Source organism: Mirounga angustirostris, unplaced genomic scaffold (assembly GCF_029215605.1).
Source record: "Mirounga angustirostris isolate CCGP_5_RB_7025 unplaced genomic scaffold, mMirAng1.0.hap1 SCAF_1, whole genome shotgun sequence".
Classification (NCBI taxonomy): domain Eukaryota; kingdom Metazoa; phylum Chordata; class Mammalia; order Carnivora; family Phocidae; genus Mirounga; species Mirounga angustirostris.
In genome coordinates, this window is record NW_026991709.1 from 151,267,631 (window position 1) to 151,339,719 (window position 72,089).

The following is a 72,089-nucleotide window of genomic DNA, read 5'->3' on the forward strand; positions in this document are numbered from 1 at the left end:
TGGGGGCGTCTTTGGTTCTAAAATGAGTGTCTTGCAGACAGCATATCGATGGGTCTTGTTTTTTAATCCAGTCTGATAGGCTGTGTCTTTTGATTGGGGCATTTAGCCCATTTACATTCAGGGTAACTATTGAAAGATAGGAATTTAGTGCCATTGTATTGCCTGTAAGGTGACTGTTACCGTATATTGTCTGTGTTCCTTTCTGGTCTGTGTTGCTTTTAGGGTCTCTCTTTGCTTAGAGGACCCCTTTCAAGATTTCTTGTAGGGCTGGTTTTGTGTTTGCAAATTCCTTTAGTTTTTGTTTGTCCTGGAAGCTTTTTATCTCTCCTTCAATTTTCAATGACAGCCTCGCTGGATATAGTATTCTTGGCTGCATATTTTTCTCATTTAGTGCTCTGAATATATCCTGCCAGTCCTTTCTGGCCTGCCAGGTCTCTGTGGATAGGTCTGTTGCCAATCTAATGTTTCTACCATTGTAGGTTACATCTCTCTTCTCCCGAGCTGCTTTCAGGATTTTCTCTTTGTCTATGAGACTCATAAGTTTTACTATTAGATGTTGGGGTGTTGACCTATTTTTATTGATTTTGAGAGGGTTCCTGGATTTTGATGCCTGTTTCCTTCCCCAAATTAGGGACTTTCTCTGCTATAATTTGCTCCATTATACCTTCTGCCCCTCTCTCTCTTTCTTCTTCTTCTGGGATCCCAATTATTCTAATGTTGTTTCATCTTATGGTATCGCTTATCTCTCGAATTCTGCCCTCGTGATCCAGTAGTTGTTTATCTCTCTTTTTCTCAGTTTCTTTATTTTCCATCATTTGGTCTTCTATATTACTGATTCTCTCCTCTGCCTCATTTATCCTAGCAGTTAGTGTCCCCATTTTTTATTGCACCTCATTAATAGCCTTTTTGATTTCTACTTGGTTGGATTTTAGTTCTTTTACTTCTCCAGAAAGGGTTTCTCTAATAACTTCCATGCTTTTTTCAAGCCCAGCTAGTATCTTTAAAGTGATGATTCTGAACTCTAGATCTGACATCATACTAATGTCCATATTGAGTAGGTCCCTGGCAGTCGGTACTACCTCTTGTTCTTTTTGTTGAGGTCATTTTTTCCATCTTGTCATTTTGCCCAGAGGAGAATAGATGAATGAGAGAACAAAATGCTAGCAGAGTAAAAACATCCCCAGAAAATATACTCTAAACATATCAGAAAAGACCTGAAGCAGTGGGAAAAGAACGGGAAAGAGAGAAAAAAGAAAAAGAAAAAAAAAAGAAAAAGATAAAGATAAAAACAAACAAAAACAAACAAAACAAAACAACAACAAAAAAAACCAGAATGTGATCAAATATGATCAGGCTGGTATATAGATCAGTGCTACACACTAGATTTGGGGTGTATTTTGGTCTTTTAGAAGAAAGCGCCTCCCAAAATTTTAAAGAAAGAAAAACTTATATATGTACAAAAATAAGGGTTGATATGATGAAGGGATGGAATATGACTGTAAAGATGGAAATTATAAAAAATTTTATAAAAGGAATTGATAAGAAGTTGTTTGAAAAAAGAAAGGAGAGGATCTAAAAAAAGAACAAAGAAAAAAAAGGGAGAGATTGTGATCAGGCAGGGGAGTAGAAAAAACCATATACTATAGATTTAGGGTATATTTTAATCTGTTAGAAGAAACTATCTCAAAATTTTAAAGAGAGAACAACTTATATATATATATGCCAAAAATACGGGTATCTACTATGAAGGGATAGAATATGACCCTAAAAATGAAAAATAAAAATGCTTTTTTTAAAAAAAGGGATTGATAAGATGTTGGTTGAAAAAGGGAACAAGAAAAATTCAAAAAAAAAAAAAAAAGAACGAAAAAAGACAGTTAAAAAAAATTAACTTTGAAAGACTAAAGAATCATGGTAAAAAAGCCATGAATTCTATGTGCAGTATTCCCCTAGCGCTGGAGTTCTGTCGTTCTCATTGATTGGAAAACTTGGTCTTGGCTGGCTGTTCTCGCTGATCTTCTGGGGAGGGGCCTGTTGCCGTGGTTTCCAAATGTCTCTGCCGGAGGTGGAATTGCCCCGCCCTTGCCCGGTCCAGGCTAAGTAATCTGTTTGAGTTTGCTCTCCGGGGCTTTTGTTCCCTGCGAGCTTTCCGCACAGCTTTGGAGGCGGAGAGTGAAAATGGCGGCCTCCCAATCTCTGCCCCTGAGGAGCCGAGAACTCAGGCCCTGCTCCTCAGTGAGCCTCCAGAGAAAAGCCGTCAGTCACTCCCGTCTCCCCTGTCTCCAGACGCACTCCGTGCTCACCCGGCCTGTGACCGCGCATTTCTATCTCTGGCACCCAACCCCATGTGGAGTCTCCAAACCCAGCAGATCCCTGCGGTGCACTCCCGCGTGGCTCCTCCCGGGGGAGGAAGGTGAGTCTCCCCGGATCTGCCGCTTGTTGGGTCCCTGCTGGAGGAGCAGGAGCCCGGCTGTGCTGCGGATCACAGTTTATGGCCACCCCGAGCTGAGAGCCCGCGCCTGGGCTCCGCCTCTGCAGCCGGCTTCTCTGCTCCGTTACCTGGGAGCTCTGCCACCCTCAGGCACCCCCGGTCTTTCTGTGACCCCGAGGGTCCTGAGACCACACTGTCCCGGAGGGTTCTACCCCCTGCTTAGCCACCAGAGTGACGTCCCTGGGCGGAGCCGACTTTTAAAAGTTCCGATTTTGTGCTCCGTGGTTCTATCACTTGCCAGAAGTGGCCCCTCCCCCGCCGTCTATCCTCCCGAATATCGCCTCGGATTCACTTCTCCGCACGTCCTACCTTCCCGAAAGTGGTCGCTTTTCTGATGAGAGAATTGTTGCTCTTCTTTTCTTCGATCTCCTGTTGAGTTTGTAGGTGTTCAGAATGGTTTGATCCCTATCCAGCTGAATTCCTTAGACCAGACGAAATCCAGGTCTCCTACTCCTCTGCCATCTTGCTTCACCCCCTGCTGTCTCTTACTTTTGAGGTACTTTTACTTGAGAAGAACTAAAAGGAATATATGTATATTCACTCTTGGCTTCTTCATTGGTTTGATTCAAATCATATTATTTTGGCTGATATAATTAATAAATTGTAGCCTTTTGAAAATATGGTTGTTTTATAATTTTATCTTAGAGAAAGAACTTTAGAGGAGTCAATTTACTTGTAAGGGGGAAAAAAGAAAGAAAAAGAAAAAAGCACTTAACAGTGTTTTAATAACTGGAAAGAGGAGATTTGATCATCCAGTAAATTAGTTGTATTTGAGTGTGACAGAGACAATTTTAGAAGCTTCGTTTGCTCACTCGTTGAATCCAATAATGTATGATGGGACAGTCATTTACTTTGTGGCAGATTAGCATTCAGAAATACATTGAGAAACACATCCATCTTGATGTTCAGAATGTTCCCTGAACATAATTTATGAGCTTGGAAAATGTTGGATAAGTCGCTATTTTTGCAGCACTTTTTTTTTTGCGCCTTCTATTTTAGTGAATTTCCAATCATATATCATAAATGTTAAGTCTGAAAAGAATCTCAGCTTAATTTCTCAAACCTCATCATCTTATAGGGACCAATGCAAGCTACCTGATTAACCCTGCCCCCCAGAGTAGGGACTGGAACCCAGATTTCTTCTCTTCCAGCTGGACAACACTGCTACTCCATTCAAGATGGTCTTGGGATCTTGAAGAGAACGTTGTTTTCTCATCACAAGTCAACAATCATTGAGTTTGCCTGAGAAACAAAACCAATGAGAGATAGTGAGATGTCTCAGTTTTTCGCCTGCTTGTTTTGGGTTTTTTTTTTTTTTTTGTACATTTCATAAAAAATCAATTTTTAATGGGTTTTCCATTGTTGAAAGAGTCAAGGACAGTATCTGACTATTGGAATAAAATCTCTTTAAACAAAACTTTACAAAGGGCAAATAAATATCTATTTAGGAGTTGTACATTTTATTTACTTTATTTTATTTATTTTTTAAAGATTTATTTGAGAGCAAGAGAAAGTGAGTATGAGTGGGAGGGGCAGAGGTAGAGGGAGAGAGAGAATCTTAAGCAGACTCTCCACTGAGCACAGACCCTGACATGGGGCTTCATCTCAGACCCTGAGCTCATGACCCTGAGATCATGACCTGATCTAAAATCAAGAGTCAGGAGTTTAACCGGGTGCCCCCAGGAGTTGTACATTTTAAGATCATCTTTAAAATAACAAATAATAAAATAAGTAGGGCGCCTGGGTGGCTTAGTTGTTAAACGTCTGCCTTCGGCTCAGGTCATGATCCTGGAGTCCCTGGATCGAGTCCCGCATCGGGCTCACTGCTCAGCAGGGAGTCTGCTTCTCCCTCTGACCCTCCCCCCTCTCATGTGCTCTCTCTCATTCTCTCTCAAATAAATAAATAAAATCTTTAAAAAAAATAAAATAAGTAAATATAAAATAAAAATAAATAAAATAAGACATACTAATTACTGAATCTAAGCTGGCATATTTTTAATTCAATAGAGAGAACAAAAATTAAATAGATTAAGCAAAAATTGACTTAAATGGAGCCCATCAGTAGTTGAACCACCAAAGTTATGTTACCCACATTTATACTGCCTCCAACTGGGCTATTTATGGGCTAGGTGGTTGCCTCAAATGTTATAATATTTTATATTTTATTTTATTCATAATGGGCTTATCTTATTCATCATTAAAATAAAGCTAGATTTTATTTAAGTGCATTATGTCATGACAAGTAATGTAGGGCATTCTTTCAGAGCTCCTGGGTTTCTAGGTTATCTGGACCCCAGACAGAGGACAGGGCCAAGGGCCTGAAGGCTAAAGCATCATGATTAAAGAATGGCAATTTCAGAAACTGAGCAAAAAGAATGAGGAGCAAGGTAGCAACATTCAAAACCAGTTCCTTTAGGATCCCAGGGGAGCTGTATCACTGTCAACACAACCTTGTTCCAATAAAGAAAGGCCAGTTCACCATGAATCAGGGTAGAAGAGAAAATAGGACTTGTCAACAGAGAAGGTACCTGGGGCTTTGAATATGTATTTTTCATATAACTGTGTTTCTGCTTTTGCTTTCATCAAACTCATAATTATTTCCTGGGTGTAGAGCCATTCTACTGCCCATATAATTTTTACACATTATTCACCCACCCGTGAATTGATTTAATTGTTGATTTTGAAATTTTCCTTTTAGACATTCATTTATTTGGCTTTATGCAAATCCCATGATTGGTTATTCATACATTAGCATGAATAATTATAGCATCTTGATTAAGACTGATTAAGCTTTCCATTCATCAAAGAGAAATGCAGATACTCTGGATATATTATTTTTATTTTACTGTACCTTTTAAATATTAGCTCTAGAAAGCCAACTAGTAGATAAGGTTTTCTCAGAGCCCAATAACTAGATTGTTATTAAGGTGAGAGGGAGAATAAACAAAAAAAAATTCTGTTGTCTAGGAAGGGCTATTAGTTCGTTAGAAAGATAATTTATTGAATCCTCAGTTTTTTTATTGTGTTTATTCTAAACATTTTTAAGCGATATAACTACCCATAGAAATATTCCTTAATTCTGGGTTTTGGTAACTTTAAGCTTTCCATTATAAGGAGAACTTAATGGCTGGGTTCTATTTGCAAAGTACATGAAGGTCCCAAATGTCTATATTTATTATTTGTTACCTCTCACCTATTAGGTAACCTTCTTCTCAGATATCTTTTAAGACTCTAGATTTCCATAGTCATAGAGTTGATTGAGTATTGGATTCAACTAGAGTTGTGGGGGTTTTTTTTAAGATTTTTTATTTTATTTTATTTGAGAGAGAGAGCGAATGAGAGAGAGTATGAGAGAGGAGAGGATCAGAGGGAGAAGCAGACTCCCTGCTAAGCAGGGAGCCTGATGCGGGACTTGATCCTGGGACTCTGGGATCATGACCTGAGCCAAAGGCAGTCCCCAACAAACTGAGCCACCCAGGTGCCGCTAGAGTTGTGGTTTTACCATGAGAGTAAGATGGAGAGAAATGGGACCAAGGAACTAGAAGGCATGTATTATCAGTCAGGTTCAACCAGAGAAGCAGAACTAGTATGATACATATCATCATATGCGTGTGTGATATAATACATCATGCATATGTATGACATGATACATATCATATGTGTATATAAATCACATATATTACATAAGTATATGTAATATAATTATATATAATACATATTACATAATTTATGTTATATATATACATATAAGAAAGAATATATGTATACATATATATGTGTATATATATATATAAATAACAAAGAATATATGTAACAACAAAGAATCAGCCTATGTGATAGTGAGTTCTGGCTAAGCAAATCCAAAATCCACAGGGCAGGCAGTCTGGAAGGGAAGATCCTGGGCAGGCTGAAACCCATGACACAAGCTGAAGCTGTTGTCCATAGACAAGAAAGTAAGATTTTAAATAGGATAGAACTGCTATCCACAGGTGGACTTTCTTCTATGCCTTGGAGAAGTATCAGTCTGGCATTTAAGGCCTTCCAGTTGATTCAGTCAGGCCCACTCAGAGTACTCAGGATAATAAATCTTATTTAGGGATTTTATTACATATGGACAATTTTCCACAGCAGCACCTACCTTAGTGTTTGATCAAATAACTGGGGACTATAGCTCAGCCAAATTGACATATCACAAAAGTCATCACAGTGAATAGAAGGGAGAGGTCATGGTGACAGACCATAACACCTTACATGGGTGCCCCTAAAGACATGATAATTTCTTTCCAACATCTTCCACTCTTCCTCCCTTGGACTTTTTTTTCCTATTGACACTTTATTATTATCAAGTCTATTAATTAAAAATAAGCATCTCTCTTGCTTTACAATATAGTTGACCCTTGAACAATGTTGGGTGTTAAAGTCACCAACCCCCATGTAGCTGGAAAATAACTTTTGACTCCCCCCAAAATTAACTACTAATAGCCTACTGTTGACCAGAAGCTTTACTGATAAAAAACAGTTAATTAATACATATTTTGTATATGACCTAGATACTATGTTCTCAATAAAGTAAGCTAGAGAAAAGAAAATGTTATTAAGAAAATCATAAGGATGAGAAAATACATTTATAGTACTGTACTGTATTTATAAAAAAAAAATCCATGTATATAAATGGACCTGTGTCATTCAAACCTGCGTTGTTCAGGAGGTCAATTGACTCTTATCTTCTTCCTTATTTTCCCTTTATTTCACATGAAATCCTCTTTATTATGTTACCCACCTTAATATTGCTATTTAAGCCTGGGAAGCCACTGAAATGCTCTCCCTCATCATCATAGACACTATCTTAACACAATGGATCATCAACTCCTGTCACCAGAAAACAAATACAGAATCACTTGGGCAATTCAGTGACCTGAGAGTCATTATAACATCTTGTTTTTCCCCAACACCCCTCCCCACATTTAATCAATCATCAAATTCTCTTGAATTTAGTCATGTCACTTGTTTTATTTCCCTATTTTTTTACTCATCAGCAAATCATGCTGTGGAAAAACAAATTAAGATTTTCAAGCTTCACAACAATTTATGCACTAAACAAAAAAGACAGATGTGTAATTCAAAAAGTATAATAATGGAATAAATTAGAACAAAGGAATAATCTAAGTGCTAAAGTAGAATGATTGCATGCACATCAAAGTGCACTAGAAGAAAGGCTTATAAAAACATGTCCATACATTATCTTGCAAATCACTCCATAATATACACTTTCTCTTAGCATTATTTGAAATTGTTAAATATGAACACTTTTCAGTACATTGCATTCTTTATGTGAACTTGTTGATAAGATACTTTTTTTCTACAACAGCAACTCATTATTGATAATGGCAAAAATATCATAGGTAAGCATAGGTCAAAATCTTGAATTAAGCAATTTACTTGCCCTTAGCACTTGCTGTTGATAAGCTTTTATATACTTTAGTTTTACTTTCTAAAAATGTTTGTTAATGACATACTGTTGAAAACCTCAAATCTCTGCCCATAGTACCTCATAGAACATTTATTCTTAAATATATGCTCTATAAAAGACCCCCTCTAAGTTAAAAAAGAGTGAAAGGAAATAATAAATACTCAAGGCAATAGGCAATGCATAAGAGGAAAGGGTATTTAACATTTGTGAAGCATCTTTTATGTACCAAATCTCAGCCAGGTTATCTAAAAAATGACATTTAATTTTTACAAAGCCCTGTGAAATAGACACGCCCAATTTACAAGTGAGGAAAACCAGTCGTGAGAATTGGATTGGTTGATTCTATGCCCTTTTCCTCAGTTACTATTGCAGATTATGAAACTACCCCAACCCTAGAAGCTTCAAACAGCAATAAATTTATACTACCTTCCTCTAGAAGAACATGGCATGATCACAGAGAAAAGAGAAAGAGTAGATTGAATGATAGATCCCCTCTACCTGCAGAGTTTATATGCAGATGGTAGAATGAGGAAGGTGGGGAGATAGGTGAGAATGGAACACCTGTTCAGATTTCCTCAATATTATAGGATATCATGGGAAACTAGTAAGCATGGCAGTTACAGGATGGCAGCTGTGTTTTAGAAGGATAACACCGGAGGCAATACTTGGTGAAGCCTGAAAAGCAAGACTAGCAGGAAGAGGAACATTTAGGGAATTGTTGACCAAACTGAAGGAAGAGTGAGGCACAACAATAAAATACGACAGTGATATTTGCATTAGTAATTGTTGATAATAACATATAAGTACAAACTACATGAAAAAGTCAGGCCTGTCTTAATTCAAACTGTTTTAATCCAAACATAAAGAGGGTATTACACATTCATTAAGCAGTAGATTTCTTGATTACAGGCAAGTAAAAGGGATAACTGAGATCCTGATATATATAGATCCTCATCTGTATGTGGTTGCCCGAACATGTCTCTTGAAGACACTATAGATTGATAAAGAATATTTCATGATAATCAAACTGGTCTTCTGATTTTAGGGATTTACACCTGTCTGTGCAATGAGACCATCTTTCTTTCTGAGCTTTTGGCACATCATTCACCTAAAGAGTTTATATATAAACCTCATTTGGGGATGTGTACTGATAGAAGTTCTTCTATCCCAAGACCAAGATTTTCCAACTTACATAATGTGATAGTGACTTGTAATGTCTATGCATGTCTGTTTTACTGTCCTTTTGAGTGCATGGAGGATTTTATTTTTCTACCTTTGCATTTTTGTGGGATCTTGTGAAAGTTCTGGCTGGTAGATTAGGTCAGATGTAGAGTAGTGTAACTTGTGGCCTGGATTATTTAGTTGTCAGTAAAAGCACCAATGCTTTTTTCTCCTGTCACAGTGATCAGCAATATTCTTGATGGTGAAATTTTTAGCTTGGGTCTTTAAATACGAATATCCTGGATTTGAGCCCCTGACCAATCCATGGTGAATTTCTAGAAGAAGCAAGAAATAAAACCTTGTGTTGGAAGGTTCCCAGATTTTGAGTTTCTGTTACCATTACATAATCTAGCCTCTCTGCTTGACTCACTGTATATCAATTTCTTCTGACATTGATGGAGCAAGACATAATGGAACAGATTGATGAGCTGCATCAAGATGCCTAGACTTACATAAAATGGACATTTTATGAGAATGAACATTATTGGATAATTCCAGGTATAAACCAAAGTTTCCTCCCACTTCACAAGGAAGAAGTACTCTGAATGTGTCACTATAAATGTTAATTGTCTACATGGTGTGTCTATAGAACCTGTCAATTCATATATCCACTGGATCACGACCCTTCTTCCATAAACTCTCACATTTTTCAAAGTAATAGTATGTGTAATATGTGTGTTTGTGTGTTTAAATTTGACATAGTGTTAGTGGAGATGTAGAGGAAGAAATGAATGAAAAGTTCTTTCAAAGATAAAGTCAAGAAGTATTGGCAGAGGAATGTAAATGAGTAAATAATGGATGATAAAATATAATAAGTTACAAAACTTAAAAAAGGCATAACTAACAACATAAAACATACCAGTAGATGAATAAATTTTGAGAATAAAGATGTGATTTTATTTTACTTGAATATAATAACAATATTTAACACTTATTGAGTATGTCAGCCATTGTTCTAAATGTTTTACATGTATGAACTCATACGATTGTTCCAACATGATGATCTGTGTTATTTGTATTAGCCCCAATGTATATGTGAGAAAACTAAGGTATAGAGGAATAATATTCTAGTATGAATCCAGGTTTATACAGTGGTGCTGGGCAGAATATACAAAGAAATCAATCCCCTGACTTAGGCACCTTTGCTATTTTCCTAGTTATTTGCCTTGCTCTAACATTTGAAGGGGCAGAGTATTATGATTCAGAAATTTGGGTTCCATGCTGGAATCTCAGTTTACTCAACTAAGAAGTAGGGTAAGATCCTTCTCCTCCCTACTTCCTAGGGCTGTTAAGAGAGTCCAATAAGTTGGATCACTTGACCAGATTGAAAAGTGAGGCACAAGGAATGATAAAGAAGAATCAAGATGATATCTACACACAATGCAGTAATGCACGATTCATAAGACCAAAGGAGAATGGGGTGGGAGTAGGGGAGTGATTAAGCTGGAGAAAAAAAGGGAAGCAATAAATGTTAGTAAAGGTAAAAAATAAATCACAGCCATTTATGCCTGGTCTTAGCTGGTAGAATGTTACCAACTGCAGAAAGGCCAAGGAAAGTGGTGAAGGAAAGGGAAACAGGCTTGTGTACAGTTCAGAGAAGATCAGCATCCTTGGATCAGGATTTTTGTAAGAAAACAGCATGGGTCAGGAATTCATGTTTAAAAGATAGTCTGAGCAAATAGAGTGGCAGTAAGAGATTTAGGGTAATGTCATGGTAGCTGGGGACAGAATACATGAGCTGTTCGAAAGGAAAACAGTAGACCCAAAGCAAGTGTCTGTCTTCTGGATGCTAAATAGGCATCTTTTACTATCACATCCAATGCCAGGCAACTTTAGTTCACTAGCGAATTTGTGTTGACTTTTAAAATTGTGCCAAGAGAAAAAAAAATTAAAAAGCTCTTCTAGGAATTACATTGTGGATTCAAGAAGCTAGATCAAATTCCATCTCCATTCACTCCCTTGTAGAATTAGGTTGTCAATATAAGGAAAAAAAAATGATAAACTGAAAAAAAGCCACACAAAAAAACCAAAACTTGAGACATGTAAACAATCCCAGTGAAATTGGCTATCTGACTCTGTTTGAATGAGTGAACGTAAGCATGAAATGAAATCTAGAATCCTGGCAGTTGGAGGACAGGCTTAAGCAAATACTCTGCTTTTCATTTAGAAAGTGAGAAGAGATTTATTTTGAGGGGGAAAGAAATGATTCTGCTGTGGAATTTTTACTGGTAGGTGCAACCATAACGGTGTTTGAAGTATGGAGGACAAAGACCTTTGCACATCTTCTGTAAAATTGTATTGAAAGTTTTGGATATAGAAAATATATCTATATTAAGTGCAGAAAAAAGAGAGGCAACAATTCTTGAATCAGTTTAAAAAACACAGTGTTAAGGAGTAGACTCAAACAGCTGAATCAATATTATTTATTCAAGATGTTCAGGGAAGACAAGTAGGGTATTTAAATAGGATGTTGATAATGAGGTATTTCTGAAAGATTGAGAATTTGAAACAATAAAAAAAGACATTAAGATGACATTCAGACATTGGGGAGGGTAAGTGCTCTGGTGAGCACTGTGAATTGTGTAAGACTGTTGAATCACAGACCTGTACCTCTGAAACAAATAATACATTATATGTTAAAAAAAAAAAAAGAAGAAGATGAAGATAGCAGGAGAGGAAGAATGAAGGGGGGAATCGGAGGGGGAGATGAACCATGAGAGACTGGACTCTGAGAAACAAACTGAGGGTTCTAGAGGGGAGGGGGTGGGGGGATGGGTTAGCCTGGTGATGGGTATTAAGGAGGGCACGTTCTGCATGGAGCACTGGGTGTTATACGCAAACAATGAATCATGGAACACTACATCAAAAACTAATGATGTAATGTATGGTGATTAACCTAACATAATAAAATAAAAAAAATAAATTAACACATGAAATTCTTTAGAAAAAACAAACAAAAAAGATGACATTCATATGGTGATAGAGAAGACAGTAGAATAAAACAAGTGTCTAGGAAATAAATAAAATCACCTAGAAGCACTTGAGAAGTGATGATCTTTTCTCAGGAAAGCAGAGCTATACCTCAACTGTCTTCGGGACTCATGGCTTAAAGAGAGCTTCATGCTCTACTCTGCAGTTGAGACCAAGATGGACAAAACATTTCCATGAAGTATCTGACTGTTTATTTGGAGAAATGCGTGTCCATTTTGAACGCCGTTCACAGAGGAATGCTATTTTAGAATAGGAGTATAAACAAAGTTCTGTGAGAGGTCTATGGAGAGAAAAATAAATTTTGCTTGCCATTAATGAAGAGAGGATTAATGGCGGAGACACTATTTGAGCGGGGCTTTGACAGGCACAAACTTCAGTCTGTGCTTATGCCAGGCTGAAGAAAGGCTGCCATGGAGGGAACAGCATGAGCCAGGCTGAGAAAGCAGAGGATGTTTTGTGTTTGTTATCATCTTTTCACTTTTAGTAGAACATGTATAGTTAGTTGTCTGTTATTGGGGCAGAAGAAAAGACTAGAATTTCCAAAGGAATGAATGAGAGGGATATTGAAAAGCATGAGTACCACAGAGGTATTGTGTATAGAAAAGACATCTAAGAGAAAACAACAATAGCTTTTGAATGTTTTGTTCTCTAAAGCCTGAGCCTGTGTTTGAATCCCGGGATTCTCAGTTGATTAGCTATGTGATCTTGGGAAATTACTTTATTTATGTGAGCTTCAGTTTTATATCCAATAAGTTGGAATTAAAGATACTGAATAAATTGTGACACAGAATAAATGAGATAATACACATAAAGAACTTAGTATAGTTTCTAGCTTCTAATATAGCTTCACACAAAGTGATCAGTAATAGTAGCTGTCAACTCTCCAGTGAACTGAATTGATCAGTTAGAGTAATGAGGTGTCTCAGGCTCATATTGTACTTTTCTTGCCCCAGTTCCAGAATTGGTCAATTCTCCAAGGAGCCTTGGTTCCTTTAGTGCAAAATGATATTAAGACTAGGATCTGGTGTGACAGAGCTAGGAAATATCTATCTTTCTATACATATACATATATCTAAATATGAGCAGGCTCAGAATATCCAGTATAATTAAACACTTCTAACTGACTTGGTGGCAGAAGTCCTCCACAGAAATAGATAACTATAGTAAAGGAGACTCCATAGAAATAAACACATGGACTACTTAAAATGTTTTAAAGAAATAAAGTAATAAAATATACAAGAAGAGAGAGGTAAAATCTAAACTGTCATCATCCCAAATGCTACAGTTTTTCATCTGAAAAGGCCTGTGAATCTACAAATAAATGGAATTAATCTAGATCTCAGCAAAATTTATCAAGATAAAATGGCAACCCCAAAACTGATTGCATTTTTATAATCCAGCAGCAAATAGTTTGAAAATATGTTTTAAATGACAGCCTTTACTAAAATATCAAAGAAAGAAAATACTAAGAATAAATTTAACAAATGAAGTGCAAGATCTTTTTAGAGGTTGTACAATTTTGTAAAAGAAATGTTTGAATAAATGGAGAGATAAATTATGTAAATGGATAAAAATACTAATTATATGAACACATCAATTATCCTTGAATTAAATATATTAATAGATGCTATCCAACTTGAATTCCAACAGGAATTTTTGTGGTTTGGGTTTCTTACTTCCATAGGATCAAAAATATTTTAAGATTAGAGAAAGTAAGTTGTTAATTAATTGAGGTTTTGTATTGCTTTGTTTGCATTTGGTGGGGTCAGGGAGTGATTTGGTAGAGGATTAAGACATACCACTATTCAACATGAATTACCTTAAACCATATGAAATTGCCATTTTTGTGTTTTAACAAGGTCTCATATTCACAATTTTGTATGCCTCCATCTAATATATATTTTGTTAAAGTTTATTGGGAATCAACAAAATAAATGCTTTTAAAAGTCAACAATGGCTCAACAAAATAAATATAGAAGGATATTACCTCAATACAATAAAGGCAATATATGAAAAGCCCACAATTAACTTTATAATCAATGAGGACAAAGTGAAAGCTTTTACACTAAGGTCTGTACAAGGCATGGATACTCACTCTCACCACTTCTTTTCAATATATTACTGGCAGTCCTAGCCAGAGTAGTTAAGCAAGAAAACAAATTAAAAGGCATCCAAATCAGAAAAGTAAAATTATCTCTGTTTTCAGACAACATGATCATATATCTAGAAAACCCTAAACACTCAACAAAAAGCTGTTAGAACTAATAAATTCAGTAGCATTGCAGGATACACAATCAACATACATAAATCAATTATGTCTCTATACATAAACAATGAACTATCCAAAAATGCAATTGAGAAAATAATCCCATTCACAATAGCAGCAAAACTTAGGAATAAGCTTAACCAAAGAGATGAAAGATTGGTACTCTAAAAATTATAAAACATCGATTAAGAATTTTTTTAAATTCAGCATTTTCATTTTTCTTTTTTTAAAGATTTTATTTATTTATTTGACAGAGAAAGAGAGCACAAGCAGGGGGAGCGGCAGGCAGAGGGAGAGGGAAAAGCAGGCTTCCCGCTGAGCAAGGAGTCTGATGTGGGGCTCGATCCCAGGACCCTGGGATCATGACCTGAGCCGAAGGCAGACACTTAACGACAGAGCCACCCAGGTGCCCCTTGATTAAGAAAATTAAAGACACAGATGAATGGAAAAACATCCTGTGTTCATGAATTGACAGAATTAATATTGTTAGAATGTCCATACTACTCCAAGAAAATGAAATCAGATCCTGAAGAGGTATCTGCACCTCCCATGGTCATTGCAACATTATTCACAATAGCTAAGATATGGAAACAACCTAAATGTCTGACAACATGTGAACAGATAAAGAAAATGTGATTTTACATATATAACCTGAGATGTTTATATAATTTCACTATATTAAAAATAGAATATTATTTAACAGAATATTATTCAACCTCAAAAAAGATGGAAATACTGTCATTTGTGACAACATGGGTGAATCTGGAGGATATTATGCTGAATGAAAAATAAAACAGATGCAGAAAGACAAATAATGCATGATCTCACTTAGATGTGGAATCTAAAATAATTGAACTCATAGAAGCAGAGAGTAGAGTGGTGGCTGCCAGATGCTAGGGAAAGGAGAAAATGGGGAGATGTTGATCAAGATATACATAGTTTCACTTATGCCAGATAAAGTCATTCTGGAGGTCTAATGTGACTATAATTAGCAATACATTATTGTATACTTGAAATTGGCTAAGATTGTAGATCTTAAGGGTTCTCACCACACACACACACACACACACACACACACACACACACACACACACCATAACGGTGTAAGGTGATGGACATGTTAGTTTGATTGTAGTGATTATTTCACAATGTATAAGTATATCATCAAATTGTACACCTTAAATATATACAATTTTTAACTGTCAAATATTCTTCAATAATTAAAAGCATCCAATGTGTTCTATAAATGTGAAGCCATACAAAATGAAAAAAATCAGGTAAAAATGGAAATTTTTAATTTCACATCTTTATGCTTAATCTTATAGGGTAACTGTTTCAAATAATGAGAGACCCTCTACTCAGACATATACATTTCTATTCCCAACTCTCCCCCCCGCCCGCCTTAGCTTTCTGTAACTTCTCTTAGAGATGAGAAACATACAAGAAATACTTAACAGTGTCTCCTGGTGGCAAAGTATGTTGCACAGCAAACCAGTCATCAGTAGATGCGTTCTCTTTGTAGGACACACTGAAGATGGGGAGAATACGCACAGAACTTCATTTGAGCATATGGCTTATTTAATTTTCTTGTCATTTACTGTAGGTTTATGACATGAAGACGTGTATGTACATTTAGGTAAGAACTATTCCCAAATGTCCATCTAATATACATATCAAAGTCCATTTGTAAAAACCTGATTATACAGTAAGATTTCTTGGGACATTATTATTTATTATTATTTTTTAAAGATTTTATTTATTTATTTGAGAGAGAGAGTGAGAGAGAGCATGAGAGGGGAGAGGGTCAAAGGGAGAAGCAGACTCCCCGCTGAGCAGGGAGCCCGATGCGGGACTCGATCCCAGGACTCCAGGATCATGACCTGAGCCGAAGGCAGTCACTTAACCAACTGAGCCACCCAGGTGCCCCTTCTTGGGACATTATTAAAAACTTTTAAATTATTCCCTTTTAAATTATTATATTGTCTCCTAAGAGATGTCATAATTATTAAGAAGAAACTACAGGAAATTTGAGACCTCCTCCAACAAGTTATTTTACAGTAATAAATCATTTTTTTCTGGGGGGAAAATGTAGCTCTGGCATGAGAGTTTAAAAGAAAATACCAAACATATATTACTTACATTAGGTACACCCATGTAAGGATGCCTGGAGACCCCTAAATAAACAGATACATCATTCTGCATTAGAATGTTGGAAAAGATACTAGCATTCACACTTCATAAGCATAGCCTCGCAGGTGAAAAACAAGTCTTTTTCCAGCCTCAATTCTGAAACCAAATAGCTATATAACACTGTTCTTTTCACACTGCCTCAGATAAAAGCAAAAGAAAATATTTTTGTATATTTTTGCTCAACTGATACTGCTTGAATACAGACAAGAAAAAATAATGGAAGTTCATCGCTGATTCTGTCTTTCCACATGCCCATTCAAAATCAAGGAGTTATTTGAAATTTAATATCCGGTTTTAAAGATCTCAAGACCTGTCACAGGCCCTCTCCAATTTCCTCTCTTTCCATCCCATCTTACTTCTAAACTGAGACAGTTTAAACCTCTTTTTAATTTTTTTCCCACCATCCTATCTATGGAGTTCAAACATGTATCTATTTATGGTTTCTTATGCCTTCATCTAGAAGTATTATCTTTTAAAATGGCTCAATTAGACATATTTATTCATGATCTTTTCCTAATATGTAGCAATGAAATTTTCCCATGATATAAATAAGACAAAAAGTCTTGTCTTTTTAGATTCATTTTAAGCACAGAAACTCAGATCTTCAAGCAGTTCTGTGATTTACAAAGTTTGGTTCAGCCACAGTGAGTTTTGTCTTGTGGCTCAGATTTAAGAGCCAAATCAACCAACTAGGTAGAGTCTCCTGGATTCCTGAAATATGAAACCATAAATATTTCTTAAAGAAAGAATATGGGGGCGCCTGGGTGGCTCAGTCGGTTAAGCGTCTGCCTTCGGCTCAGGTCATGATCCCAGGGTTCTGGGATCGAGCCCTGCATCGGGCTCCCTGCTCCGCGGGAAGCCTGCTTCTCCCTCTCCCACTCCCCCTACTTGTGTTCCCTCCCTCACTGTGTCTCTCTCTGTCAAATAAATAAATAAAATCTTTAAAAAAAAAAAAAGAAAGAATATGTTCACTGCATGATTTGTGCAATAAATATTGCTGGAGAACACTGAACATAACCAAAATTTAACCCACAAATTTCAGGACAAAGCAATATAGTGGAAAACACTCTGGGATAGATAGTTAAAAAAAAATCATTCCTCAAATAATGTATTGACTTCTTAGCAAGGTAATTTGGAAATATTTCATTTCTTTGCATTTTGGTTTCATCATCAGGAAATGGAGATAGTGATTTCCATTTTGTTTTTCATAGGATTATTGTGCAGCTCAAAGATCTTTTTTAAGTCATAAACCATCACCATATAAATACAACAGTACTAAATGGATTTAAAAAGTTAGAATACTTCAAATGCAGAGAAAGGGAAGCATTTTCAAAATTTAATTGTCCATGGGGCAGCTGGGCACAGTCACTGAAGCTTCTGACTCTTGGTTTCAGCTCAGGTTATGATCTCAGGGTGGTGGGATCCAGCTCTGCACTCAGTGGGGAGTCTGCTTGAGATTCTCCCTCCCTCTCTTCCTCTCCCTTTGTCCCTCCCCCTGCTCACACATGTGTGTGCTCTCTCTCCGTTAAAAAAAAAAGTTAATTGTCCTTTATTTAGAAGTGGAATAACCCTCTATATATTTACTAGGATAATTCGTTCTTTAAATGTTAGGATTTGTAAAAGTTGAACCAACTGTAAACAAATTTTAAAACAAAAACAGAAGAAAAGGTAGAAGTGCTCCACAGTAAGTGTATTTTTGTTCATATGGAAATGATATTATGAAACACATCAAGAAAATAAAGGAGTTAACTCACCGAGCAATAAAGAGAAGATTCTAAAACAATTGCTTTCCTAATAGATGACAAAAAATGAGGAGAGGAACAGGTATGACTTAAAATACAGGGGAGAGTGGGATGGCTGGGTGGCTAGGTCAGTTAAGCATCTGCCTTCGGCTCAGGTCATGATCCCAGGGTCCTGGGATCGAGCCCCACGTTGGGCTCCCTGCTCAGCGGAGAGCCTGCTGCTCCCCCTGCTTGTGCGCACTCTCTCTCTTTCTCTGACAAGTTAATAAATAAAATCTTAAAAAGAAAAATACATGGGAGTGGCACAATAAAGCTTGCTAGAAAGGGTCAGACCTGTGTTAGAGAGAGTCTTACACTGAAAGAAATAGGAGAAGAATTTGCTTATGTATCACTTCGTGGAATTAGAGTTTGCTTTCCATTTAGAGAATATGGTTTTATTAATGATTTTCTAAAAGCAGGAAAACCTATAAATAAGCTCTAAGAAAAGAGAATAGAAGGTGGCCGTGCTCAAATATAACTATACACAACTTTGTGTTCACATGGTTTGTCTGATTAGAAATCTCTTGTTCCTAGAAACCAATGTTAGTGGATGCTATTGGTGACCGCTCAGATTACATTTACCAGTTTATTGTATTTGTCTTCCAGTTCTCTGGGTTGTGGCTACTAACGGCTCACAGCCACTCCTTTCTCTGACCTCAAAATTGCCTTCTATCAAATGGAAGCCCCTGGCTCAAAGACCCTGCCTCACCTTGGCCAATGACTTACTTATACGGGTGTTTAAAAAAAAAAGACTGGCATCCTTGCTTCAGAGTGGGGTAATTTCTGTGGTAGAATTCATGTTCCAGAACTCCTTCCCTACCACCCCTTATCCTGCTTTCTTCACTTTCTTTCTCTGAGTACACTTCTCAGTAGAACACTTGAACAAGAGTTCCTGTCTCAAGTCTTGTTTCTGAGGAGTCCAACCCAAGATACCAGTATATCAAGGGTGACCAGGTGCTATTTAGCATCCTAAACTTTGTTACAACTAAATTGAGGAGTTTCTGGTTTCAACAAACTTTGTAAAATTTTCCATCATAGACGCAAATATACATTAAATACTGAGGGATATTTACTGAGTAAGTGTTCTTTTCTACTGAATTACAAGTCTCACATAACTGAACAAAACCTGTTGCAAAACTGCCTTTCAAGAGATAAATGACGTTGCTTTTTTTATGGATGGTAACTTTTCTAGGAAAAAGAACATTATCCTGAATAATATATTGAGCACCATTTCTTCATCAAAAATGTGTTTAACGGGTGTTCTGTACTGCGATTTTGTCACAAAGTTTATAATATAAGTATTTGACAAATTTTAAAATCATGGCTTGCCCTCTTATTAAACTATCTCATAAAGAATAAGATATAATAAATCCTTAGCAGTAACATTTTCAGCACCATTTTTTCTTAAACGGTAGGATGACTTTGTGATTGGTGACTAGTGGTTTAAAATTTGGGTTGCAGGCACATCTCTGCTTCTGACTTTCTAAATTGCTACTTAAAAGTCACTTTAACATTTTAGGGTCTTGATTTCCTTATTGTACAACACTACTTGATTTCCATTTTTTATGTTTATATTAGTGATTTTTTTTTTTTTTTTGAAAGAGAGAGCTGAGTGGGAGGGGCAGAGGGAGAGGGAGAGAGAATCCCAAGGAGACTCCATGCTGAGCACAGAGCCTGACACGGGGCTCAATCTCAGGACCCTGAGATCATAACCTGAGCCGAAACCAGGTGTTGGATGCTTAATTGACTGTGCCACCCAGGTGCCCCTATATTAATTATGTATTAATTGTTTCACACATTTTCACCAAATGCACACATGATTTTTAAAAAAACAAATGGTATACAAGGACATAATATGAAATCAATATTTTTCCTTCTCTTTGCCTTTCCCTTTCTCTTCTGACCACTATTATTATTCCTAATGGACAACAGTTTTTAAAAATTGTAGTTTGGATATTATTCAGAAAATTGTCTCAACATATTTACATAATATACTATTTTTTCCATAATTCTACTTATTATGTCTCAGCTTCTGGAAATGACATATGAAAATGTAACCAAAACTGGTCATGTGATGGAAATTATTGACATTAGGTCATAAGTATCGTACATCCTATATCTTCTTATGTGGGCTACTTGTACGGGTATTGTACTTCTTCCCCCATTGCTACTTGAAATTCCATTCATTATATAGATATTCCTCTAATGTCCTAGGAAACACCTTCTTGGTGCCCCAGACCTCCTACTGCAGTATTAGTCTAGCTGTCTTTGGCTTGCAGTATAGCTGACTTTCTGGGGCTTCCCTTCATTGTTTTTCTGATTGAATCCAATCAAACTGCATCTCTTTTTTCTCTTTGACTCTGTTTTACATGTGTACCTTATCAAGCACCTTCCAAAGAAAATATCTGCTACCTATCTTCATATTTCATTGATCATTCACCTATATTTTAGGATAAAATATTTTCTACCAGAATTACGAATGGCATTGTCAACATTTGTGTAATGTTGCCAATAAGCTGAGCCCTTGGTGCCTTTTGTTCCTTTGTTGATAACGTTTTCTCCTATGCAAATATTTAAACTTTTTTTATTGTCATGTTCCACAATATTGAAATAACGCACCAAGGTATGGGTATAATTTTCAATCATTGTGCTGATCACTTCAACCAAGAGATGTGTGTCCTTCAGATATGGAAAATTATCTTGCAAGTTTTCTTTAATATTTTCTCTTTCTTTAGAATTCCTATTTATTGGGTAATGGGCCTTCTAGACTGATCCAGTCTGTCATGTTGCAGCTGGATTGGTTCTCATCTTGGAGTGATTTGTTTGACTTAGACTTCCAATCCCTCAATTGATTTTGATTTTCAACATTTATGTTTTTAATTTTCAAAAGTTCTCCTTTTTCATCTTTTTTTTTTGCAGATTCAAACAAGTATCTTCTTATAGTAAGTAGTTTTTTTTTTTTTTTTTTTTACCAGTTGTTTTCTCTTCCTTAAATTATCTCTTCACTCAGGATTATGTTTTCTGTTTGTTAATCTGGTGCTGTTCAAATAGTCTGTGATCTTAACTGTTGGCTAAGCTTTGAGAGTAAGGAAATAAAAAGCTGACTTTGGGGCTCTGTGTACATGGATGGGGGATTTATTTGACTAGACAATTTAGCCTGGTCAATTATGTTGAGGTTCCTAACTATTTGAACTTGGAAGCCTTTTCTCTAAGGCCATTCATTTCCTCTAGAAATAAACACTTTGCTCTTTTCTCTTATGATGTGGGGTGTGGATATCTGGTTGCTAGGGATTCTGCTTCTGTAGAGGAGCCAGTGTTGGGGTGTCAATGATCTCATCTTTAGCTTTTCAAAGACCCTATCTGATTTCAGGTACATTTTTCACTTCTGCCCACTGTCAAAACAAGTGTTTCCAAGTTTCAAACCTCTCTGGAAGTCTGGGAGTCATGGCTTCTCCGCTTCTCCCACTCAATGTCTCTCCGGCCTCTGGGTCTCCCTGCTCTGGTCCCTGCACTTGTTACCACTTTCCTTCTTGCATAAGTTTGATGTTCTCTCTTGTCTGCTAATGTCTATTCTTCTAGGTTTAAGCATTTGGAGTTTATCATTTTAATATCATTTTAGCAAGTTCTCATCTGTGTGAAAGAACAGCAAGTATTATCTATTCATTATCTTTAATGCAATAAGACATCTAAGATCCCTGCAAAAATGGAGTGACTGGGTGATAGACACTGGGGAGGGTATGTGCTCTGGTAAGCGCTGTGAATTGTGCAAGACTGTTGAATCTCAGATCTGTACCTCTGAAACAAATAATGCAATATATGTTAAGAAAAAAAAAAAAGAAGAAGAAGAAGGTAGCAGGAGGGGAAGAATGAAGCGGGGGAAATCAGAGGGGTAGACGAACCATGAGAGACGATGGACTCTGAAAAACAAACAGGGTTCTAGAGGGGAGGGGGTTGGGAGGATGGGTTAGCCTGGTGGTGGGTATTGAGGAGGGCACATTCTGCATGGAGCACTGGGTGTTATGCACAAACAATGAATCATGGAACACTTCATCTAAAACTAATGATGTAATGTATGGGGATTAACATAAGAATAAAAAAAAAGATTTATAAAAATAAAAAAAAAATCAAAAGAACAAAACAAAAGTCTTGGAGCTCCTGGCTGGCTTAGTTAGAAAAGCGTGGGTGATTACATAAATAAATAAAAACTTAAAAAAAAAAAGTCTTAAATCTATAAACACAATCAATACTCAAGGTCTTTTTACATCCAGGTACTAAATTTAAATTATGTTTTGATGTTTCTAAGAATATGGTGTTTTAGAAGGGGCTGGGAAGCCAAATAGGGCAGTATTTGGATCCTACTCTTCCACTTACCTGTTTGAACTTAAAGGAAATATATAGCCTCCTTGGTTATACTGGCCTTGGAGAGCTTTTTTGAGGATATAAGGAATCAATTACCTGAAACTGTGTCTGAAATATAGTAGGTATGGTAGTTCCCTTGCTTAATAGCTTAATGTTTTATTTTTCTTCCCAAAATACACAGTTTTTCTCATGACCCTTTCTATACAACCTGGAGGAATTGCATATGGCATAGTCCTTTACCTTCCACTTAGATGCTTCCATGAATACTTTTTCTCATTATAGGCAGAAACAAGGATGCATCTGTTTGCTTTTCCCTGGGTAACAAACTACTCCAAAATTTAGTAGATTAAACAACTGTTTAGCTCAGAAATCTGTGAATTGACAAATTGGGTGGGGTTCCATGGGTTGGTTCTGTTGACCTGGGCCTTATCAGATCTCAGTCAGACTTACTGACCTGTTCTTAGTTGATCGCTGGTTTGACTGGGGACTGGAGAACTATGCATCTGCTGGAATGGTTCATTTGTTTGCCATGAGGTATCTCATCTTCCAGCAAACTTTACAGTGATGTTCCCATGATGGCCTATGCCATGAATAAGAGCAGAAGTGGACAAACACTGGCTAAATTTGCGCAATGTTTTTTTTGCTACATTCCACTGGAAAAAGTAAGTCACAAGGCCAGTCTGCATGGATAAGTATACACTCTTTCTTACATCTCTATCTTTAGGAGAAGCTGTGAAAAATTGTGTCTTTTAAAAAATCTATCATAGGAAAGGTATTTATTAGGATGGTCTCTTGAGGGTGTGTCCAGGTAACAATGCAATGAAAGATCTGAGGAATACCAGTTTGAGAACCAGGACAAAGTTTTTACTCAGCAGAATCCCTGATTTTTCCCCCATCACTTTGTTCTTACTTGATTTGTGGTGGGGATAGGGAAAACATGACTTGCTAGTTAGTTCTTGCTTGTGTCTGTTTTTTGCAGCCTTCAAGCTAAGGATGGTTTTTATACTTTTAAATGGTTGAAAAAGTAGCAAAAGAAGAATAATATTTTATGACATGTGAAAAACATACGAAATTCAAATTTTAATGTTCATAAATAAAGTTCTATTATCAAACAGCCATATCTATACATTCACCTATCATCTATGACTGCTTTGGGGCTGAAATTGGCAGATTTGAGTAGTTGCAAAAGGGACTGTGTGCACCCCACAAAGTAAAATATTTACTGTCCAATCCTTTACAGAGGCAGCTTGCCAACACCTGATTTATAACATATGCTGAGTATTTGGAGATAGCTGGGCCATCCATGCAAAGCTACAAGGAAAAAATAAAAGTCACCAAAAAAGTGACAAGAAATGAAATTGGACACACGGAAAAGCCAGTACTTATGACATATCCTCTGAAACATTAATATCTAATACCCCTAATTATCTAAAAATAATCTTGGTAAAAGAAATTGGTTTCCTGAGGTTTCTTTTATATTAGGCATAAATAGGAAGAGCTAACAGATTTATCATGTAATCCAAAATACATAGCAAGAAGATTTATTTCATTTTTATCATTTTGATCAGAATAAATGGCTTCCTAAAGCCATATTTAATCTTTTCAAAATGGAATGCCCAAATGCCTTGAGTTTCTAACCAAACTTCAGTTGGAGTTTGTTTCCAAATCCTCAGGAGATGCAGTGGAAGGAAAGTGGGAAGATGACAGAAAGGGCAAGGGGGCAGCACAGAAAATGAGAAGTTGACAGTAAGTATTAAAAATCTAATTTTTTTCCCATAAATTAAAAACGAGAGCAGAATTCACAAGTAGCAGTAATCTTGAGAGTGTAAATGGCTTCGAGCTAGGTCCCCCAGCTCCCGAAATTAAAAGCACAGCATTTTTAGAACTGTACACATTTTTCCTTTGCCTTTTCTGTCTTGTAGCCTTTAAACACCTCTATCATTTCCTTTCATCTATTTTTCAGTAAGCAAATTCTTGATTATTAAAAGAAAGCATATTCTATGCAGAAAAATTGGAATATACAGAAAACATTTTTGGAAGTACATTTCATGTTTGAATCCTCATTACTCAGGGATACAATATCTAATATTTTGTCTTATTTTGTTCTCTTTTAACAATGATTATTTGTATTTCCCAATGTTATACACATGTTATTGTCTGCTTAATGTTCCATCAAGTCACCACATGTTAGAAATACTTTCTTTTTTCTTTTTTTCATAATTTTTCAATATCATAAATAATGGTTTTGAGAATTTGACATAAAGTTATTTTCTTCTTCTTTTTTTTTTTATTATTCCTTAGGAAAGATAAGAGGTTATCAGGTCAGCGTGTGTGTATATTTGAAGGCTCTGGGTTTACAACTTTCTAAAATTTCTTTTTACTAAGGAATAAGATGCCTCTTCATGGAACAGAATGACTCTGAAGAACATCGAATCCCCTGCATTCCATCTTAATTCAGTAATACGCAGATGGGTAGACTGGACTTAGCTTGGTAAATACAGCCTTTCTTAGCAAGGCCTAATGAGATGAACAGAGAGGTGGCTGAACATTATATGTTTGCAGATCAGCAGATTCTCATGATTGAAGATATTTAGCTCCACTTTTATTATTCCAGTTCTGATGCAGAACAGTCTCAGTGTAAATCAGGTTGTGATTTTGACCAGAACTAACCAAAGATACATTAATCCTTAAGTTTGGATTATATCAGAATTCCCAAATGCTTGGTCAGTGATTTGTGATATTTGAAAAACAAAACAAAGCAAAACAAAACAAGCAAACAAACAAAACATAATGTTCCGAAGAATTCTAGTCCTGCTTGGCTATGGACTATCTGGGTGATCCAGGGAAAGTCATTTAATCTCTTGATCCTTCAATTTTCTCATATATAAAAAGAAATTATTGGGCTTGATAAATTTCAAGACCCCTCAAACTATTTTTTAAAAGCTATTATTCTCATCACATATTTAAAGTGTACATATTGGTATTTTCTCTCCCAGAAAGCTCTTGAAATTAATCTGCATTCTTTCTTGTTTTCAGATTTGGCTGTAAGGGCAGCCATGATGAAAATCTTAAAAAGTTCCCTAATAGACTTCTATTCTCCTTTTCTTTTTTCTTTTTTTTAAGATTTTATTTATTTGTTTATTTGTTTATTTATTTATTTATTTGAGAGAGAGAGAGTGTGTGAGAGAGAGAGCACATGAGCAGGGGCAGAGGGAGAGGGAGAGGGAAAAACAGACTCCCCACTTAGCAAGGAAGCCTGATGCAGGGCTCCATCCCAGGGTCCTGGGATCATGACCTGAGCCAAAGGTAGACGCTTAACCAACTAAGCCATCCAGGCACCCCTTACCCTCCTTTTCAAATCTCTTCTCCAGCAACAGATGCCTATGAACCCTACATTTACCTAAGTAGGGGAAATCACTGGAGTGATTCTACAGGGGCAAATGATTGTGGGTTTCACAGTAACTTTCAGATCATATTTGTATTAGAAGCAATTGACAATATCACTCCCTACAAAAGCAGAAGAAAAGTAGTATTTTAAACTCAGTTTTAACAGAAACTCATAGTAATATTGTTGAAATTTAAATAGAATTACAAAAGGAGTAATAATAGAATGGGAATGTATGGAACACTGAGCTAATATAGCATTGAGATTAATGGTAAGTGGTTTTTTCAGCCAATGTAAAAGGAAATACTTACAGATTACCTTATTGTATAAGAAGGAACACATATGTTTTCAGAAAAGATAACTAATTTTCTTCTACTATGTTCTAAATGAACCACATAATGTAAGCATTGTTTTCACCGGAGATTAAACAGAAAATACCTCATATTTCAATGGAATTAAAGAGTACAATGTTAAAATGTACTCCATTGAATGTATTCTGAAGCTTCTTTATCAACAGGCCTGACAGGGCATCACATACACTGTTACTGATGGGCTCGTTTATGGGCAGACGATATGTTATGCACACCTACAAAGGGTACTCTTACATTATCCATCTTCAAAAAGCATCATGTTATTCAGTGTGAGAAACTCTGATTTTGGCTTGCCACAAATCAAATACGTCACATCATTCACAATATCCAATGAAGTTGAATTTCTTTCTGTAACAATTTCATCATAATTAGAATATGTGTGAAATACTTTTCTGAAGACATTTGGCCCAACAACCTCCAACTCCTCTTTAAAACTCTAACCCAAATGTTATCTTCATCAACTCCAAGGATCTTGAAGACCCAAAGATGCCCCAAGACATCACTATCCTCTGAAATTTTGGGAACAAGTCTGCAAACTGTTCATGAGGTCCCTATCAGTTATAGGGATAGGGTTGAACACTAAGTAGCAAAAGCAGGCACTCCAAAAATTCTCCTCTTCCATGCCCCCAACTTTAAGATTCACACTCCACCAACATCAAACTCCTTATAACTCCTTCCTTCATGCCTCTGTGACCTCTCACTTGCCACTGCCCCTGCCTACAACATGCCCCCTACTCTTTTCTGCTTGCAATTTCTCCTTTCCCTCCCGTCAGCCTGCAGGTCTCCCATCCATCCTTCAAAATTCAAGTTAAACCTCCAGTTTTTGGAAGTCCTCTCTGACCAGTGGTGACACGGCATTAGCATTCCTTCCTTGCCTGGCTTTTCCATGCCTTGTCACACTTTGCACACACTCTGTGTCATGTCTGTGAGTGGATCACCTCTGTTTCACTGCAGGCTTTTGACCCTATTTTGCATGGTATAACTTATAGGGCAAGACAATCTCCTAAGTAATTTTATGAAAATATATGCCTCACACCTAGTATAATGGGTTCCATGCAATGTGTTTTCATTAAAAGAAATAGCCCTTGCCTTATTACCTTTTGGTGATTATGAATAGGTCAACTATCAAGGCATCTTCCCCTAGTTTTACTATTTCAGTAGGACACAAAGAAAACTCTTGGAGGCCTCACCTAACCCTGAAGCAAAGGAAAGAGGACGCTGCCCCCCAGAGGCTGCAAAAAAGAGGAGGGCTTCATGGGTTCAGAAACCTAGGGGTAGGGGGAGTGCTGTTTGTGGTTGCCTGGCTACACTCAGTTAATCTCTCTACCTGGGGTTCACTAGCATTTGCAAAGGCTGAGGCAAGATGTGAACAGGGATCTAACCTGTATCCCTCACCCCCATTTATAACCTAACTGGTGTTCTGTGGCTGCTGCTTCTTCAGTAGATGAAAGTATTAAGAGTGAAACCAAGGATGAGGTCAAAAGTGCCATTTCCAAGGCTCCCTACGGCCAAAGTATTGCCCAATGGAAACTTCCCAAATATCCACTTTGAACTATAATGGCTTCAGGGAGGTTGTCGTGGATTTTCTTAAAGAGGATCATACTTCAATGTATGGGTGATTAATTTTAACAATCCTTCCTGGACTAAATGCAGGAACAAAAGTTCAGGGCGCCTGGGTGGCTCGGATGGTTGGGCGTCTGCCTTCGGCTCGGGTCGTGATCCCAGGGTCCTGGGATCGAGTCCTGCATCGGGCTCCCTGCTCCTTGGGAGCCTGCTTCTCCCTCTGCCTCTCTCTCTCTCTCTCTGTCTCTCATGAATAAATAAATAAAAAATCTTAAAAAAAAAAAAAAGTTCAGTAAGCCTACTCCTTCAGAAGTATAAAGGAATTTTGTCTCTTTAGTACTTACTTAGCCAGAACGAATAATAATTAAAGCTGTTCTTTTGCTTCCTTCCATTGAATTGTGAGGGGTTTTTGTTTCCAAAATTATTTCCTACCATTTGAACAGGATAAAAAGGAGAAGGAATGGAAGAAGATCTACCTAGGACAAACTCGAAAAACAAAATAGAAATATTGAAGGAAAAGAGTGTATTTAGGATGTTTAAGTAGGGGAAGAGGGCATATATGGTCATCCTCAAAAGTAAGCAAACTAAACCAACGGACTCCAGGGGCAGTTCCATTATTTCTATGCAGAAGGACTTTGGGTGGACTGGAAGAAAAAATCCAACTGAAAGAAAGGTGTTAAAGCTTCATTTACATAGACTTTATTTGAGATTATTAACTATCAATTGTAAATTGTAAAAGAGGGTCAGGGTCTTCCTTTGCCACAGATAAACACACACACACACAGACACATACACGCACAGAGCCAATCATCTCCAGACAACATTGTGAGAAGAGTGCTCTGTAGTTTGAGATTTGCTTCCATGAATCTCACCATCCTGGGACACAGAGCGTCAAGTTCTCATTCTTTTGAAGAAATAAATCATGAGTCTGGAAGGACTTTGATTCCCCAAACTGGATATTTTCCAACATACGTAACTGCAAATCAGGGGAAATTGAGGCAGCCCTGATTTCTGGGAGTCTGGATTTTGTAGGATAAAGTAAATCCAAAGACAGGAGGCACCTTGAGTTCGTGTTAGTGAAGAGCTCCATCTCCTGTTCTGTGTGGGTATATTCTCAAAATAACTTCCACCAGCAAGACGCTGCCGTTCGTTCACACCAGAGTAGTCAGAGAAAATAAACCAGTCTATCACCCGTTTGCAATGCAGATTCTTCTGTTCATATACTGTACCTAAAGATGAATCTTTTTCGCATTGTGGTGGGTACTGATAACTGACAGAGGGAAATACAGAATGAATAAGGTTTTACATGTTTAACCTACAGTAAAGGAAAAAGCTGCCAGCAAATTTAGAGGTTTTCTTGAATTAACTTTACCCTTTCACTCAGAGAATTCAATTTTGTACCTTAGGAAAAGCAATAAGAAAACTTCTTCCTCAGCTCTGTAAGACAAATGAGTTAGAATAGCCTCAGCACAAATCTGGTTCAAGTTGGTAAAGAAACGTCTTTCTTTGCCCATAAATTAAACCAGGTTTGATCTGTTTGACTCTGTAAAAACTCTTTCTACGTTGATTTTAACTCTGGTCTCCCTCAATGTTCTGCCTTTTATTACCAAAAGGAGCTTAAAGGAGAGGAAAATGAAAGGGAAGGTGTTTATTATAAGACAAAAATGCTAAGGGTCCAATAAATGTGATATGCAGTCTCAAAACAGAATGCTACTAGACAGCATTTCATTTTCCTTTTTGTGCTGTTGTTCTACTGTAAGAACAACCTTCTTTGGCAGCAATTCATTGGTGGTTTTTGTTTGCTTGCTTTCCCGTATTTTAGTGGGAACACAATGAATCAAGAAAATTAAGCAACTCTTCCTCTACAATTATAAAGGAAGGGTATGTAGTTTGGAGTAAAATGCATTGGACTATAAGTCGAAAGAGCTTATTCTGTTTCTCTATCTGAAACCAGCTGATACTAACAGCCTCTATGGACTTCAGTTTCTTCCTTGTGGAAGGGCTGCCATAAATAAAACCTTTCTTTTCATATCTGATGATGTTCATTATTATTGTGTCATCCACCAACAGCATGCCAAACCTTAGAAACACATTTCCTATTATGCTTATAAAAAATGGTGATTTGTATATTTGTATATTTTCAATCAATATAGTTAAGTCATTTCTGGAGAGAAAAATTGTTTTTCAGTAGAAGTTCATGATCCTTTAGCATTCTTAATTGGCCTAACCTAGGGAAAGAAGCACAATTTAACTTACTGGTTTTCCACATTAGTTGGCATAATATTAACCCCAGCCAGTAATAACATTACTAATGTGACTTTTTATTATGGTTCCGAATGGCTGAAGCACCACAAAAACTACCATATTAACATTAGCCCTTTATATTGCTGTATAAAATCATACCCCAAATCCTGAAATACTCAAATATAGTTAATATATAAATACATATCCAGAAGGCAATTAGTGTGAAATACTAGTGAGAGAAAATTGTTTATTCCATACTAATACAAATATACTGAGTCAAATTACTTATTTTTGAAAATCATCATCATCAATCACAAAGACAGTTTTGTATCCACTTGGATATCAAAATAACTTAGCTGTATAATCAGTGAGAGTTCATTTTTATGTTAGGACCCCAAAATCTATTTATAAGACAGTGTTAAGAGAAACTAGCATTATCTCTTTTTTAAAAAAAAATATAGTGCATTTTGAAGAAAAAGTTTTTAAAAGTAAATGTAAATATTTGATATAAGTTTGAGAGCAATTCTGGTATCTTCCAAATAACTTAAAGAGTAATGGCCAAAAGAGAAGTCATTAAAATTAGTTTTTCCAAGATTAGTTTTTCTCTTCTAGATCCTGATATCATTTATTTTGGATATATGTCCAGAAGTGGGATTGCTGCATAATAAGGTAAATAACTTAAAGAGTAATGGCCAAAAGAGAAGTCATTAAAATTAGTTTTTCCAAGATTAGTTTTTCTCTTCTAGATCCTGATACCATTTATTTTGGATATATGTCCAGAAGTGGGATTGCTGCATAATAAGGTAATTCTATTGTTAACTACCTGCGGAACTTCCATACTATTTTCCATGATGGCTGTACCTGTGTCTCTCCCCGTCAACCTGTAACCTGCTTGCCTTTTTCCACACCCTTGTCATCCTTGTTATCTTTTGACTTTTTGAAAATAGCCATTCTAACAAATGTGAAGTGATATCTCAATGTGGTTTTCGCTGCATTTCTCTGATGACTGAGCATTGAGCTTTTTTTCATATGCTGTTGGCCATTTGTATGTTTTCTTTTGAGAAATGTCCATTCAAGTCTTTTGCTCATTTCTTAGATTGAATTATTTGTTCTTTTGCTATTGCATTGTATGAGTTTCTTATATATTTTGGATATTAACTCCATTATTGGGTATATGGTTTGCAAATATATTCTTTCATTCCATTGGTTGCCTTTCACTTTGCAGATTACTACCCTTGCTGTTAGAAGCTTTTAGTTTGATGTCATTCCTGTTGTTTATTTTTGCTTTAACCTGTGCTTTTGATGTCAAATCCAAAAAGTCATTGCCAAGACCAATGTCAAGAAGACATTCCCCTATGTTTTCTTCTAGGGGTTTTAAAGTTTCAGGTCTTACATTTAAGTCTTTAATCGATGTTGAGTGGATTTTTGTGTATGGTGTAAGATAAGGTTCTCATTTCATTCTTTTGCATGTGGATATCCAGTTTTTCCAAGACTGTTTATTGAAAAGACTATCCATTCCCTGTTGTGTATGCTTGGTACCTTTGTCAAGCATTTGTTAACTGTATATGTGTGGAGTTATTTCTAAACTCACCATTTTGTCCTATTGGTCTATATATCTGTTTTTATGCCAGTACCATGATGTTTTGATTACTATGGTTTTGTGATTTATATTAAAATAAAGAAGCATGATGACTTTCGCTTGTTCTTCTTGCTCAAGATTGCATTAGCTATTTGGGGTCTTTTGTGGTTCCATATGAATATTAGCATTTTTTTTCCCCTCCTATTGCTGTGAAAAAAGGCCACTGGACTTTTGATAAGGATTACATTGAATCAGTAGATTGCTTTGGGAAGTATTTATTAGGAATAATATGCTATCTTTCGATCTACTGGGGTCATGACATTTCTGAGATTTGTAAATCATCCCTCAGGGCTTTTTCTATCACACCAAGGTTTGTTTTAATTGTGTGGTGCCTTATAAAAGTTGCTGGATTTGGTTTCAATTTCTAAGCATAAATAATTAGAATGTTCAATCAAGTCTAGCTTTTTCTTATTAATTCCTGAGTATCAAAAGACCCTAGCCCACACAGAAAGCTTTAATCAATTTTGAAGTTTGACATTTTAAATTAAAACAAAATCTATTTTCTATTCACTACACCATCAAGAACATCCTCTTTTTTAGGAAGGGCAGTTCTTAAAATATTTTGGTAATTTGACATTTGTTCAACTAACTACCTAAGAAGGAAAGTTACTTGAAAATACTATGTCATCTAGGTACACACTAAGTCATGATTTCACTTTTCAGTTTACTTTCCTGAATATTCTACTGGGAGGAAGAATAAGGAGAAAATGAAAGAGGTTAGAAAAAGCCAAAGTAAAGAAAATAATATATTTTCATATATCTGATACTTTTCCAAGGTATTTTCATTCCTACTGACAGGTAGTAGGCAAATAGAAAATACAAGCATTTGAAATTATTGATGTTAACAATAAATGAGCACCTCTCTTTTCAAAAGTACTTCTTTGTACAGAAACTTACTCAACATACAAGGCAGCTCCATGAGGTCAGTAGGACAGGGAAATCTTAGAAAAAATGGGTTTCAGTTTTTCTGTTCACTTTCCTTCCACAAAGCTACTAAATGCATTTAGGCATTTAATATCAGTTGTGAGAATCACTGCTGTCTGGCTGCTTGGAATGAGATTGTCTTCAGTGGACATCCATCAGTACATGAAGAGTCTAAATAAAAGTTATTGCCAAATCAATTAAAGATAGAACGACCTCTGAGAATTTCCAAATATAAGCTCTTGCTCAATGTGCATAATGGGAGCCTAGAGCTGGTTGAAGGATAAGCCAGAAGAGTGATTTGGGAGGTAACCTCTTCATAGAAGCACAAAAACACCACAGATATGAATTTAGGTTCCCAATCAGTATTTCTTAAGTAACTAGTGAAATGTAATCTGGACTCAGTCCTACTGAAGTAAACAGATTTTTATTTTATATTTTATTTTATTTTATTTTTTAAGATTTTATTTATTTGACAGAGAGAGAGCACAAGCAGGGGGAGCAGCAGAGGAAATGGGAGAAGCAGGCTCTCTGCTGAGCAGGGAGTCAGATGTGGGGCTCCATCCCAGGACCCTGGGGTCATGACCTGAGCCAAAGGTGGATGATTAACAGATTGAGCCACTCAGGAGCCCCAGTAAACAAAATTTTAGAGTGTGGATTTAAAAGGAAATGTCCTTGCCTCCAGCAATAGCCAGTTTCTGGGGAGGAACTTTACATCAGGATAGCACCACTTCTGCAAGAAGGACTTTGATTATCCCTTGAATGAAGTGCTCATGATTCACTGATACCCTAAAACCACATGGTTTCCTGCATGCTATGGTGATATTTTTAGGGAAAAAAACAATTTATGGTAATATGTAAATTTTAATATTTTTCATTTGATTTCCAAAGTGATGCCTTGTTTGGCAAGTCACTACAAGAAAGTGAGGAAGAACAAAATCTTCAGAGCCACAGTTTCCCATGTGTAAGCCAGAAAGAAACTTTAAAACACAATTTGAACATGATTTTAATAATTATATTTATGCAAAATTTATTTTGGCCAGTTGTGAGAGAATAGCATCAACCAAATACAAATGGTTAAAAAAAAAAAATTGAGATGAAAGAAATTGTTAGAAAATGTTTTATATCTAATGCATGTAAAAAAAATGTTTCTGATAAAAAAGAAAAGTATGCTATATGCTGGCTAATTGAACATAATTAAAAAAAAGAAAAGTACACAATTTTTGTTAATATAAAATCAGAGTCTTAATATGCCTTTCCAGAAATGCTAAATGAGTATCCAAAAAATATTGTACTAATGGGGTTTAAGTTATTAACTTGTCTGGATTGTCCTCATTGTCATCCGTGCCATATATTAACTCTGTCCTAGCTCAATGTAGCAGGCTCCTTATCACTGGAGAAATCAGTGATGGAACACATCATCCAGAAAATAGCTCTACATACAATCACTGTATTGAGTCTCACTGATGTTCAAAATAAGCATAGCCCAAGGCTTATAGGAATGTTATATAATGGAGCTAAGAAGAGAACCTTCAACTGTAGAAAGTTTCTGTAAGATCAGTTTCCTGATTTATTTTCATAGGAGCTTATTTAAAACCTGAAAGGTAACCCTTTCATTGCTAGCTGAAACAACATTGTGAATGCCGCCCTCCCCTGCCCCAGGGAATGTTCCCTTACATAGGCCCTGAATTATCTCTTGGGAAGAGCTTCTTTGTCCATTGTTCTTTGTGATCCCTGGTTCCAATCTGTGGCATTCTCCCTTCACCTCTTTCTTCTTTGGCCGTCTCTGCAGTGGGTATTGGGGAACCAACCCTTCTTACAGGTTGTACAGCTGTCTCAGCCCTCATTCTGCTCATGATGGCTGAGTCCAAGATTCAGCCAGGGGACTTTTAAATACAGCCACATGATTTATTTGACAATGTAATTCTCTCAGAATGTAATAGATTTCTTACCTATTTCATTCCAGCAAGTTTCATGTGCCAGAGATCTTTTTGAGAACACGATTTTCATGTATGTTGTGCTTTTTGGTCTTAACATCTCTCTAGATTTAAATTAGGTCAACTTGGAGCTGGTGGACTATTTTGGAAATGCTATGTTCTTATTTTTGTTTTGAAGCATCTTAATTCGCTTAGATATTTTAATACTGGAGGTAAAGACCATATTTTTAATTTGGTCTATTCCAACAGATTAAATTTTATGGGTCTTAAGACTTTCTCAGTTTTATCTTTTACATTTTCAGTTCAAAAGAAATTAGCTATTCTAACTCTACATTGTCCCAAATTTCTGAAATTTATTATCTCTTTTCATTTCTACTCTCAAATTAGCCAATTATTTTAACTAGCTCATATCTTTTGTTTAATTCCTTGCCAAATGCACCCAATTGCTTTTACTTCAGTACTCATATGGTCTACCAATCAGGTTACTGCAGGTTACTATTTATGAAATATTTTCCACTATAACACGGATTTCCATTTCTCCAACTCCTAATATCAGCTTTATTACCACTCCAAGCCAACCGCTAAGCTAATGTCACATATTTTATATTGTTATGATGGTGCCATCCTTCTACCACTACATTAGTCAGGCTAGGCTGGGCTAGGCTTGCCTAGATTTTAGGGCCAGGATGAGCTGCAAATTACAGAGCCTTGACTCTGATATGTTGGTGTTGTCACCTCAGGGAATATTTCAAAGATTTTTTTGGTATGGTTCAGGGTTTGTGGGTTGGGTTGTGGCCATTTCCTTATTTCCTTAACATTTTGCTCAAAATTTAAATTTTTCAGTGTATATAAGGATTAAGGATTTGAGCAAAAATAATTTCACTTAGTCATATTTAATTAGGTCTCAAAGTAGGAAAAAGACATCTTTAAAATTTTAGACATCTTTAAAAAAAAGACATTCTTTAAAAATTTAGACATCTTTAAAAAAAGACATCTTTAAAAATTTAAAGACATACAGGGCATGTATTATGTCTTTTCCACTAATTAGCACAAAAGGAATTAGTGAAACGTAATCTTCCAGTCAGACCATGGTTCTTATCTTAAGTAGAACTGTTAAAATTCACATAGCATATTTATAGCATATCTCTCCAAAACCCACTATAAACATTAATAATAGAATAGGAATATAAAATAGACTAAAAATGTATAGATAAAAATATATATGCTATACATATATAAGTTTATATAAATATATAAAATATGTAATATTTAAAAAATAAAAATACATAAAATGTATATAAAAATATATAATTTTAATGTAAATATAACATACACACAATAATTTCACATAAATATATAAACAGTGAGGGCAGGGGTCCCAGGCAATGCAACAACAGTGGCTTGGAGATTCCAGTGTTTTTTGGGGGAGGTAGAGTGCAGATAGGAGTCTACTTGAGAAAGCTAGAGTAGAAAACGTAGGATAATCCTCCTAATGAGAATTTAACCTGAGAAACCTTACAAATTTTCAAAATTTAAAGGCACTTGGTCCTATACAAGTTGGAGGTGGTGCATGAGCTGGAAACAGGGAGGTTATCTTCGGAGTTTACACAGAGGAGTTCTCATCCCTGCAAGTATCCTCTTCCCTTTGCACGGCCAATTGACCACTACCTTTCCCGTCTCCCACCAAAGCAGGAGGATGAGACAATGAATGAAGAGAATCCGCTGACTTAAGGACACAAAGAGTGGTGGAAATGGGATGAGACACAAGGCTGAAAACGGCAGTTAAGTGAAAGCGTGACCTCTCTGGCTCTCTTCCCAGAGTGTTAGCAACAAAGTGTACACTTGAGGCAACAGGCAAGAGGATCCTCTTATAAAGATGAGCAGCCCTATGGAAAGAAGACCCACAGAAACTGATACTTTCTTTCAAAGCCCAATTGCTCTATAGTGAATTGTACCAGTGGCTAAACCTCTTCCAGGCATGCAGAGTTTTTAAAGCACCTATTTAATATCTCATTCTTAAATACACTTGGACATACAGGGATGCTAGGGTCACATGACATATGAGAAAAGCTTCCAACTTGATAAGCAGAATCTAAACAAATAAATTTTAAAAAAATGAAAGAGAACTCAGAGGAAACAGACCATGAATGGGACAAAGGAAAAGGTGATGATGACAAGAATACCTCTAACACCTTCAAAAGACTGAGAGGATGTCGCATCCATAAACAAAAATAAAATACGATTTTTATTGGAGCTTCAGAGGACAAAAGTGAGCTATTAGATTACTGAATTTTGAACATTAAAATATAATAGAAATTGCCAAAGTAAAACTGAGGCCATTTCTGAAACATTCTGAAACAAGATAGAAAATAGAAAATAAGTGATAAAAACAATCCAGAAGGAAAAAAAAAAACAACATAATGGAACTATAAGAAAGAGAACAGGGTAAAAATGGGGTAAGAATTAAAGAAATAACAAATATTTCAGGATTTTAGATAGCCCAGTTTCTGCCTGTCTATCACAATGAACAGAAACAGAGATATCCCTGCAAGACGTATTGATACGACATTTTAGAACATAGGAAGTAAAAAAAAAAAAAAAAAAAGACTTCAAAGATAAGCAATAGGTAAAATACAAAAGATCAGAAATAATAAGTTTCCTGGCTTTTTGGCAGCAGTACTGGAAAGTAAAAGACAGTGAAATGCATATAAAAGTTTGAAGAAAAATAATTTCCATCCTAGTATTCTCTACCTAGCCAAACCACTCAAACTTAAGGCTAAAATAAATAGAATAGTAGACTGAAACAGTCAATTTCTCTTCTAAGTAACTTACTTCTTAGAAAACTTTTAGAGGATGCACTTTATTGAGATGTAGGAATAAGCTAAGAAATGGGAAAACAGGAAGCAGGAAACAGGGGATCAATATTATATAATGTAGGACACTTCTGGGACAATATATGCTCAGAAGCCTAAAGAACAACCAGTCTAGATTAGAGAGAGAGAAAAGTGGACTTCAAAAGGACAGTCTCCAGGAAAAATAAAATGCACTGATGAAATGTCTGATGGGTGTGATTAGAGAGAAAATGAAAGCATTCTGGAAAATTTGTAGTAAGTACACAGAACAGAAAGCAAAATGATTTTGCAATATATAAAGCATAATCATATTCGCTAATTGGAACTGACTGAGAGTGTTTTAGTGAGGTCAGCCATTATTTACAGCCGTAAACACTGAATATTGATTTAATGAGAATGTGTGAAGTAATGATACTTGCAATATAGAGGACAGATGGTGGGAGGGGTGCGTTCTCTGGTTCAAGCATAATTCACCATAGTAATACATCAATAGCTAATATCTGAGTAGCTAAGTCCACAAATAGCAATATAAACATAGTATTTACAAATATCAATATAAATACCTGAGCAAATAGCTAATAGAGTTGAACATTTTTGCTTCTGGCCAGTGGGACCCAGGTGAAAAAGGATAGCAGTGAGACTGCTACCTTTTTACTTTTAGCCATTCAGAAAAATTTAACATTCTAAGCACAGAATTTTAAAAAAATATAAAAATATAAGGTAAGTACAAAAAATACAATCCATACTTTTTCTACTTGGAGGGTTTGGATATTGTTTTTCCTTCCTTCCTTCCTCTCTTCCTTCCTTCCTTCCTTCCTTCCTTCCTTCCTTCCTTTCTTCCTTCCTCCCTCCCTTCCTCCCTCCTTCCCTTCCTTCCTTCCTCCCTCCCTTCCTCCCTCCTTCCCTTCTTTCCTTCCTTCCTTCTTTCCTCCCTCCCTTTTCTTTCTTCTTTCTTCCTTCCTTCCTTCTTTCCTCCCTCCCTTTTCTTTCTTCTTTCTTTCTTTCTTTCTTTCTTTCTTTCTTTCTTTCTTTCTTTCTTTCCTTCCTTCCTTCCTTCTTTCTCTCTTTCTTTCTTTCTCTCTCTCTTTCTTTCTTCTTTCTTTCTTTTCTTTCTTTCTTTCTTTTTTTTTCCTTCTTTCTTCTTTCTTTTCTTTCTTTCTTTCTTTCTTCTTTCTTTCTTCTTTCTTTCTTTCTTTCTTTCTCCTTTCTTCTTTCTTTCTTCTTTCTTCTTTCTTTCTTTCTTTCTTTCTTCTTTCTTTCTTTCTTTCTTTCTTCTTTCTTTCTTTCTTCTTTCTTTTTCTTTCTTCTTTCTTTCTTTCTTCTTTCTTTCTTTCTTCTTTCTTTTTCTTTCTTCTTTCTTTCTTTCTTTCTTTTTTCTTCTTTCTTTCTTTCTTTCTTTCTTTTCTTTCTTTCTTTCTTTCTTTCTTTCTTTCTTTCTTTCTTTCTTTCTTTCTTTCTTTCTTTCTTTCTTTCCTTCCTTCCTTCCTTCCTTCTTTCTCTTTCTTTCTTTCTCTCTCTCTTTCTTTCTTCTTTCTTTCTTTTCTTTCTTTCTTTCTTTCTTTCTTTTTCCTTCTTTCTTCTTTCTTTCTTTTCTTTCTTTCTTCTTTCTTTCTTTCTTTTCTTTCTTTCTTTCTTTCTTTCTTTCTTTCTTTTTCCTTCTTTCTTCTTTCTTTTCTTTCTTTCTTTCTTTCTTCTTTCTTTCCTTTCTTCTTTCTTTCTTTCTTTCTTTCTTTCTTTCTTTCTTTCTCCTTCTTTCTTCTTTCTTTCTTCTTTCTTCTTTCTTTCTTTCTTTCTTCTTTCTTTCTTTCTTTCTTTCTTCTTTCTTTCTTTCTTCTTTCTTTTTCTTTCTTCTTTCTTTCTTTTTTCTTCTTTCTTTCTTTCTTTCTTTCTTTCTTTCTTTCTTTTCTTTCTTTCTTTCTTTCTTTCTTTCTTTCTTTCTTTCTTTCTTCTTCCTTCCTTCCTTCCTTCCTTCCTTCCTTCCTTCCTTCCTTCCTTCCTTCCTTCCTTCCTTTCTTTCTTTCTTTCTTTCTTTCTCTTTCTTCTTTCTTTCTTTCTTTCCCATAACTACTTCAGCTAGTTTCACTTTTGCACTATGATTTTGTCAGAAGTATTGGAAATGTTTTACCACTTATACTAAAGCTGCCATTTATAATTTCAAGCACAAAGGCAAGGATACTCATTATGGAAGAATGAATCTATTGTTGATGAGCTTAAGTAAGTTGCCAGTTCGTGCCAGGAGCAACAGTATGGGCACTGACAATACATAAATAAAAATTAATGTCCTGAGAGACCAGGCAGCAGCCTTGGAACGAAAATTACTAGGAGCAACAAGAAACAGCACTGATAATGTAACTGGAGAGATATGCCCAGAGAAAATGAGGCAAAGCGTTTTTATATGTCAGGCTGAGGCATTGACTTTGATCACTAGCAAATCAACATCATCTTAGCATATTGTACATCAGTTTCAAAAACTCTCTGCATTTCTTGAATGTACTCCAATCCTCTTAAAGAGTCGTGCTGGATTTCAGAGATATAACTGAAATCAAAGTCCTCTTATTTTTCTAAGCTGTGAACACTAAACACTAAGGCCAACCTTTATTTTTTCCTTCTGGAGGTCTGTCTTCCTTACATATGGCACACCCTGCAAATAGTCTCCTGCCATTAACCTGTTATTAGACTGTGCCCTTACTTTGTGGCTGACAACAGGTCAACCATTTTAGAAGGCAATGATGCAAACATCCACATTAAACATAAACATATAGAGTTATGGGGGGAAGGACAGTGCCATGAAGCACATAGCATGTAAAACCATCTTTTTGTTTGGGTGCTTCTGTACACAAGGGGACACTCAGGGCCCTACCCCCCTACTTTCAAGGAAATGTTAGAATCATTGGCAAAAAGAGATTGCATCCATTCTGTAATAACAAAAAGAGGCTTTTAAAACAATATTTCTCAAAATTGTTATCACTAATAGCCCTGATAGCAGAGGGGGAACGTGGGGCCTCTAGGAAGATTTTGATATACAGCTTGATATAAGCTTCCAAAATCACAAAGTGTCCTAGAACTTGTGTTTTATCTTTTGAAACTGTGGCTGTTTAATTGCATTACGTTATGTATGCATTGTGCATACACCTTAATGTATCCATTTTTAATTTAACTTTAAAATCAATTACACTGTTTACCAGTAAAATTGTATACCCAACTTTCTCTTAAGATTTTCTAGAAATCTTGACAACTCACTAACAGTGTCCTGCTAATGCTCTGCGGCTATCCCACTGCTGATGCTACAGATGACCTCTGCAGGTCTTGGGATGCACAGGTGAGCAACACTCAGATGCTGCTCTTAACCAAGACCCAAAGTCCATAAATTGTGGGACATTGCCAAAAACACAGGTTTGGAAGTCGACAATGTTGTGTTCTAACTCAGCCATGTACCAAACACGTGATCTTGAAGTGTGGTCCACGTCTCTGATCCTTGATTACCTCATTTACAGGACTAAAGGTTTTTTTTTTTTTTTTTTTTTTTTCATTTATTAGATTTGGTTACTTTTATTTTTAAAAAAATTTTTTTATTGTTATGTTAATCACCATACATTACATCATTAGTTTTAGATGTAGTGTTCCATGATTCATTGTTTGTGCATAACACCCAGTGCTCCATGCAGAACGTGCCCTCTTTAATACCCATCACCAGGCTAACCCATCCTTCCCTGCCTCCCCTCTAGAATCCTCAGTTTGTTTTTCAGAGTCCATCGTCTCTCATGGTTCGTCTACACCTCCGATGCTCCCCCCTGCATTCTTCCCCTCCTTCTATCCTCTTCTTTTTTTTTTTTCTTAACATATATTGCATTATTTGTTTCATAGGTACAGATCTGAGATTCAACAGTCTTGCACAATTCACAGCGCTTACCAGAGCACATAAAGGGTTTTAAATGAGATAATGTACCTGAAGGCACACCATAAACCAGGCCAGTGTTGGTGTTCAGGGAAGGCCCATTTCCATGTGTGGGGCTACCTCTCCACTCCTGATTTTCCCTTCTCAAGAGGGTTTCCGTGGTCTTGTTCAGGTTCTTTTTTTTTTTTTTTTGAAGATTTTATTTATTTATTTATTTCAGACACAGAGAGAGATTGAGAGAGCATGAGCTGGGGAGAGGGGCAGAGAGAGAAGCAGGCTCCCGGCTGAGCAGGGAGCCCAATGCAGGGCTCGATCCCAGAACCCTGGGATCACGACCCTAGCTGAAGGCAGATGCTTAACTAACTGAGTCACCCAGGCGCCCCTCTAGTGCAGTTTCAAGCTGTGCATTCATCCTCCAAAGGCTGAGCCACGTATTCAGAAACCCTTGCTTCATGCCTCTTCCCAATTTACTGTAACAGACTAATTTCTCAGAAGTTAGGAAATGATTTTTAAAAATCTTATATTCAAATGAAAATGAATGTTATTGTCTTTTTTAACTCAATAAATTATTGGCCATGATATTACAGGAAAAATGATGATAGTCATTTTGTTTCATAGGGTTTTTTCCAGCAGATCTGTTGTTCTCACTACTGTTGTGTTATCAACTACTCATTCACATGCCACATATGTGTGAGGGTGCCTGGGGTATGGAACATAGATTCCTACCCAATGGAAAAGGCAACTGGAAAGTTTTCCATAGAAGAGTAGAATTGGACTAAGCAGAGAAACCAGAACACTCAGTGATTTGCAATCAGGTAAAAAATCTTTCTCAGGATCAGGAGTACAATAGAATTAAGGAAAAAATAATCATAGTTGTATGTATAATTCTAGACATTTATCAACATCCCTATTTCTTTAAATAGTAATTAAAGTGCTACAAATTCTCCTTGGCTAATAGACATATTCAGAAAATAAAATGAAAAAGCTTTGAAAGAAGGCATATGTTGCAAAAGATGAAAAGTGGGATTAAGGCAGGAGGTCCCACCACAGTTGCAAGGGAAGAAAGTTCTGGCATTGGAAAGCTACAGGGATGTCAGTGCTGGAAACCCAGACACTGGGCCACACAGGCAAAGAAATTGAACCTCCAGATCTCAACAGGTGGAGAGGCCAAAGGTATGACAAATGCTTTCACTTTTGTATTTAGCCTGTGCCATTCAAAAACCAGCTGTAGAGAGATGAGACAGAAAAAAGGCAGGGTAAATGAAGGCCCAAAAAATAGCAAATGCCATCTCCATTTTAACTAAGAGCCCACTGGAAAAACTGCAAATCCTTTGAAATCAAATGACTCATTGGAGAAATGTTAGCTTACTAGTCAAAAGGAAAAAAAAAAATAGAACACCAAATGGAACTCCTACTATTGATTATGAGTTCAATGGAGGAAAATGACGTAAGCTAAAATTTTGTGGTTTAATTTCCCGAGAACTCACGTGATTCAAAATTTGACTCACAATTCTTATTCATGATTAGTGTACAATCTTTTTGTCTTTTTCTCCACCACAGACTAAATTTTGCAGAGTAAAGTCTCATCATATTTGGGACCCAAAATGGGTCCATCTTGTAAATTTATTGAGGTGAAGGGGCTGAAATCCTATCCTTGTTGTTCGTTTGTCTCTTGATATATATTCTTTGTGTCTATTTTTCCTCTATAAATGTTTTTTAGTTCTTGTATTTCTGATCTTAAACAGATGTGATAATAATAAATATATAAACGTATACATGTATGAAATCATCACACCGTACACCTTAAACTTACACAATGTTATATGTGAATTATATCTCAGTAGAGGTGGGAAAAACATATAAATGTATATCCTGCTGTCAATTACCACATAAGCATTTTCCAAGTTTATTTTCCATATTTATTGTAAATATAAATATTGCATTCTATGCCTCAAATGTTTATACCAAAATTTACTTAAACTTCCCAATTCTCAAGCACATGAGCTGTCTCTAATTTGTCATCAATATAAATAATGCTGTGATAAGGTACAGAAATTTTCAAATTTTATGTTATTTCTATAATATGTACTCCCAGAAAAAGAATGAAATTTTAAAAAATGTAAATGGTTTTTATGCATTTTAGGGCTTATTGCCAGTCACGCACAAAAAAGATCGTATTAACTTGTACTGCATTTTGTGTATTCACCATACCCTCTAGATGTCATTGTTCTTTTTCTTGTTAATTTATGAACATTGGAGAAATTGCATTGTAAATCCCATGAGGAAATAGGTCAAGCGATTCTACAAAATGGAATACTCTTTCTACTCCAACCTAATGGAAGCTACCACTTTCTTTGAAAGCCAAGTTAGATTCCTACTATTTGGTGAAGGTTCCTAGACCACCCTTGCCATTTCTGAGAGGCCTCGGCCATCCTTGAAGGGCTTTGGCATGCACTTTTGCTTCTCTCAGTTGGCACATTTTTGGCTCTTCTTTTCAAGCAGATATGCCTTGGCTCTCAATAAGAACAAACTCACACATTGCTTTTATTTCTCACAATTCAGTGTGGCACCTTAATGCACACACTAAGTGCACAGTAAGCCCTCTTAGTGGATGGGAGAGAAATTGAGCCAATGCAAGTAACAAACTCTATGGAAGACCTTCTTCCTAGAATCTCAGATTGCACCACTCTGGTTGTTTTGACAAAGGACTTGACAAGGACTTGCCACTCTGTCCCTGAATCTTTCTGGTTTCTGTGATAGGATGAACTGATCACTCCTCTCTTCTCAGTCTCTCCCTATCCACACTAGAAAGGTGATGTAAGAATCAGAGGGCATCATTTGGGGATGATTCCTTTTGTCAGAATAGTTCATACAGAGCCTTTCTCAAACAGTGTAGACCTTTGAAATGAAGATCAATTCAAGAATGGAATGAAAGCTCTTTTTAGAATAGTTAACTAAGGTTATTATCATGAAATGAGAAGGGTGAAAGTCATGTTAATGTCAGATTAGACTCTATGACATTAGGGAAAAAACTAAATTAATGGTGAGATGTATCAGTTAATTCAAGAGGAATGATCCATAGTCAATGTCAATATGGAGAAATAAACTGAAATTTTAAAATACATCCTTTGCTCTGGCCCTCTCGGTCACCAACCAAAGGCCATGACCACCCTCTAGTGAGACAAATATGAATGGGCAGAGGAAAGGTACAGTGATGTTTGGCTGAAGTTTGAGTCAGCAAAAGCATGCAAGATACAAAGAGTAAAGGCTGACAGTGTGAAGGGTTTGAATGCACTGGGGGAGGGCAGGGGAAGAAGGGTATCAGATGGGAAGAGCTTAAAGAAGTGTCAGGCAAAGGGCTGAGTTGGAGGGGTTTAGGGAAACAAAGGACATCTTCCTACAGTATCCTCTGAAGGCCTAAATGCACAAGAATCCCCCTCTCCTGCAAACAACGTAATACAAGGGGATAGATAGCTAGGTAAAATTGCAACTCACACTTGCTGACTCTATCCCATTTGGGGATGATGACTTGAACAACTCAGTCACAGAGCTGTTTAAGTGTCCACTGGAGTTGAGTGTGTGCTCAGTCCCAAGATGATGGGTGAAAAACAGTATTCCCAACATGGCTAATGAGTGCTTCTGATGGCCCGGCCACACTCATGTAATTGATGTAGAAAGGATTATAGGGAGCAGGAAATTCCTCAACTCTGTGAAAACCTAAACACATTTTCACTAATCTTTTCCCCAGCCTTACCCAAGGATTACAAAGAAAATAACCTGTGGTACTGAAACATGGACTATTATTCATAGGTTATAATATTGTGTTTTATTTTTTCACCATTTATACTTAACCATTTTCATTGTTGAAAAATTCAGACCATACAAGACATTTAGAACAAACTGAAAATACTTCTTATCACCTGTATTCTATCTACTCCCTACCTAAGAGTTAACACTGAAAATTTGGTATGCATAATTTCAGTATTAGCCATATATATGCTGTTATAAATTTATTAGATCATGTTATAAATATGGTTTGTGGTTACATTTTTAAAGCTTTAATATATCTCACATAAAATTTATATCATTGAAACCGTTCTTCTACCTAGTCCTTTATAAAGACTGCATAGTATCCCCTAGTAGAAGTAATAGGAATTTGTTCACTGGATTTTGTTCACTGGGTTACAGTTTTTTCTACCTCTGGATACATGAATATTTGCATTCCATTGAACTTAAACATGGCAATATGACAAGTTATGATTAATGAATTTTGAGTGGAAGTGACATGTCACTTGTGGGCTGAAGCATTTAATGCCAGTGCTTGACTGTCCTGCATTCTTCTCTTTTGATATGCATTTATGGAAACTTACATTAATATGGGAGAGCTATAGGAGCAAAGCAGCCTGGACAGCTGAGCAAAGACCTGAAGGAGACGTTACCTGGAGGGTTACCTAAATCTACAGGCGATTATATGTGCCTGCACATGTATGTTTATGTGTGTATGTGTACATGTGTGGTGCCAAAATATAAATATTGGTTTGACGGGGTGGATTGTGAAGAAACTGATATTAGAGGCTGGAAAAATGGCAAACCATGATGTGCAGGGACAAAACATATAGTAAAACTTTGACCTGAAAGGAGATATACCTAATGAACCTGAAGCTGTAGCAGAAATTAAACTGAACTAATATCATGTTTGGCCATAGTAAACAATGTTTCATAATTCTATAATGATAAATAGTGAATATGTATGGTGATTAACATAACATAATAAAATAAAAAAAATAGTGAACAAAATATTGGTACTACTTATTTTATAATAGCACGAAGATGTTTCAGGTTGCATTACAGAACTTTGGTAGATAGTTTTGTTGAATGGCCCCAACTGACCATGACCCCAGGATTCGTACCCTTGTGTACTTCCCTTCCATGTTGATTCTGGACTTGTCTATGTGGCTAATGAGCATTAGTGAGTATCAAGTAAGCAGAGGCTTGATAAGTGCTTGCACAGTAAGACTTGTCTTTTTGGAAGGCTCTCTCTTGGAGTCCAGTTGACATAGTGGTGAGTAGTCCAGGCCAGACTACTGAATGACTAAAGGTCATGTGGAAAGAGGCCCTGGAGAATGAGACCTCATCTGGGATGGTCCATCCCCAGCTGAACCAATGCCTGTGTGATCCCGCTGAGGAGAACCACACGGCTGAGTCCAGTCAACATACAGAAATGTGCAAAATAATATATCATTGGTTTAAGCTCTAAGTTTTGGGGTGGTTTCCAATAGATAACAGAAATAGGAATTGAATATTTCTATTCCTATTTCTTCAATTCTGCAGATTAAATTATGTACACATTTAAACATGCACATGGATTTTATTTTTATTAAAAAACTAAGTGTCAAATATATTCAGTATGACTAATGATCATATCCATAAAAAACATATATAGTGATTTTAGTGTAAATAAATTTCTCTTTCAACATTTTTTAAGAATAAAGGCAAGCATAAATAAATAAAATAAAATCACATATTAATTCTCAAATGAAGGGAAATAAATCCTTTGTTAGATTATTTGTCCTTACAGTAAATCCAGAAAAAAATTACTATATTCTATAGTCATAGACAGTAATTAATCAAAATACTATCTTAGATTTCATTATAAAATTTTTCTGGTACTGGGCTACAGAATAAATATCTTAATTTCCTATAGCAGTAAAAGGTTTTGTATGGCTTGTACATTAGAGGCATACAACAAAAATATGTATATTTTGATCCCAAATACGTGGGCCCTAATTTTTTGGGAGAGGAAGATAGATATCTCTCATTACTTGATTCTTAGTTTCCAGAGTTAAAGTTCTGCTCTTCTGCCAAGAGACGTTACCTATATCCATCACCTTCCTGATGAAAATTTCCTTTATTCACAATTTCTCACTCTTTAAAATTCTTTAAAACAAAGAATCCTTATAGCAAAAATGGCTCTCATGCTCATGAACAATCCAAGTAAGAAATCTTTTCTTTTCTTTCCTGCTTGGTTTAACTAGGATTTAATGATAATAATCAAAAGACAAATTAGAACAAGAAGACCCTCAGAAGCTAAAATAGGGAAAGAGCCTCTGATCACTTTTAGAGGCATGGGACAATGAAGCCAGGTTTTATTTGCATGTTTTACAAAGAAATGATGAAGCTTTTAGTAGTGCAACCAGCATGAAAGCCATGGTCAGCTGTAGCTGATGCATAGTCCAATCACTTGCTGAATTATCTGGAGGTTATCCTTCGCCTCTGGCATGTTCCAGATTGTTGTAACACCTATAGAAACTGAGTGTTTGGTTATTAGGCTAAAGTCCACAGTGCATGCTTTTTTCCGCTGCAGGGAAATTAATCCAATAAATGAATTGATTAATGCTTTGCTATTAGTTCTTAGTCTGACTTCTGTGATCATTGCTTCCATGAAGGAACTAAAATGCATGTCATTAAATTCAATGGACATCTTCCTGTCTTCTGTGTATTTGGGTGATCAGTAGCATCCGGTACTACTGACCATAACTTCCATTTGGAAACCTTTTCTTTGGCTTATCTGACAACATACTTTCCTTTGTATTTATTTTTTTTAACTTTTCCCTTCTCGTACCTTCTTAGTAAATTTATTATTTTCTGAATTTTAAAAGATAGGGATCCTCCAGCTCAGTCCTGGGCCATATTCTTGGTTCATGTTCACTATCTTAAGTAATGGCATGCTCAGCACTTGATGTTATAATTACTCTGTAGTGACAAGTTCCAACATTTTATTACTAATCCAATTCTGTGGATGATTATGTCCAACTATATAAAAATAATATTTATTTGTACATCTCAAGGACATCTCACAAACCAGTATTTCTACATCTGAACAGTGACTTCCTCTTGCAATGTTACCTTCTTGTAATGATGCACATATCATTGTGAATGGAGCTATCATCCATTTCGTGGTGGAAGCTAGAATTCTGAGAGATCATCTTATGTTCAACTTCTTCCCCATGCCTATTTCCAATCCCTAAACTCTGCTTATTTACTCTAAAAAATGTCTCTTAGTAGCCACTTTTATCTACCTTGGCAGCCACAACCTTTGGCCAATGCCATTCTTCTTTCTCCTGTATTACAGTTTTCTCCTAATTGTTCACCCTGTATGCAATCTTGCTCTCCCCAACCTATTCCCCAGAAAGCAGCAAAAATACTCTTTATACAATACAAATATGATTATGTCACTTTGCCAGTTCAGTTTTCATGGCTTTTCAGAATAGGGTGTCAGAACAGAGTGGTGGTTAAGAGTGGGGGCTTTGTACGAAGACAAAGCCTTCGTTCAAAACTCAGCTCATTACTCCCTGTAGTGCTCCTGAAGTTAGTTACTAAGGCTCAATGTCCTAACCTGATCTCTCCACATCTTGGGTTTTTATGAGGACTAATTAAGATAATGTGTGAGAAGCACTTAGCAAAGTGGCACATAGCAAATGTTCTGCCGATGTTAACTATAGTTATTTTTAGCCATTATAGATTATAAATTTTAAAAATTTATACAGAATTATAAATGCCCTTCTGACCCTATGCTACCAGTCTATCCTCACTTGCACCATTATTTATCTCACTCTCCATGTTCTGGTCATATTACTCTTCAGGCAGTTCTTCCAATAAACTATAACCTTTTTAAACTTTAGAAACTTTCTCCCTCTGCCTAGAAATCCACCTTCTTACCCAACTGACTTATCCTCAGACTTAAGATTAGCCTCCAGTTTTCTTTCTTTGCATAAAGCTTTCCTGACACCTGACAGAAATAGTTGATGTTCTTTATCAGGCTGTGTACCCATCCTGCAGCTGCTGTGAGGGATAGCTGTGAAAAGCTCAGCCCCCTTCTCCAGATGATTGACCTAGACTTGTGGTTCTCAAATACTGTTGTGAATCAGAATCACCTGGAAGGCTTATTTTCCCTCAGATTTCTGGACCTCATTTCCAGAGTTTTGGATTCGGTAGGCCTGGGGAGATCCCTCAGATCCCTGAGAATGGACAGTTCTAACAAATTCCCAGGTGATGGTGATGCTGCTAATCCATGCATCACTCTTTGGGAACCATACTTCCAGACCAAGCTCAATCCTCCTCGTCTGAGGATTACAACAAACCCTGCCAACCCCTCCTCCACACAGAGGACTATGACTGACTGACTTCCTTACCACAGGTGCGACCAACTCTGCGATATTACTCATGCTCCAAGGTCCCCTGGGATCAGCCGGAGGCCACAGACTTGCTCAGTTCCATTCTCTGCCCCACCCAATTTCCCCTACTTTCCTTTTCCTGCGACCTCTCCTTCAATAAACCATGTGCACAGGAATCCGTCTCAGCCTCGGGTTCTGAGGAACCCAACCAAAGACAGAGATGTATAAATACAATGTGGAAACACAGGAAAGTACAAAGAGCAAAGACATCAACGTAACCTAGATAGGAACAAAGATTTCCTCAGAAGAAGATTTGCAGCTTTCTAGGATGAAGAAAGCATATTTCCCTTGAAGGCTTAAGCATAGAAAAAGATGCATCCCGTAAAAATCTTAAAAGTTTATCAGCATCATTTTTAACAAGCCTCAGAAGCCCAGTTGTACCGGAGGCCTGTGAGTACTTGGAATTGCCCTATCTCTGAGGTGCTAGGCTGTCATTTCATATAATGAGACAATCTGTACTTTCCAGGTCCTTACACAGTGAGACTCTATAAATTCTGCATCAGGCAGAGCATGGAAGTGTCTCTTAATGGCCCCAACAACTACCATTTCACTGTCTGGGATCTGCCAATATGAGATAATGTTGATAAAGTGAGTGGCTTTCTGCCAGCAATAAAAGTAGGGAGCAAACAGAGTTCAAAGGCTGCGGCTAACTTTTTGTTATAAGCCAGGCCAGAGGACAGGGAACTGGATGAATGAGGAGGCCTCAGTGGCCTGTTTCTAGAAATGGGCCATGGGGTCCTACACGGCCAACACTCTTGAATCTGTGTCATCTTTGTACATCAGAATTAATGGGCTCAGCTCTCTTCCCCGAGCAGGTGGAAGTGCCCTCTTCCACAGGCTGGCATGCCTGGACTAGAGGCTGGAGCCATCTGGACTGCTGTCAGGAAGTCACGGTGATGCTGAGTTTGGACCACAGGGCAATTAGCGGGACTCTCCACAACAGCTTTGTATATGCCGGAGCCCTCCTTGTCAGTCTCTTCCTCGTGTCTGATGTGACAACATCCACTTGGCTACAATAACAATGAAGGGATGGGGCTGACCAGGCCATCTGGTGTGGTGATGAAAATGACGACAAGAAGCTGTCTGCAAAGGTGACTGCCCCCATCAGAAGTAGAATGAGCAGTACCTGCTGCCCCATCTAGTTGAATGTATTTCCAGATGTATACATGTTTAGCAGTAGGGGGCGTTAGATCTCTATGTTGTCTGTGGCTTTTATTTTGTTTGTTAAAACCCTGATCCTTCCCCTGGTTTCATCAGGTAGTTCTACAGGCAAAATTTGCACGTGGGTGCTGTTACCCGTGCCTTTTATAGTCCTTGAGTAAGTTAAATAAAGACAACTCTGGCTGACAAAATTGCAAGAGATTTCATGGATATTATGGTTCCCATAACACTGAGAGAGCAAGAGCATGCAGGATCCCAGTGCATCTTTCAATAAAGATCCTGAGCAAAGCTACAGCAAGGAAGGGAAATGCCCAGAGTTCCTTCCAAATTCCATCTCTTTCTGAAAATAAGCAAATCTTTCATATCCTGCATGACAATGAGAAGAGGGGATTTCATCTGAAAGTTGATATAACCCAACTTTTCACTATGGCCTTTCCTCTCAGAGATATTTGTCCAGAGGGATTTTTCTGCTCCTTATCTTCCAAGTACAGCTTCTGTAGCACCAAACACTCCTAATTATGTTAATCTTACATCCACACTGGGCAAGAGAATAATAATTCCAGACAATGAAAACATGTTATCACTGAGTAAGAAACGGAGAGTGGAACACAGTTACACTCTAAAGTCCTGGAGACATTTTTACTGATACTTGAAGATTGAATTCAGAAAATTCCTGGGAAATATGCAAGAAGGTATAAGAGAGCCATCATTTTTTTTAAAAAGATTTTATTTATTTTAGAGAGAGTGAGCAAGCATGAGGGGGAGGGGCAGAGGGAGAAGAGAATCTTAAGCTGACTCCAGGCTGAGCAGGGAGCCTGACACAGGACTTGATCCCAGGACCCTGAGATCATGACCTGAGCTGAAACCAACAGTCAGTCCCTTAACCAACTGCACCACCTGGGCACCCCATAAGAGACCATCTTGAAGGACGTTCTGTATGTATTAGGCATCTCTCTGTATTAGGCATTTTAACATGTTGGTAGTGCATATGGTATATGGTCTTGGGAAAGATTCATAATATGCTTGGGAAAAGCATAGCTGCCTGTCACCTTTCATACTATTATATAATGGCTGATAATTTTTTAAAGAATAAAAAATTTAATCCCATGGAATCAGGCTCTAATAGTGGCCCCACTGGGGAAGAAGCAATAGTTTACTGGTTTCCTATTTCAAAAAAAAAAAAAAATCAAAGTCTTTTGTAAAAAAAACAGTATTGCCCTAAGGCTGCTTCATGGCCAAGAAGAAAAACAGAAGTTACTCTTCTTAAAATATAGTGGTTTTTCCTTCCCCACCTAACTCTTCATTTTTTAAAAAATTTTATTTATTTATTTGAGAGAGAGCAAAAGCAAGAGAGATCATAGAGGGAGAGGGAGAGGGAGAAGCAGACTCCCCACTGAGCAGGGAGCCCGATGCGGGGCTCGATCCCAAGACCCCGGGATATTGACTGGAGCTGAAGACAGACGCTTAACTGACTGAGCCCCCCAGGTGCTCCCCAACCTAGCTCTTCAAATCAAACCCCAATTTTTCCCAGGTGGAGGGACAGAGACCCCAGAAAGTAGCTTGACACGTCTGAGTGACTTTCTAGTATTCACAGACAGATGAACAGAGCAGAGTGCTCACTTATCAGGATGCTGACAAGGAAGTGATCCATGAAGCTCTGCTCTGGAGTGACTTACTGAGAGCCTTATCCCCTCAAGTGGAGTACTCTGACCTATGGATCTTACCAAACAATTGCTGTCAGAAACAACTCTTGACCTGCCCCTCCCCACACATTTTTCTACTCTCTGGACATTTGTATTCAAGAGTTTTTATTTAATATTATAGGTAGTTTTTTCACAGGGCACTCTTTCAGTGCCCTGGTTATGATTAAAATGTTTATCTCAGTAATTTTTCTCTCATAATTTTGGGCAGTTTATAGAGGCTGACTTGTTTTTTATCTATAGTATAAATGTTATATATTTGCTATGAGCCCAACAAATTACATTCTAATTTAAAATTTTTACACACAGCAATCCGGTATAATAAACAATAATTCCAGGCCTCTGAACAGGAAATAAAGTCATTATACAAAGTCTTCCCTGAAAAAGAGGAGAGGCTTCTGGAATGTCAAAGATTTTCTCTAACTGCCCTCTCTGAAACAAGTTATGGTAGTATAAGCCGTGTCCAAGACAGTGCAGTTTGTTTTTGGGAGTCCATTTTGGTGATTTTTCTCCAAATATTTTTTTCATGTTATTTTTATCATAAAGAAGTGCCTTTTCAGAAATGGCTCTTTGTTGAAGGGGGAGCACTTTCCTTCTCATCTCTGGTAATGGAAGATCTTGCCGTCAGCTTAGAAACAGCCAAACGTGGTGATTTGTGTAGGGCAGGGTAAACGTTCCTCTTCCACATCCCTTCCCCACCTCTGAGTGGGGCTAGTGAAAAGGACCTGCCATTGTTTTCATCATTTGCAAGGTTTCCTTTCTTGGACAATAGAGAGCTGGTAGGATTTGTGTTGGGGGCGATTCTTCTTTCTTGAGAGGATGATAGCATGCCTAAAATTATGGAAGCATAAAAGCTGCAGGTTTTCTATAATGGCCACTGCTCAGTATTATTAATAACTGTGCACAAGGCACTTTTATGTTGGCGAGTGGCTTCGATCATTTTTATCACATAATCGCTGGAGAGGTTCAGTGAGCTCTTCAATCTCTTCACAAGATTGGGTTCCAGTAACATGTAGAGTTTTAAGGCTGGGAGCAAATTCCCAAGGCTCAACTCAAGAAATACTTTTGAATTATTAATTCAAGAAACACCTTATATGAAAACACACACACACACACACCAGTATGTATCAGTGGGGATATGCCAGTGAGGTAAACACGGTCCCTGAATTATCTCATTTAATTCTTATGATAATCCTATGAGAAAAATGCTATTTTTGCATTAGGTTGTCATTACTTTACTGGCAAATTTTATTAAGCCTTTAAAATACAATAAATTCTTAATTTTTGTGTTTTTTTGAATATGTGTATGCGTGTGTTTACACAGCTAATCAATCCTTATTACTTGCTACAAATACTGGTAAGTACTTAGTGTGAACTATCCTATTTATTTATTTATTTATTTATTTATTTTAAAGATTTTATTTATTTATTTGACAGAGAGAGACATAGCGAGAGCAGGAACACAAGCAGGGGGAGTGGGAGAGGGAGAAGCGGGCTTCCCGCAGAGCAGGGAGCCGGATGTGGGACTCGATCCCAGGACCCTGGGATCATGACCTGAGCCGAAGGCAGACGCTTAACGACTGAGCCACCGAGGCGCCCGGACTATCCTATTTAATACAATCTGATGAGGTAGGTGACATTATTATCCCTTTTCTTACACATGGGGAACAACAGTAAGTAACTGAACTGGATTTCTTTTTTTTTTTTTTTTAAAGATTTTATTTATTTATCTGAGAGAGAGAATGGGAGACAGAGAGCATGAGAGGGGGAGGATCAGAAGGAGAAGCAGACTCCCTGCTGAGCAGGGAGCCTGATGTGGGACTCGATCCCGGGACTCCAGGATCATGACCCGAGCCGAAGGCAATCGCTTAACCAACTGAGCCACCCAGGCGCCCTAAGTAACTGAACTGGATTTCTAACCTACATTTGTCAGACTTAAAAGATTAGATTTTTAAACTTTTTATTAAGGTAGAATTGAGATATAGCATTGTGTGTTAGGTATCCGACATAATGATTTGATATATGTATATATTGTGAAAGGATCACCGAAATAAATTTATTAACATCCCTGCCCATCAATACATAGTCACACATTTTTTTCCATGTAATGAGAATTTTTAAGATCCACTCTAACAGCAAGTTTTTCTTTTTTTAATTTGAAGATCTAATTGGCTTTATTAAATGATTCATGAATTGGGCAGCATCAGATCTAGCAAGTAGAGGGGCACTCCCAGGAGTTGCACAAAGTGGAAGGTTTTTATAGGAAGATGGATGGGGCAAGGAAGTTACAAGCAAAAGAAAGGAGAGGATCGTCTCAGGCAAGGTCCCTTTCTTTTAGCGGGAAATATAGGGGCTCTCATGCAGACTACCTCATCTTCTTTTGGGGGATAGAAAGGGCCAATGACAGACTCACTGGCACTGATCTGCAAACTCCTCACTGGTTAAGACGGTATTTCTGGGGGAGGTTGAAACTGCAGATAGATTAGGTATTAAGCCCTAATTACCTATTTGGGGTCTTATCCAAAGTGATGCCATTTTGGGTCTGTGGTTTTCTTTTTAACAATTCACCCTTTTCATCAGACTCTCAGCTTAACTGAGAGATGTGATAAAAACTTAAGACATTAGCACCACTCTCAGTTACTGCTCTTTGTTTTTGCAGTTTTGTTGGTCCTTTGTGTGGTATCCACAGGTCACAACATTTTTTTTTTCTTTTTTGCTTAATCTCTGTGATATTCACAGGCTACAACTTCAGGTTTGCATTTTTTAAGTAGATCATCCTTTTTGTTCCTCTCTTGACATTCCAGTCTTAGGGGAATCATTTGCTTGGTGGGTAATGGCTGCAAGAATATAACGCACCAGGGAGATTATTATGATTACTATAAATGTGCAATTCTCAATGGAGGGTACTTTGGAGCCATGGTCCCCAAGACCCCAAACAATCAAAATCAAGTAAGTCAAGGAAAGACCCCTCTAAGCAAGTCATCTTTTTTTTTTTTCAAAGATTTTATTTATTTATTGGACAGAGAGAGACACATAGCGAGAGAGGGAATACAAGCAGGGGGAGTGGGAGAGGGAGAAGCAGGCTTCCTGCCGAGCAGGGAGCCCGATGCGGGACTCGATCCCAGGACCCTGGGATCATGACCTGAGCTGAAGGCAGTCGCTTAACCAACTGAGCCACCCAGGCGCCCAGCAAGTCATCTTTTTAAATCAGGTGACTTGCTCAGTGATCTTGCGTAATTAAGTTTCAACTTCTCTAGAAGTATTAATCCAGGTATAGCCGGTGGTGTTGGTCACAGCACAGACACCTTGCTCAGCTAGAGGATAATCAAGAGCTATCCTATTATCAAGAACAAGTTTGGCTATAGAGTCTAAAGGTCTTTGTTGGGCAGCTATTGCATTTAGCAGGAGATATTGAAACAATTTTAAGAATTAAGGAGAAATTTCTGATCATAGCCTCATTTACATTTATGCTTAACCAGGGAAATAGGGGCCTAGCAAAAGGAATGACTCCTGAATCATGACTGCCTCCTAGTAGGTCCTTTGTAACTTAGCAACTTCAAATATACAATACAGTATTATTAACTATAGTCACCGTACTGTACATTGTTACATCCTCAGAACTTATTGATCTTATAACTGGAAGTTTATACTTTTTGACCATCTTTGCCCATTTCACCCACACTCCCCTCACCTCTAGCAACCACCAACCTCTTCTCTGAATCTATGTGGATTTTTAAGATTCCACATGTAAGTGAGATCATACAGGATTTTTCTTTCTCTGACTTACTTAATGTAGCATAATGCCTTTAGGTCCATTCACACTGCTGCAAATGGTAGGATTTCCCTTTTTAATGGCCGAATAATATTCACATTTTCTTTATTCTATTGATGGACATTTAGCTTGTTTCCATGTCTTGGCTACTATAAATAATGCTATAATGAACATGGGGGTGCAAATATCATTTCAGATATTGATTTTGTTTAAGACAAATACTGGAAGTAGGGTTGCTGGATCATATATGGTAGTTCTATTTTTAATTTTTTTAAAGACTTTATTTATTTATTTTAGAGGCAGGGATGGGGACAGGGAGAGAGAGAATCTCAAGCAGACTCTGCACTGAGTGTGGAGTGTGGAAATGACCCTGAGATCATGACCTGAGCCACCAGGCACTTCTATTTTTAATTTTTTGGAACCACTTCCATACTGTTTTCCATTGACTGCACCAATTTACATTCCTACAGTAGTGCGCAGGGGCTGCTTTTTCTACACATCCTTGCCAATGCTTGTAATTTCTTGTCTTTTTGATAGTAGCCATTTTAATAGGAGTAAGGTGAAATCTCACTGTGGTTTTGATTGTATTTCCCTGATGATTAGTTATGTTGAGCACTTTTTCATGTGTCTGTTGGCCATTTTGTACGTCTCCTTTGGAAAAATGTCATTTATTTTTTTATTATTTATTATTATGTTTAGTTAGCCAGCATATAGTACATCATTAGTTTTTGATGTAGTGATCAACGATTCATTAGTTGCATATAACACCCAGTGCTCATCATGACACATGCCCTCCTTAATGCCCATCACCTGGTTACCCATCCCCCCACCCCCCTCCCTTCTGTAACCCTCAGTATGGTTCCCAGAGTCCAGAGTGTCTCATGGTTTGTCTCCCTCTCTCATTTCTTCCCATTCAGTTTTCCCTTCCTTCTCCTAATGTTCTCCATGCTATTGCTTATGTTCCACATATGATTAAAACCATATGATAATTGTCTTTCTCTGCTTGACTTACTTCACTTAGCATGATTCCCTCCAGTTCCATCTATGTCAGTGCAAATGGTGGGTATTCATCCTTTCTGATGGCTGAGTAATATTCCATTGTATATATGTCTGTTTAGATTCTCTGCCTATTTTTTAATCAGACTTTTGGTTTATTTTTTGTTTTGCTATTGAGTTGTATGAGTTATTTATATATTTTAGATATTAACCCCTTATCAGATATATGATTTGCAAATATTTTCTCTTATTCCATAGGTTGCAATTTCATTTTATTGTTGGCTTCCTTTCCTGTGCAGAAGTTTTTTAGTCTGATCTAGTTTCACTTGATTATTTTTGCTTTTGTTGCCTTTGCCAGTTGCATCAAATCAAAAAAAAAAAAAAAATCATTTCCAAAACCTATGTTAAAGAACTGACCCCTATATTTCCTTTTACAAGTTTTATAGTTTAAGGTCTTACATTCAAACCTCTAATTTATTTTGAGTTGATTTTTGTATATGGTGTAAGATAAGGAGACAATTTCGTTGTCTTGCATGTGGATATCCAGTCTCCCCAACACCTTTCCATCCTTTCTCCATTGTATATTCTTGTCTCCTTTTTGTAAATTAATCATATATGTACAGGTTTATTTCTGGGTTCTCTATTATGTTTCATTGATCTATGTGTCTGTTTTTAGGCCAACACTTACACTGTTTAGATTTTTGAGAGCCTAGGTTTTAACCAATACCTTAGGTTGCTTCCAGAACATAAATTGCAATAAAATACAGAATTTTATAGAACAGTCATAGTATTAATGCAATAATCTTACCAATAATTATCTATAAGGAAAAAAAATTTGGGCCATTCTCATTTTTTAAACATTGCAACAAAAATCTAAAATAAAATATTGATATAACAATTATAGCAACATAAACAATATACCATAATCAAAAGTTTATTTCTAGGAAATATATTACATTAATAAGTCAAAGGTGAAAAAATCATATGAAACATATCAATATAAAAATCTTTGCAAAATTTAGTATTTATTCTGATTTTTAAAAATAACCCTTATTGTAGCCTCTGACTCACAATGGTAAAATATTAAAAGAATTTACACTGATGGTAAGAACAGAAAACGCATGTACTCTCTCTCCTTTGTTACTTATATTATTTTAGAAGTTCTGGTCAGTGCAATAAGATGAGAAAAAAGATATTTAGATATTTGGGAGTTGCAATGGAATTTGTGATAATTACCCACAGGTTTTCCATGTGAAAATCCAAGAGATTCAAGGTAACAATGATGAGAAATTTAAAGAACAATTCAGTAAGTAGGCTGACTAAAAAAGGACCATTAAAACATTTCACTACCTGCTTAGACTTATTATTCAAAGTTATACTGAGGTCATGTTTATCATTGATTTAATAGCACTCTTTAAATATATTTAGTTTCATAAGCCTTATTTATGTTGCATGTTTATTTTCTTTGCCATTCTTTAAGAATGTTGGTGTATATCCCCTTTTGTATTTTGATTAAATTCTCCTATGCTAGAACACTTCTCAAGGCCCTGGCTATTCTAAATGGGTTTAAGCAGAAATACCTATATGCCCAACTAATACTTCCTCCCTCTGAACATATGGCAGATACCATTAATCAGCAGTACAATCTCTTCCTCAGCCCAAATATGGTCTCCAAATCTTTCTCAATACAGCTACTATTATTTGGCACTGGTTTATGCAATATAAATGACTTTTCCTCCCCACTCTAGGAAATTTGCATTGGTCCACCCAGTGGAGTTCCATTTGGGGAAGAACAATCTTCTGTTACTCAGTACAGCCTCTAACTTGCTACAAATTCAACTTTATTGCGTCCTCTCAGAAAGGTCAAGGGCTATAATATGTAATCAGTTAGAAAGTAAGCCCTTCTAGAAATGGGATTAGCAGAGGTTGTGACAAAATGATTCAAAGGGAACACCGCAAACTTCATTCCTGAATTTTCTGTGACCTGTAGCCTTAAATAAAAAGCTTGATAGTTCTTTTATACATAGACTACCAGAGAAGTCATTGCACCAAATGTCTGTAATTCACAGTCATTTCTAGCTGGCAACAATATCAAGAGCCTAAGTCAGCCATTTGGGAAGGTTCAAACTTGATTGAAAACAAAGAAATATCACGTGGGGGAAAAGGTGAGAATTTCACACATAGTCTCCAGTGAGTGTTGGTGTAAGGTTATAAGAAAATAGATGGTTATGATGACAAAGCATGTATGTTTCAGGAAATAAGGAGACTAACTCATTCTGTCTCAGGAAATAAGTATTAAACAAATGATATCCTCAAAGAATTATAATTAAGCACTGTGGAGTTAAAAATACATTAAAGGCAAAATAGGCATGCAGATGTGTCAACCCACAGTGTTTACCCTCCAGAAGAATAAATAAACATCTGTACTGGATCACAGCACTCACTGATTAAATCTGGTGAGAGGTCTCCATTTGCATTTAAAGGAGATGCACACTCTATACTGTAATACTATAGAATATTGAATGATCCAGCCCTGCTTTCCTTTTCACACAGATGCCATTCTGCTTTTCCACTCCATTGGTTCATTCAAGGCATTTTGACCTCTGGGCACAATTGCAAAACGCTATGAGACTCCATTCACACAGACAATTACACAGCACTGTACTGTACCCTTGAGTGACCTTTTAATTCTTGGAAAACAGTGTTTCTCTTCTTCAAAACCATTGTTTATGCTTTCCTTCTGCTTAGAATGCTGTTCGTCCACACTCCTAGCCTTTACTTGGCTGATTTCTTTTCATCTTGATGTCTTGGCTGACATTTTACTTCCCACCAAGGCCAACTCTGAACAATCCCCATCCCTTACTCTGACCTCATGTTGTCTTTCTTTATTATCTCATTTTACTCCATGCTTTTGCCACATAGCACTTTATAAAAATATATAATTAGATATTTATTTTTAATTTACCTAATGTTTGTTTCCACAACTAAATTGTATACTTTTCGAGAGCAAGGATCACATTTCTTTTTGTCTTATAAAAAAAAATGCATAGCAAAGTCCTTGCCATTTATTAGGCCCAAATTAAAAAAAAAAAAAAAAATCAGGGCGCCTGGGTGGCTCAGTTGGTTAAGCGACTGCCTTCGGCTCAGGTCATGATCCTGGAGTCCCGGGATCAAGTCCCACGTCGGGCTCCCTGCTCAGCAGGGAGTCTGCTTCTCTCTCTGACCCTCCCCCCTCTCATGCTCTCTCTCTATCTCATTCTCTCTCTCAAATAAATAAATAAAATCTTTAAAAAAAATCAAATGGATAAATAAGTGAAAGAAGGGCTATTACCTAAATAAATTAAGAGGCAACATAATCAATGGGATGCTAGAAATGTAGAATAAGATTTACAAGAACTCAGAAGGGTGAGAAACCACTTTTAACTGGGATGCTGGAAAGGGCTTCATGAATTTGGTGGCATCTAACACTAAAAAACAAATACTATAGGGACCATGAAATGTACTTGGGTTGAAAGAACAAGAACTCTGGAGTCCAACAGAACTCTACATGTAAGTAAGATGTGTGAATTTGGACAAGTCACTTAAATTCACCACAGTTGTTTCCCATGTGAGATAGAGATTGTGATGGTTAAAGTAACTGAGATAACCTTTGGGAACACTTACTCAGTTCTCAGCACAAAGCAGATAGTTGACACACCATAGCTATTATCATTATGTAGATGTGATGCGGCTTTCTAGACCATTGAGACAGAATGAATCAAGGAATGGGCTGGAAAAGTGAAGGGTGTAGACTTGGAGCTGAAGATTTGCATTTGACTGGAACTGGAGTTATGAGAAGGAGAAAAAGAACATGGTTTGAAAAAAAAATAGTATTTGTATTTTTTCCCCTGGGGTTAGTGGGGAGTCAGAAAAGGCTTCTGGTTGAGAGGATGAAATGGTCAGAGTTAGGTTTCAGGAGTGTTGATTGGAAAACTGGTCTGGGGAGAGCTTGAAGGGAGGGACCACTCTGAGCTGCCATGGCCAAAGTGAAGGAAAGATTTTACAGGTGGCACCAATTTGTGGAAATTCAGAAGAGAGAAGGAAGCTTTGGAAAGAGTCTGCTGGAATGCTATTTACTGAGTGAAGTTTTAAAAGTAAAATGGATCTGAGAACTTCAGGATATAGAGGCAGGCTGGACTTGCCTCTGGAGCTAAATCATACTAGAGCAATTTGACAATATCAATGAAAACATATTAAAAACTCAAGAATTTCTTTTGTTGTCTCTATTTTGTGAAATATGTGCAAAAATGTCACATTAGATAACTGGCAATAATAGTCTGGTGTTTGAGTTTATTTTAGATAAATAGGAAGGGCATACTCACTACTAAAAGCATGAATCAGGAGGAAAGAAGAATGTGAGGCATGCATACATCATAATGTTCCCTCCCTTTCCCAGATGGATTTATGCCTATATATATCTGTATGTTGCTATCTGTAACTGTATCTGTATATTGTATCTACATTTTTCTGGATATTTCTACAATTGCTGTTGGAGTTAAATTACTATAATTCAAAATACAAATTGTGATAGTGCTTTTGGAAAGCAATCTATCTATCTACGTACCTACCTGTCTTTCTATATCTGGAGTCTTAAAAATCTGAGCACATTCTCCAAGGCAGGATCCATGGCTAAATACTGTTAGATTCCAGCCATAGCACTAAGCTCAGGACAGATACCCAGCAAATATCTGTTGAGCAAATAAATAAATCAATTAGTAAATAAACTTTTTTTTAATAAACCATTTATTATGTACAGCTTTTTGGAATCTATATGCTAATTTTGACTTTTAGAAATTAGGTTCTGTACTTCAGTCACGTCATAGTAAAAAAAAGGAACAGTACATAAAGCATTCAGAACAATGCCTAGTGTTTCAAAATGTTAGCTCTTGTCATTCTTTTCTTTTCTTTTCTTTTTTATTTTTTTTATTATGTTAGGTTAATCACCATACATTATATCATTAGTTTTTTTGTAGTGTTCCATGATTTGTTGTTTGCGTATAACATCCAGTGCTCCATTCAGTATGTGCCCTCTTTAATACCATCACCAGGCTAACCCATCCCCCCACCCCCTCCCCTCTAGAACCCTCAGTTTGTTTTTCAGAGTCCATAGTCTCTCATGGTTCGTCTCCCCCTCCGATTTTTCCCTTCCTACTATCTTCTTTTTTTTTTAACATATAATGTATTATTTGTTTCAGAGGTACAGGTCTGTGATTCAACAGTCTTACACAATTCACAGTGCTCACCATAGCACATACCCTCCCCAATGTCTATCACCCAGCCACCCATCCCTCCCACCCCCCACCACTCCAGCAACCCTCAGTTTATTTACTGAGATTAAGAATTCCTCATATCAGTGAGATCATATGATACTTGTCTTTCTCTGATTGACTTATTTTACTCAGCATAATGCCCTCCAGTTCCATCCACGTTGTTGCAAATGGCAAGATTTCATTCCTTTTGATGGCTGCATAATATTCCATTATATATATATATATATATATATACACACACACATATACACACCACATCTTCTTTATCCATTCATCTGCCAATGGATATCTTGGATCTTTCCATAGTTTGGCTATTGTGGACATTGCTGCTATAAACATCGGGGTGCACGTACCCCTTCAGATCAATACATTTGTATCTTTGGGGTAAATACCCAGTAGTGCAAGTCCTGGGTCATATGGTAGCTCTATTTTCAACTTTTTGAGGAACCTCCAAACTGTTTTCCAGAGTGGCTGCACCAGCTTGCATTCCCACCAACAGTGTAGGAGGGCTCCCCTTTCTCCACATCCCTGCCAACATCTGTCATTTCCTGACTTGTTAATTTTAGCCATTCTGACTGGTGTGAGGTGCTATCTCATTGAGGTTTGGATTTGGATTTCCCTGATGTGGAGTGATGTTGAGCACTTTTTCATGTGTCTTTTGTTCCTTTCATTCCCATCCTGAGATTTTATTGTGAATAAGTAATCAGAAACTCTAAAGCAGAAGACTTTAGAATTTAAAAATGTTAGAATTTTGGAGACATTTTTAACTTTTTAACTCCATGACTTATTTATTTTATAACTGGAAATTTGTATTTCTTAATCCAGAATTTTAGGAGATTTTAATACTAGTTTATAAGAATCATAACTTGGTAAAAGCATAAAGACATTACCATAAATTAATGGTTAGATAAATTATGACATGGCACCTCAACTGAAAACAATATAATATTTTATAAACAATATCTATAAAGAGTTTATAATAACCTGTTAAAATCCTAAGTGGAAAAGATATAAGATTTTATATGCAGAATGAGTATAACTAAACATACTAATAAAAACTACATGGTAGGAAAAATATAGAAAGTAACCCATGTCATGTTAACAATTTTGGGGGGGAGAGTTAAGCCTAAGAATAATTAACTGTTATCTTTTATATTTCCAATTTTCTAAAACTTCAGTAATAACCACAAATTCCTTTATTACAAAAAAAAAAAACAAACAAACCCACATACACCTTATTTAAAATCCAAATCATCAGTGAAACCAACAAATTTCTCAAGTATAAATCACTATCAACGAAGTGCTTGGCATCGGGGTACTTATCACTATTCTAATTTTCTGTTCATGCCACAGTTTCAGGTCACTGTGTGAGAGAAACTATCCATGGAAACACATGGAAAATTTTTAAATAAAGCTTGGGAGCATTCTTTTGCACAGTACTTTCAGAGCATTCAATATGCTCATGTGTATTTTGCAAGCTTACTTGACTATAACCAGTCTGGAAAACATCTCCAAATCTTTCCTACCCTGCCAAATTTCTTCTATGTAATAATTGTAATACAAACCATTACTGACTCCTTGCTACCCTACATGTCAGGTGTAATAATGATGAGGATAGTTATATGCATAATCTCATTTAATACTTGCAACAATATTCAGGCATCCCCAGTATATAGATGAGAAAACAGGTTATGAATTTCCTCAAATCCACATAGCAAGTAGCAGAGACAGATCCTGAATCCAGATCCTGTGTTTTGCACAGTACCAGATCCTGCTTCTCATATTACAGAAAAATGATTTTGCTGTATTCAAGACACACTGATACAAGTTCTTAAAATATTTTCATACTCAAGATGAAGATTTATAAACTGTTTTTCCCCTTTCTATAGACCCATATTGCCAGCATCCCCAAAAGAACAGAATGTGTATGTTTTTCACTAACAATAGAGGTAGGTCATATCTTCAAAACAAATGTTTAAGCCAAAGAGTGTTTCTGACAATTTAATTTATGATCTGTGTTTGAGGTAGAAAAGGGATTTGAGTACCTTTGGAGATAATTTGATTTGTGCTTTGGATAGCAAATGCAGTTATCAATCATTGAAAATTTTCCTATAGCTCTTTTCTAGATATTTGTTGCCAGGATGGAATGAATAAGCAAAAGTAGAATTTGAATATAATAGCTTCTATACCATGGTGAAAGACATATGGTTGTATGTGGGAGAAAAAAATATATAGTTTTACATTTCTGAAACAACTGAAAGAAATCTGCCAGCTCTAAGCATTTGTCATTTCTGACATTTCGCTTTATGAGTGTGTATGTTCTTAATCATAACCTGTTGTAGTTTATAGCACAGTATCATGGTAAATTAAAAAAAAATTCTTCTGTTTAAATGAGGGTTCATTTTAACTCCCATAAACAATTTGTATTCAATATATGTATGCCTTCAACAAAAAGACATAGTTTGAGCCTTCAGACTTTTAGTGAAAAGAATTTATTCTGAAGCCAGAGGGAAATGATGCAGTAGTCTACCCCATGGAAGATTGCAGTCTTGCTACAGTTCATATTATGGGAGAAGGTTTGGCCTGAGTAACAGCTACAGTTTTCTGGAAATATTCTCTTTATGGCATACCAATTTAAGGTATATAATCCAGTTCAGTCAGAATTTATTTAGTGATGACCATATGCCTAGAAGCAGTGAGAGGGTGAGGGAAACAGCTTTGCACAGGCTTGGAGCCAGGTAGACCTGGGTCATCCCTACTCCATGGCTTTGAACAGTTCTCGAAGCTTCTGTTTCCTCATCCATATGATGTAGGAATTATGTTATCTAGATCTAATATGATTATGTGTCTGAAATGGATGGCACAATATTTGGTATGCAGTGAATAATAAATCTTGACATCTCTTTACAAATGCTTTAAGCCCTCCACACTGTGGGATGTATTCTATAGGTGACACAGAGAAATTGACAGATGTTATCAATTCTTTCAGAATAAGGTTCAGCATTCTATTTAATCTAGATTCCTCTTAAGGCACAGCAAGACTTATTAGCCCTTAATCAAACTTAATCAGCGATCATGGGCACCCATAGTAGGTTTATAGGTGGGGAAAAGGAAAAGAAAAAGGAAGGGAAATAATGAGGTAAGAGGATCATAAGGAGAAAAGATTAAAAAAAAAAGATAGGAAAGCAGAGGGGGATGCAAGAAGAAGGGAGGAATATAGCAAAGGAGGCAGAGGAAAAAAAGCCAAGGGAAAAGAGGTATCATCAGAAGGAACTCGCTACTATTGCTTGTCCTGTGTTAGACATTCATGACCTGTGTTCTTCTAGCCTCACTTTTGGTAATTAATGGCCATTGATTATTAATGATTAATAATGAACAGTATTAATGGACATCCTTAGCTCAACATTTAGGAAATACCTTTTTCCTTCTTGTTAGGTCCCCAATAAATAAATTGGTTTCACAATGCAGCGAGTAATAAGTTCAGAAATTCAAGAGGCAGAAATAATTCAGAAAATATTTTCAACAAAATTCATTGATTTTCTACTCAGGGTAACATTAAGTAATGATCAATACTCTCCTACAGGTTTTCTAGCCTTTTGTTGGTTAGGTCATAATCCTTCAAGTTTTTCAAAAGTAGGAATAAAATTGTCACTCCACACTGCCTTAGGAAGAGTAGACCCTCCAAAAAAAGGGTTAATCCAAGTCCAATATCCACGAACATGAACTTCCTGCTGGTTCTCCTTCCCAGAGCAAATCAGTCTCCCTGTTTTTAAACACAAAGATGATTAGCAGCAATGTCATCGAAAAAAATTATTTTCTCTCTTACTTGAGTTACTGAAGGTAGGTTTTCTCTATTCTTCATCAGAGAGATTACAAAGTGAGAAGCACAAAAAAGTCTTATAATATTTTGCTAAATATAAAGACTGAGAAAGGTATTTTCTTTTCTTTCTAAAAGCACATATTTCCTGGCCATGGAACTGACTGTATCATCTTGTACCATGCTCTTCTAGTGACAGCATTAAAATGTATGTACTCACAGATGAAAGAAGAAGCAACACAAGGCACAAACTGTAAATAGATGATGCATGCATATTTTCAGTTTTGTTCAAATTCAAAACGTAAATAGAAAATGGTTAATAATAAAGGTAAATAACAGACTGAGGCAAGGACTCGGGTTCACACCAAGAGTTGCCATATATGTGCTGTGTAATCTTGGGCAAGTCACTTAACCTCCCTGTTACAGAGTTACACAAAATATAAATATAAATTCAAAAAGATTAAGAAATGGTGTAAAATATTTGATTAATAAGAATCTGAATATTTGTTTAAATGGATAAATATAGGTATCAAATTTCTCAAATGTTTAGATTTTATTAGATATGCTTAAAGAGTCTAATTTTTAAATGTCAGTATTTGTGGTAATTACATGTTTTACAATTATTTAAATTTATAATAAAAAGTTTTATATGTCAACTCTAAATATGTAAAGATGGGCCTAGCTTTTCAAAATTACTTTTAGGAGTAAAAAAACACAACCCTTGAAGATCGTGGATATAAATCTGTCACTTCTAAATATAATAGGAAAATGAAAATTAGTTTTGGGGTATAGCCATCATTGTGATGACATGAAGTCTATTAAAATATTATTTTATGTGTATTAATGATTAATATAAAGTATTCTTAGAATTTACAAATAGAGATTTTCAATTAAGAACTGACATAAATTTTATGAAATCCCCAATAAACTAGTGGTTATTTTCAATCACAGTACTTCAGGCATAGTAAGTAACACCACAAATGTAAAATTTAAAAACATCTCAAAAAAGTTTGACAAAGAAATTGTATATTCAAGAGATTTAAAGTGATCATTTTGGCTTTATATTCCACTGAAAACAGCAGAGCAATCAAATTATGCATCATTTTCAAGCTCTGCATCAATGATTTGGCACTATTTTCCTGTCAGCTTGATTCTCAAACTTTTATATTAATAACAGCCTAAAAATTGATGAATCATGGATAATGGAATAATTATCTTCTCACTGAAAAAAAAAGAAAAAACCCACCTAAATACTTAAAGCAACAAGGTTTTTCTTTTTTCTTTTTTTTTTTTTTTTGTTTGGTGGGTGAATGATTCACTTAGTCATCACCTCCATCCAGAAAGAGATTTCTCTTTCTCTACATCTAAAATATGAACACATCCCAAGCAGGAAAAATGACAAACATGGGTCACACAGAGGTGAAACCACAACACTTTTCTATGACTGCCTCCAATGTAACAAGGACAGTTTGAGTGTGTAGCTAAAGAGGGAGGAGGAAACTATATTTCCAACTCAATAGTGGTTACATAGGGGGGGAAAGAATCTAAACATACTCATTAAAGAAAATGTTCTCATTTTCTTCCATATAATTCTGAATATTTTACAGTAAGTTATTCATGTATGGTGCGAGTAAAATAGTATGAAAATATACCCTTAACTCAAAAGAGGAGGATTATTCAAATTTCCTTTATGGTGATCTCACTTCCTTTCTTCATTTGAATCAATGACAATATTTAAATTGCTGTGCTGCTTTATGGTTTCCAAATTTTTCACTTATTTTTCTTAATTGGTCTGTATAGTACTCTCATTGGCAGATGTTAATATCCCTACCTTACAGATGAGAAAATAGAGGAACAGAGAGGCTGATTGATTTCCCCAAGGATATGTAGCTAGTAAGTTATAAACCTAGGCAATCATTGCAAAATTTAGGATTTTTTTCCTTAACAGAATAGAGTATCCACCTTCATGGTGGAAAAAAAGCTGAACTCATAAAAACAAAGAGTGGAATGGTGGTTACAATGTTGGGGAGGAGGCAGCTGGGGGATCTGGTTTAAGGGTACAAGCTTGCAACCAGTAGATAGATAAGTCACAGAGATCTAATGCACAGTATAGCAATTACAGACAACATACTGTATTCTAAACCTCAAAGTTGCTAAGAGACCAGATCTTGATTGTTCTCACCACAAAAACAAAATGATAATTATGTGACATGGTAGAGGTGTTAGCTAATGCCAGGGTGGTAATCATGTTACAATATATAAATGTATCCGACATGCTGTACACCTTAAACTTACATAATGTTATATGCCAATTATATCTCAATAAAATAATTTTTTTAAAACATAAAAAAAAAAAAACCCAGCAACAGAGCTATTGCCCCAAATCCCAGTTTCTTCGCAATGTTTTTGAATCTATTTTCAGCCTCTTATACTGTGGTTCCATATTCAAGGGTGGCAGTCATGTGAAGGCATCTGGGTAAGAGTGTAAAAGGAAAGCGAGATCTCAGCTGTACTCAGATTTTAAGAACTAGAGCAATGTTATAAGAATGACTTCAGCTTTTGTTCAGTCTTTCAGAAGGAACTTGGAATTTTGCTGTGAAGTCAGTAAGTTAAAATAAAACAAGCAAAATCTTTAGGAAATTAGTTTGCCCGGTGTCATGTTTCAAAAATAATAGTATTCAGCAATAGCAAAGATTTTGTTTTAAGGTCAGGGCATTCAGCTTTCCTGCTATTTTTAGTGACTTCACTACCTGAAATATTCAATGAATTATTCATAGCTGTACAGAAATGGCCATAGCCTCTCTTGGTATTTTAAAATAATGACAGATTTCGAGAATGCTACAATGGAGAATGTTGGCTATGGGGCAAGGAAGCAGCCATGCCACCAGTTCTCAGCCCCTGCTCTCAATAACTAGGAAGCAAGCATGTCATTTTGCTAGGGAAACCTTTCTAACCTCCAATACTAGTGGCACTAGAGAAACTGTGAGAATCTATTATTTTAGAGGTGGGATAATCATCATCATCATTTCCATTTTTGTGCTTCCTTTGCTGGCACTCATTCTCAGATCTGGTCCTTTTAAGTCACCCAATACTGCAATTTTTAAACTTGCAAGATAGATAGGCCTGCCAGAAAATGTTGCTGGAAACAGTGACCAGAATTGGAAGATGGTTCTGAAAATTATATGATGCCCATCTTGCTAATTACTCTCCAGCAAGCAACTGTGATTATGATATTGAAAGTAACTCAACCCCCCCCTCCTCCCCAGGAATGTGGCTTATGCCCCGTGTGTAGACAGAGCTCTGCACTGAGACAAGAAAGGCAGAGGAAAGGAGGCCAAGGTGGGAGAGGCCCTCGTAGGGGCATGGGTGGGATTTACTTCGGTGAAAACCAAACAGATCTTCAATGAAGTTGTAGGCTGTTTTCCTAATCAAAATTATTAAAGCTTTAAAAAAAATTTTAAAAACATAGTGATGATGAATTAGCCAGAGTTATTTAAATGATAGGGAAGAGGAAGACGAGAAGAAAGAGGAAAAAGAAAAGGAAAAAGGACTCAGCTTATCTCCAAAGTCCTTAAGGGTCATCAAGTCAGACACGCCAAGATTCACATTTGTACTTCACCATGAGGAAGTGACTGCACTACTTAGCTGAAGTTTTCCTCATGTGTAAAATGAAGATAACTTAAAGAGTAGGGGCATTTGGTTACATAAAGATATGTCTGCACACAATACCTGGCACACAAGGGGAAATCAATAAACGTGTGTCAACCTTCTTTACTCTCACTAAAACAAATTTCCATGGCCTGAAAACCCATTTAATCAGCATCTACCCATTCTATTTTATGGTAAGGACTGGGGGGGCGGGTAGACCGCTTTAATAAGTTCCTGTCTCCATTCCCCTCTCGTGTTGGTTGTGCTATATTCCTGTACTTTCCAAAGTATAACAATTATTCCTGTCTTGCTCAGAAGGCTCACCTTGCAGGTTTGGAAGGGAACACCCAGAAGTCTTAGCGCCAAACCAAACCAAACCAACAAAAAAAGCCTGTTTTAGTAACTCCCAGGGGCATCAGACTTATTGGGCCAGCTATCCAACACCTGCTACTACCAAGGGGATCACCAACTTTGACCAACGTATGGCTCTTAAATATTTTCTCTACATTAAATCCATCTTTAGTAAATTGTATCAGCCACTTAAAAGTGGTAATTAATTTTCCCTTTTAGTTATCAAATATTATAAAATTAGATATGATCCTGAAGATCAAGAACTGGGAAGTTCTAGGTCACAGGGTTGATACAATGATATTTTAGGAAAGAAACTGTGATAACCTTGTTTTGTCTGATATCAAAACCATCATCATTGTTTTATTACAGATAGAGCTTCATCTCTGGATCCAGACAGAATCAGTTTCAAATTCTAAATCTGCAACTTACTACTTATGCAATGAATAGCAAAGTCTTTAACCTTCCAAGTCTCAGTAATTTTGTTCCTATATTGAGGATACTTAATGACCTCCTCTGTGCATTGGACTGTGAGTTTGAAATCCAATAATTGTAAAAGTGGACAGAACCAAGAATGTGGTAATTTTCCAGTAAATGTGAGGTCACTTACAAAATTTCACTATAACCTAATTTTAAATTCTCTTCCACCCAAAAATTTTTAAAATTTTTTTTTAAATTTTATTTTTATTTTAAATTATTGGACTTAGAAGGATTTGTTTAGTAGCCTACAAGACTTTGAATATAAAGATAGAAATAAAATAGAATTTCAAACTCCTTATATATACCTTTTCCCTCCCTATGCCTTAAGTAATGTCATACACCATTTTCACCATCCTGTGTAGACTTTCAACTATTGTGGTGTATTTATCTGCTTCTCTGGGTAGGTGGGACCTGACTGAGTCAATAAAATATTGATTGAATCTCTCCCACATATTTATTGTGGTATTTGTTCCTGGGTACATATCAGATTAGATACACAATTTGTTGAAGATTTCAAAGACAGTCTCAAACATGAATAAAAGGTTTAAACATGAGGCCAAGGAAAAAGATTAAAAAAAAAGTGTCTAGGTGATCATATTGTCCAACCTCATTGAAAGCTGCAGAAGCCAAGGTCCTGAGAAATAGAGTGGTTTCCTCTAATTATAGAAGTTTTAAGTATAGCTAGTCTCAGGATTCTGAGATTTGGAGTCTTTTCAATAATGGGAAGAAGAAGGCAGAGGACAAAACTAAGGAGTCATCATAATGTTCATCTTCAGAGATCTTTAGGATTATTCAAAGGGAGCTGATGACTACCTGTTTTCTATCTTAAGGCTATATCACTATATCCCAGCTAGAGGAGAAAGTGAAGCATTATCTTTGGTCCTGTGATATCTCTTTGTGGTTCTTAGGTCAGTACAAGGCCTTTGTAGTAAGCCCCTAAAAATTACAGTATGCAGTAGAGTAAAATGATTTCATGCATTGGAACTAGAAAGCACTGTTTACTTCCCATTTATTTTAAGAATAGTTATAATGTTCTGGTTTTCCCATC